The sequence below is a fragment of the Dendrobates tinctorius genome, unplaced genomic scaffold, assembly GCF_039654945.1.
Source record: "Dendrobates tinctorius isolate UK_male_01 unplaced genomic scaffold, ASM3965494v1 ptg000211l, whole genome shotgun sequence".
NCBI lineage: Eukaryota > Metazoa > Chordata > Amphibia > Anura > Dendrobatidae > Dendrobates > Dendrobates tinctorius.
This window is the reverse complement of record NW_027361878.1, coordinates 8105979-8178067: the sequence shown is the minus strand read 5'-3', so window position 1 is coordinate 8178067 and position 72089 is coordinate 8105979. Positions and strand designations below refer to the sequence as shown.

Below are 72089 nucleotides of genomic sequence, written 5' to 3'. Positions count from 1 at the left end.
CAACACTAGTCATGGCATCTAACACTGATCTGCATAGATTGTTAAATGAATAAGATGCTGCCTGTGTCTGTACATAGTGATTGAAGTATATAGTGCTAAGTGCTGCTCATATAAGAGGGTGGTGGCCCACCCGAGGATTCTCCTGTAGGCCAGTCCGAACCTGACCAGGGGTTCCACCAGAAGATTCTCCTGTTCTCGTGTGGTCCAGTCCAAGCTGGATACAAGTCTTATATTGTCTATAAAGACCTCAATATGGAGCCATCTTAATAAACAATCCTTCTTCCGCCATGGTCCACAAGCTCAGCCCTTGGGGTGCAGACTTTACCACAATATATAGTAAGCAGTGAGCATGATCGTACACGTACTGGCAATTTGCACTACTACAACAAATCCTCTTTCACATATTATTGCAATATCTGCATGTGCATTACTGGAGGCGCGGATACAGATGGAAATGGAGTGAACTGGAATAGTTTCAGTACTCACAAAGTGAAGCTGGTTGATGTCCAGTGTGACTCACTGAAGGCGTCCTTTGTTCTTCATTGATGCAGTCTCCCATGCAGCATGCAGATTAGCAGGGGTTCACATATTTTTCTGTAACAGTTAAGAGTTAAATGAACCATGCAGCACACATTTCAGGATCTCTGCTGGTGATCTGTATGTTTCAGTAGAGTCACTTTTTTTTTTTAAACTTCCTGGTTACATGAGGCTTGGGTGACGAAATGTGGGCAGGAGCACAACCGCTGCCTCCACCCTTCCCTATTCAGATCCCAGGACGGTGTGCTCACACCATATACCCTCAGCATTGGGGATCACGCTGACACATTGAGGCCTTGTTCACACATTAGTTTTGGGATCTGGATGTATAACAAATCCAAATGAATTAAGAAAAGGAAAAAAAATAGAGTTTCTGTTTTTAAATGGCTCTACTGGAAAAAAACCAAACCTTTAAATACACAAACCTTGGTATGCAATTATTATTCGTTTGGTTCTGTTTTTGTACTGTTTTTTTTTTCGTTCTAGTCTTCTGGGCATGCACATGGTTTAAAAATGGATTAAACAGAATTTTACGAGCCCTTATAGCTGCTCATAGCGGGTCAATTCTTTTAAAGGGAACCCGTCCGGTGCCCGGCTATGCTTGATTGACAGGTCTCTTCCTATGTGGGTATAGACATGTTGGTCAGGGTAATGTCAGGAAAAAGGAGGATAGACCAGATGACTTTCAGCATGTCCAATCCTTTAGTTTCCACTGGGGACAAACAACTGAGGTCAGGAGATAGGGGTCGGGATATATAGCTGTTCACTAAAATGGGGGACTAGCCTGTCTGATTGGGGACTAGCCTGACCGGGGCATTTACAAGGGTGACTCTCCAGCATAGACTGAGCTTCCATCATTATTATTACTTAGCTTTGGTATTATTAAATTAGATAAAATCCCTATAGATTGCAATCATGGTAACAAGTAGATTGCACAGCTCCCAGGACACTACAGAAGCGCACATTAATTACACGTGTGGGAAAGGCTAAACATATGTCTCCCTTTCCCATTCTTTAGCACTAAACATGGACCGCAGTATATTATTATGTAAACCTTATAAACATTTACAAACTGTATCATCATTTTCCTAAGGAAGGCAATGTTTCTCACACCAGAAACAATTGGAAATCCTTTACTCCATGCACATATCTTGTTTTTTTTCTCGGACATACTCTGTCACAGGAATAAAACGCAGCATGTGCAATTTGCATCCGGTATTCGGATCGCACTTGGCCGTGAAAGTACATGGGAAACATCGGACCGCACTCGGATGACATCTGAGTGCAGTCCGATTTCTACGAACCAACGCAACGGAGAAGATAAAGATTTTTTTTTTCTCCATCTTCACTTCATCTGAGATTCTTATGAGAGTGTGATTGGTCTAATAAGCCCGATTCTCTCGAATGAGGGAATATACATCTGTCTGCACCTGCCCTATTAGTGACAGAAAAGTAGTTGAAATGTAAGCCAATTAAGACAAGGTGTAAAGTTAGACAAAAGTGTTTAAAATGTATCAGATTTATCATTTATGTATCAGACCTTATATATATATATTTGGTGAATTTGTAAGGTATCCATACGCGACTTCCCCTATAAACATGATTGTGTTCTCTATGGGGAGAGTGGAGTAAGCTGCTACCAAATTATCTACTTGCAGGTTGATTGGCTGATTAAAGGGAATCTGTCACCCCATTTTAGCCCTATAAGCTGTGGCCACCGCCATCAGCGGCTTATCTACAGCATTCTGTAAAGCTGTAGATAAGCCCCCGATGTAACTTGAAAGATAAGAAAAACACGTTAGATTATACTTACCGGGGGGGCGGAGTATGGTGCGGTGGGTGTCACGGTCCCGTCCGGCGCCTCCCATCTCCATACGATGACGTCCTCCTCCTTGCTTCTCCCTCCGCTCCTGAGCACTCGTACTATATCTGCCGTGTTGAGAGCAAAGTACTGCAGTGCGCAGCCGCCGGGTAAGGTTATAGAGGTCCGGCGGCGCCTGCGCACTGCAGTACTCTGCTCTGCCCTCAGGAGGGCAGCACGGTGGCTCAGTGAATAGCATCGGGGACAGTGATGATAATGTGTGCAAACTGTAAAGCGCTATATAAAGATTATTTATTATCTTGTCATTAAAAGGCAAAAACATGTTCAGGCCTCATTCAGATGTCAGTGATTTTTCACTCATGCAAAAAATAAAAAAAAGATCAGTTTCATCCGTACTTTAGGTCAGATTTTCATCAGTGTTCGGTCCGTGCCTCAGTTTTTACCATCAGATTTTTTCTCAGAAGAATAAATAAAATCCAAAATCTTTTTCTATCCATTATATTGATCACGGGCAGCACGTGGATTGTACTGATGTCGTCCATGTGCTATACGTGATTTTCCTGGACCTATAGACTTATATGCAATGGTTTAAATTGAAGCTTGTGGGCCCGAATGCAAAAGCTCCAGCAGGGCTCCCAATTATTGCAAGTCTTTAACCGTAATGGTCTTTTCATATAGGTTAAAGGCCTTGTGGGCCCCTTAGGCTATGTGCACACGCTGCGGATTTGTATCTGCGGAACTGCAGGTAAAATGACCTGCGGTTTTCCCCTGCGGTTTATCACCTCTACAGTGGAGGAGATGGTAAACCGCAGCAGAATCCGCAGAAAAGAAGTGACATGTCATTTCTTTCTGCGGATTCAAAACCGCAGCTTTTCCGCAGTTAAAAATCCGCAGCTTGTGCACAGCAGATTGTAAATCCCATAGACTTACATGCTACTGTACACTGTCTGCAGAACTGCTGCAGATCCGCAGTGGCCAAAACCGCAGCGTGTGCACATAGTCTTAGGGTCCAGGGCCCGGGAGCGATCACAACCTCTACATGGAGCGATCACAACCTCCACATGGAGCGGTCACAACCTCCACATGGAGCGATCACAACCTCCACATGGAGCGGTCACAACCTCTACATGGAGCGGTCACAACCTCTACATGGAGCGGTCACAACCTCTACATGGAGCGGTCACAACCTCTAAATGGAGCGGTCACAACCTCTACATGGAGCGATCACAACCTCCACATGGAGCGGTCACAACCTCCACATGGAGCGATCATAACCTCCACATGGAGCGATCACAACCTCTACATGGAGCGATCACAACCTCTACATGGAGCGATCACAACCTCTACATGGAGCGGTCACAACCTCTACATGGAGCGATCACAACCTCTACATGGAGCGATCACAACCTCTACATGGAGCGATCACAACCTCTACATGGAGCGATCACAACCTCCACATGGAGCGATCACAACCTCCACATGGAGCGATCACAACCTCCAAATGGAGCGATCACAACCTCTACATGGAGCGATCACAACCTCCACATGGAACGATCACAACCTCCACATGGAGCGATCACAACCTCCACATGGAGCGATCACAACCTCCACATGGAGCGGTCACAACCTCTACATGGAGCGGTCACAACCTCTACATGGAGCGATCACAACCTCTACATGGAGCGATCACAACCTCTACATGGAGCGATCACAACCTCTACATGGAGCGATCACAACCTCCACATGGAGCGATCACAACCTCCACATGGAGCGATCACAACCTCCAAATGGAGCGATCACAACCTCCACATGGAGCGATCACAACCTCCACATGGAGCGATCACAACCTCCACATGGAGCGATCACAACCTCCACATGGAGCGATCACAACCTCCAAATGGAGCGATCACAACCTCCACATGGAGCGATCACAACCTCCACATGGAGCGGTCACAACCTCCACATGGAGCGATCACAACCTCCACATGGAGCGATCACAACCTCCACATGGAGCGGTCACAACCTCCACATGGAGCGATCACAACCTCTACATGGAGCGATCACAACCTCCACATGGAGCGGTCACAACCTCCACATGGAGCGGTCACAACCTCCACATGGAGCGATCACAACCTCCACATGGAGCGATCACAACCTCCACATGGAGCGGTCACAACCTCCACATGGAGCGATCACAACCTCCACATGGAGCGATCACAACCTCCACATGGAGCGATCACAACCTCTACATGGAGCGATCACAACCTCTACACCTACTAGCTTGTCTGAGTGATTTTTATCCATGACTGATAAAAAATGGAAGCCTTTGTGATTATTTTCTTTTGTGGACCACACATTCTGCACTTTCAACATATTTTTCTGCAGCCTTTCAATGGAAACAGAAGGAAAGCTGAGAGCGTCTCCTGAAGTCAATGGGAGATAAGGCCACAGGGTCATTTTAAGTTTGGACTGAACACCAAAATAGTTCTGCCTTTACAACTTTGGAATGACACCCCCTACCTGAGGTGATTCCACAAAGTTATAGAAAGGAATAGCAGCAGACTACTCTGCCAGCTCTGCTACTAGTGGAATAATCTTGGGAAGGCGATGTATACCATATAGCATAGGCAAACAGGAAATAAAGAGATGTTAGCCCTACGGCGACTAGGCCTGAAAAGCGCTGCTCGAGTTGCATGCCCATGACCCTCAGCAAGGTGTACTAAAATTGCTGTACTGCGCCTGCGCACCAATTTGAGTGTATCAAGATGGCGCCGTGTCCCGTGATGCATTTCTCCCCTGCCGCGGACGGATCTTCCTGTGTTAGCCCCGCCCCGTGAGCGGCCTTTTCCCTCCCGGCCTCCACAGAGGAAGCACGCGCGGAGCTCTGTCCCTCTCCTGCCCGAGTGCTGAACGGTGAATTGTGAAGTAAGTGGCGCTGCCGGTAATGGCGGGTGCAGGTGTTAGAGAGGGGGAGGTGCTCGGGACTGAGACGCTCCATGTGGCTGACACGTGGATGTAGCAGCACAGACCCGTACAGCACGCTCCTCTCTGCGGCACAGAGCAATACAGTAGGGTGGCACTTACTTATTAGCCGCTTTGCAGTATGGGTAATTGTCCCTTTCATTCTGTGTTGGGCCGTCTGGTACCATGGAGGGCCGGGCGGTGCCTGCGTGTTCAGTACCGGCGTCTGGGTGCAGAACCGGGGAGCTGTGAGGTCAGGGCCCGACTGGCCGCGCTTACGGAGCCTTTAGTATAACATTCGTGCCAGGGAGTTCGTAAAAGATGGCGTTATTTTGAGTAAAAACACTTTTCAGACAGGTTCCGTATTAAAAAGGGGTCCGATTTTAAGAGTAAAGGCCCCGTCACACTAAGCGATCTCGGTAGCGAGATTGCTGCTGAGTCACAACTTTTGTGACGTAACAGCGATCTCACCAGCGACATCGCTGTGTTTGACAGCGATCAGCGAGCGGCCCCCCTGCCAGCATCGCTGATCGCTGCAAGAAATCTCTGGACATTTCTTTGGTCGCTGGTCTCCCGCTGGCCAGCACGCATCGCTGTGTGTGACAGCGGGAGACCAGCGATCAGGTGTAAAAAATAATTAAAAAAAATATAGTTATTCTCACCTTCCGACGTCCTGTTCAGCCATCCTGCCTCTCTCCACGCTCCGGTCCCAGTGATCCTTTGCACAAATGACCGCAAGACTTTGTTATCCCGCGAGACCGTGACATCTCGTGGTCATTCGTGCAAAGGATCACTGGGACCGGAGCGTGGAGAGGCAGGACGGCTGAATGGGACGTCGGAAGGTGAGAATAACTATATTTTTTATTTTGATTCTATTTTTTACAGCGATGGCCAGCGATGCCGGGCGCTCGGCATCACTGTGCTGATCGCTGGTGAAGCTGTCTGTGTGACACCAGCGATCACATAGCGACTTACTAGCGATCCTGATACCTTGATATCGGTGTCAGGATCTCTGGTAAGTCGCTTAGTGTGACGGGGCCTTATTACTAATGCTTGTCCTGTGCCCCCCGCACTTGTATGGTGTGAGTATAGCGGCTGCCCCCACTAATAAGACTGCGAAGAGCGACTGAAGGTGAGAGTATGACCCCCCCCCCCCAGATCCGCAGGTAAAGTGACCTGCGGTTTCACACCTCTACTTGACATGCTGCGGTTTGTAAACCGCAGCAAAACAGCGCAAAAAAAAACGCCGCGTGAGCACAGTGGTTTTGAAAAGCCATAGGGTAACATGGTACTGTACCATGTCTGCGGAACTGCTGCGTTTCCGCACGGCCAAAAACGCTGCGGAAAAGCAGCAGAATCCGCAACGTGTGCACACAGCCTAAGCCATCATATGAACTCAGGTGCAAGTCCACTTCTGTGGCTGAAAAATAAAGTGATAAAGTTTTTAAAATTTCTTGTATCATCCCACCCACATTTCCGCAGCAAAAAATAAATGTTAAGTGTATCCAACAATGCCCCACGCATAAGTTCTGTCTATACAAAAAGGACAATAATAAATCTCTTATGGTAAACGATGTAAAATAAAAATCGGAATGCTGCGATGTGATTTCTGCATGTCATTAAAAAATATGCAGTGCAAAGGAATTAAAACTACCAACTAAAATGTCAGCTTGGTGTGCGAAAAAGCCCCTCACACAGCTCTATGCACAGAAATAAGAAAGTTACAGGTCTGAGAAAATGCCAAAATAAACCAAATGTGCTGATTTTTAATACACAAAGTTCTGAATTTCATTTTTCTCTTAAAGCTCCATTCCAGAATTTATTTTTTTTTTCAGAGCTGGAGTGGTGCTACTAATGTATGGTCCCTGCTTGTAGCCTTATACCCACCAGCCGCCATCATCTGCTGTTGTCCGCGCCACGCTGGACATTCTGCCACCTGCCTGATCTCTGCAGTGTGAGCTGGAGGTCACTCTTTTCACTGCAAGTCTGAGAGCCTCCACGATGGAATTGCAGTTTTTTTGCCATGCCACCCGCACTTTGATTTTTTTTTTTTTTTTTTTTCCCCGCTACGTTATATTGTAGAGTGAACAGTGTTTTTCAAATCTACATCTTGTCCTGCAAAATGCAAGCTACAGAAAGGGCTGTCAATGGAGGTATAAAACTGATGTGACTCTTAAGAGAAGGGGAGTAAAAAAAGCGTAAAAATGAAAATTGGCCTTAGCGTGTAGGGGCTAAAGTAATATATAGATTCTTAGTTTTTAGTGTTATTTTAAAAACAAGTTGCAGAAGGCATCATGAGTCCAGTCTAAGGGTGGTGACTCTTTAGTGGCTCTCCTTCCTGTGCTCTGCTGCAGTTCTAGGTGCCGGTCACTAGGTGTCTCCATTCTCTCGGCCTGTATACAGGTGTATTGGAGAGGATTTCCGTTTGGGGTAGGGAAATTATTGCCCAATAGCAGGACAGGGTATGGAGCGGTGAAGGAGACCACCACATGCTGGAACTGCTGCAGCCCCTTGAATTAGCTGATCATGGTGGTGTTGTGGGTCAGATATTAGTATGTCTTTGTAATGTGGGAGGAAACTCATGCAAACACAGGGAGAACATAGACTCCTTGCAGATGTTGTCCTTGGTGGGGGGGGTAATCCTTAATAAACACCCAGAGATAGATTAGTGGCATACTGTAACTTTTGCTTTTGTTTTCCATCTTTTTAAACAGAATGCGTTACGTAGCTTCATATCTTTTGGCCTTGCTCGGCGGTAATGACAACCCTTCCATCGGTGACCTAAAGAAGATTCTGGAAAGTGTGGGCATTGAATTGGACAAGGAGCGTGCAGAAAAGGTATGAACACTTCATGTATCGTGCTGCGCAAAACCTAATACAGGGGATCCCTTTAGTAGGAAACACCCCATCTTGTCTACACCAGTTGTGCTGTTCTATATACTAAGGATGTATCGCTTGTTGGTCACATTAACAAATGTTTTCTGATTTTTCTTACATCGCAAAGCTCAGTCAGCTCCTCTCCAGTCCTGTTTGTGGGCATTATGTCTAAAAGCACCCACTCGTATACATGTGCTCAATGGACACATTGGGAACATATGTAGATTTTTGTGGCCCATACATATAGGCATTGGGTACACACTGCGGCTGAGTCCACTGTTCAGTGCATGCACGAAAAAGTATCTGCCGGAGAGGATGGATGCATTGATCCGTCCACCAATAGAACCCTTTGTGGAGGACGAGAAATACTTATACCACATACTATACATTTATTTCAGAGTTCCTCTATGTAGAAAAAACTGTATACCTGCCATACAGGTGTAAAGAACACTTTTGACCTCTGTCTCATGAATGGGCGTCCTTGGGAGTGTTACAGTATATGTCAGGAAAAAGTTTCCAAGCCAAATGTTCACCTTCACAAGGACAAATGAATGCGGAAGGTGTACAAATGACGATCTCGAACTGATTTGCACAAAATTTGCAAAGACTCATAGCATCGTATTTCTATGTGTTGAGCAGAAGTTAGTGGTTTCCTCTAATAGATCAAGCCTTTCTCAATCAGCCTACCCCCCCCCCCCCCCAAGTAAAATAATAACCGCTATACTTGCCTCTTGTTGCGGTGCCGTTCGTGTGACATTGGCACTGGCACTCCCGGAGGTTGTGTGATGTCACGCTGTCCTTGCAGCCAATCTATGCCCACTCTATTGTTTCATCCTGACAAAACTCACCCCGGGATGAAGTCGCAACTGCGCTCACTTCCTCCGATGTCAGATTTATCTAAGAGTGAAGCGGACACTGATAGGCTGCAAGGATTGCAGACTCCCAGAGAGCCAGTGCTGCAGCCACGGTGCTGACACCAGATGCGAGCACAGTATAGCATCTTTTCTTCCATCTCTGCATGGCAGCATTCCTTTTATTCATGCTGGATCATTCTATATGGACTGCTAGGTGTTCACATCTCCATGTCTGTACACACTGACTGTATCCAATCAGTGTGGCCAATATCTGCCTGTAGGGCTCCACAAATTTTGGCTTCGGTATTTTAGCTTCTCTCTCCATTTTATTTGACAGAATCAGAATTTGCTGTAACATTTTCTTTCTCTTGATAGGTCATCAGTGAACTTAAGGGCAAGAAAATCGATGATGTGATCGCCCAGGGTAAGAATGCTTTTTGTAAATGATGCTCTGGCCCATTATCGATCCACCGTGTGATAGGGAGAGCTGTGCTTTTGGGAGCCTTCTCCTGACATCAGGCACCGATTTGCTGTTGAGCGGTCCATCCTAATACCTGGAGGTTTCTTCTGTACCTGCTGGGTTTCGCTTGTGGACCAGATAAACTTAGAGAAGCTTTTTCAAGAAATGAGTTTTATTTCCACTCTCATTATATGAGCTTCTCTGGACATGTTGTTATCTGACACATTTGATACAGTAGTATGAGGGGACCTAAGGGCTGAATTGTTTTTGTTTGGTTTTTTTTTTTCTTGGTGGATGATTTTTTTTTTTTTTTTTTTTTGTCAAAAAAATCCTGTTTGGCATTTTCCGTTTCTAGTGTTTGCAGTTTAGTTCTCTTGTCCCAGACAGGTCATCTTGCATTTAAGGAAATGTTTTGGGAAATGAAGGGAACCATGGGACTGATCGCTCTGGGTCTGATCCCAAGATCGCTGTTCTAAAACCCCAAGAACTGCACTTTGTAGCCATCTTGGATGGAGTGGAGATGTGCATGCATGAAAACTCTCCATTCATTGCCTATGGCATATATGCCTGCTAGATATAGGTGCCGAGCCTTATACTCTGCAGTCCCATACACAATGAATGCAGCAGAGGTCGAACATGTGTGTGTCAAGAACCAGAGCCTGAGTTCCAATGGTCAAGCTCATAGTGGTCACAGTTTTATACCCTATCATTTGGATGGAGGATAACTTTATTTTTTTTTTTGGGGTGTGTGGGGGGAATAACCTTTTTAAAGGTCCTTGCTTCCCATATAAACACTGGACTCGGCACTCTTCGCATCTATAGGAATTAAGATGGTCTCACTGGCAGTTTTCTGGCCCCGTCCACTTATGAGCAAGCTCTAGTATTGGAGACCTTTTTTTGCTTGCACATAGGTAGATGGAGCCAGAGGACAGTGATAGAGGCAGTCACTATTAAAGGGGTTTTCCACTATTATATCTGTAATCTATCCTTGGGATGGGTCACACTTGGGGGTGAGGTCCGTGATTGATCAGCTGATCCGCTGATATTACCTCCGATGGTGACGGCATCATACTGTTTTTTTTCTTTTTCCAAACTAATAATTTTAATGAAGAGTTAATCCAAAAACAATTCCCTTCTACTGTGCCCCCACTCCCCCATTTGTGTTCTAGTTATTTTGAGATGTGACACGTCCTCTGCAACAGGGCCAGAAATTTGGTGGAAACTTTTTTTTTTTTCATTTGAGATTTTATATTGTACTTTTCTTTTTCACGTCAAAGGGTCAAATTCTGAGCTGACTTTAGAAAAATGCAATAATTCATCACTCTAGAATAAAGCTAATTGTAGACTAGTGTAAATAAAAAATCAATAATGCATGTACCGGGCACAGACTCACAGGTAAGCGCTTGGGAATATATCCTGTGGTGTATTTTGCTGGTGATTCCCTAAATAAATCCTTGTAAGTAGGAACCGATGGTGCCATAGTTCTGCTGTGGTCATCCCATGTTGGTTCAGTTAGTGTTGTTACAAGGATAAAGATACACAAGGGAAATGTCTTGTTTTGCTGTCCTGAGAAATGTCCTGTTACCAGAGTGCCCCCCTTGGGCGCTGAGCACTTAGAAAAAATGGGCAGAAATGTCATCATTTTTCTGTGGAAATGAACAGTACGTGCAATTTTTAACTTTGCATGACAGTTTATTTCAGGACACAAGGGCAAGCGAATCGTGTCCATATCACTTACACTTGGGGAAAGGGGACACTTGGTGTTGTGTGCATTGCGTGATTAACCCCTTAAGGCCCATACCTAATCCATCTGTCATGGAGCGGGCTCGGGAGCTGAACTCGCTCAATGCAGGGTAGATGCAGGGTAAATTGAATGGACACAGATGTCTGCAAAGAGCCAGAGATGGAGCTGAGCTCCGCTCTCTGCTGACCACCATTCAGATGCTGATGTCAATCTCTGACAGTGGCATTTATATGGCGCTTCTGCGAGTGCTCTTGTGCGATCGTGGGGAACCTACTGAAGCCCCCATCAATGCCATCTAGGGTTTTCTCGTGATATGAGACCACGACTTGCATTATATACTGCGATCAGACTATCACAGATTGAAGACCCCCTGAGGGAACTAACAAAAACAAAGCATAACATTTTTTTAAAATTTACTTTTCTACCATTAAAAATAAAAATGTACAAAAGTAACATGTTGTTGCAGCGTCCACAAGTGTAATCTATCAAAATGCAAAATTAACTCTTCCAGCAATCGCTGCAAAAAAGATGCCACCACTTCTCCATTGACTGCTTCAGAAAATGGTGACTCATACAAAATGTGTTTTTGTTTTTTCTTCTTTTTTTTTTTTTTTTTTTTTTTTTTGCACTATCTGATTATTTTATTTTTAAAGGAGTTGTCCACTTCTGTACAACGTCAGCTTAATTCAGTAGACAATTTGACAAGTGTATCCTCGCTTCCTGCTCTGGCACCGTTCCATTGAGGTCTGCGCCGTTGTTCCGGTAGGAGACATGTTGCTTTTTGGCGAACATCTGTTCTGATGAAATAGTAAATGCTGCGGCAGGCGTGCAACGTGTCGCTTCACCAGGAACCGCAGTGCCGACATTATTGGAATGGCTCCTGCATGTATTGATTAAAAATGGGTTGTTCACTACTGGACTCCCCCAGCTTAAAGTAAAAAAAAAATCTATGCAAGTCTGATACCACAATTTACTACACAATCTATGCCATAAAAATAAAGCTAGGGAACAATTGTTTGGTTTGTTTTTTACAAATTTATTTTATCCAATTTTGGAATTCTTTATTTTTTTTCCCCCCATTTGTTTGGTACGTTGCATAGTAAATTTAATGGTGCCATCAAAACTACAACTCATCCAACAAAGAAACAAGCCCTAATATGACAATGTCAACAGAAAATTACTGTTATGACTCTTGGAAGAAAGGGAGTAAAATACCAAGGTTAAAGTGGATCTTGTCACCAGATCTCACAATACAAGCTGCTTAGTTATTACATAGATCTCTTGGTGATGAGGCTGATATATTTACTTTAAAAGCCATGTCAAAAAGCTCGTCCTAGTGAAAATTATACATTCTTTGGAAGAGTCGAGGTATAAAACGAAATGGCTCGTGAGACCAGGTGTATGCTATGCTGACTGACAGCTGCAGCTTGTACTGAGCAGTGTGAGATCTTAGCAGGGATGAGACGCTGATAGCTGTCCATTGAGCTAGGTAAAGTGAGATTGAGCTACATGTTCATAAAGGAATGTACAACCTTTCTGATGTGTAATTTGTAAGTACACCACGCCAGCGTCATCAGGTTTTTAGACCTGCATAATGTGTGCATTGTCAAATCTGGTAACCGTTCTGATTTAAGGGCTAATGGGTATATTACCCACACTGTATGATAAAACGCCTTTAATCTGGCATCACGAGTCCCTCATAGGTGCTGTATTATTTGACGGTCATGGTTTAATTTTCTAAATTTGTAACTCCTACACTGCTAGTGAAATGCAAGTCTACAAATAAAACGGTTTAAAGGCGAGCAAAACATTTCACAAATTGGAGTTTATATAGTGTTCCCATGTTTTCTGCATGTTAGAGAGCGCATCGATCTCGGGACTTATCTGGGTTCATGTTGTAGTATCAACACTTCACTGACTTTCCAAGAATAGAATTGATAAGGAAAATCTTTAGCTTTTTATGCAGCTCATCATTTTCCTGTATTCTGGGTAAAGTTTACCTCCCTTACATAATGCCTGCTGTAAGCCTCTCTGAATATAGCTGCTTATTACAGTTACTGATTTAACCTTTCACATAATGTCTAGGTCAAGGATACAAAGCTTTTCAGCTCACGCCTCAATAATGTTCCTAAGGAACTGAGTTTTCTGGGAAGGCTCTCTGGGGAACTCTGTTCTTGGAGTTTTAGATGCCAGTCTTTATGTAATGCTGTTCAGTGAAAGGAAGATTTGTTCTTATAGATAGGACATGTCGTTATAATCAATATTTGTTTGTCTTTTGATCCCTGTAGGTAACACCAAATTGGCAAGTATGCCCTCCGGAGGAGCTGTTGCTGTTGCCGCCTCTGGATCAGCCGCCCCTCCTGCCGGGGGATCTGCTGCACCAGGTAACTTTAACCAAGCGGTGGAAAGTCTTAGCCATATATAATACCAAAACATAGGAAAGATGTGAAAACGAAGTCTCCCCTCTCTTCACATACCAGGCTTGGCTTGTCACTCTCCACAAGGAGAAACGTTACTCATTTTGGTGAAGTCCATGATAGATCCACAGCAAAATCTGCTTGTGGACCTAAAAAGGTTCTGATCCAGAAATGCTTTTTATTAAAGCATGTATCTACTCCTCCACACCTTAGTAGAGAAACCGTTTGTGTTTTTTTTTCACAATCAATGGAGATTTTTTTTTTTTTTTTTTTTTTTCTTCAACAAAAGCCCCTCCCATTGGGCTTCAGTGTGTAATTTACAAATGGTAGACTAGGACTCGCAATGTCTCGACTCTCCATAAAAAGTGCGCGTTGGATGTAGATTGAACGTGACCGGTCACCAAACATTGGGATCTTGGAAGCAATTACTTGATGATGGGGAAAAAATAATTTTTTGACTTGTCTGACAAATATGCAGTATGGGCCAGAGTCGTGTTATACTTGAAAATAAGTTACCAGTGGGTGGAAATAAACAAGATACAAGTCGCCACCATAAGATGTTTCAGTTTTATGCTTGAAATTGTCATTTTTTTTCTATGTAACTTCATTTACCTGTAATTGTAAATCAGGCAGAGATCTAATGTGACTTTTACTTGCCGTTCACATGGATCTGTAGTCTGTAAGGGCATAGCTATCTGGTGAAGAGGTGATAGAGGCGTTCAGGTGTAACACGGCTCGGTCTTACTAGCCATTCCATATATAAACTTTTGTATTGTTTGCTCTCGTTCACCAGTATTATACGGAGGGCTTCCGTAGCAGTGACTCGCTCTCGTGACCTTGTTTTCAGCGTCCTAGATAGTAATAACAGTAGTTGCACATCTGTTAGGTCACTATGGAGGAGACTGCAGAGATCATAATTACACATGTGATTACCCAATGTATTAATGTCAACACTGTGTTTCAGCTGAAGAGAAGAAGGAAGAAAAGAAAGAAGAGTCTGAGGAGTCTGACGAAGACATGGGTTTTGGCCTCTTTGATTAGAATTTGCGGCAGACTAAATAAAATATCTTTATTTAAGCGGTGCTGGTTTTCTGGAATCTGGTCTGGACATGGCCAAAGAAAGTGACATGTCTTATTAGCTGAGCTGTGTAAGGATATGTGCACACTTTGCGGTTTCTGCTGCGTTTCCGCAGCGTTTTTGGCTCTGCAGAAATGCAGCAGATTCTGCTGCGTTGTACAGTACCTTTATTTCCTATGGAAATAAAAAAAAAAAGCTGTGCACATGCTGCGTTTTTTTCCGCGCGCTTTTCAAAACGCAGCATGTCAATTGTTTGGTGCAGAAACGCTGCAGTTTTACACCTCATCCATTATGAGGTGTAAAACCGCAGAAAAAACGCAGCACTTTGTCCTGCGGATTTCCTGCGGTTTTCTCTACAAAATCCGCAGAGACAAAAAAACTATGTGTGCACAGACCCTTAGAAACAATCTTGTGCTCAGAAATGGTGAGCGGCACCTTCATGTAGGAAAATATATTGTTCTTATACTTAGTTGTACTCAACCCTGGCCAAGGGTTGGTGTTTTATATTGCTTTCCTTTTATACTATACATAGAGACTAGGGCAGGTGTGAATGGATTTGTAGGACCTGGTCCATTGGTCAATAGTCTGTGGCTGCTTGCCCTGCTTGCCAGGAGCCGTGAGAACTGCCTGTGGCTCATCTTTTGATTAGCTAGCCTGATCTGTCATTGGTGTAGTGTAATGCACATGTGACTTTGTATCAGCCTGTCTAATCAAGAAAAGAGCTGCAGATGCCATCATGCAGGAGGCAGTATTCAGGGCTCCCATCGAGTGGCTACAGACCACTGTTGTGGCTGATGGAGTGAGTCGATTGGTGCCAACTGCAGTATAGGCTCCATACCTTTGCATTACACAGTCATACTAGATACCTATAAGCAGAAAAAACTTACAAGAAGTAAAATGAACATAAACCCTGCTATAAGTAAAAAGGCAAAAGTGTTTAAATAACTCAGGGTTCTTAGTAATACAATTTTTGTTTTATACCTATAAACTGGTCTGATGTCCCTAATTTACTTTCACACTCTACTTTCTAGTAGATACTTTACCTTCTCTGTTTATTATGCTTTGTTTATATGGCACCAACATATTCTACAACACTTTGTCCCCATTGGGGCTCACAATGTATGTAATATTGATTCCCTATGAGTATGTCTGTGTGGGAGGAAACCCAGGCAAACACAGGGAGAACATACAAACTCCTTTGCAGATGTTAGAACCCAGGATTCCAGCGCTGCAAGGCTACAGTCCTAACCACTGATCCACCGTGCTGCCCATTGAAGACTTTGGCTTGTACAAGGAGTAAATATAATTTGATCTACTAACATTTCAGAAGTTTGTGTAATTGAAGACGCTGGATGATGCCTTATGACTGACCTAATAACGAAGAACAAATCTATCAAAGATGAATGCTGACAATTGTGCAACCTATTAATAGCCAGAAGTGTTGACATTTGTGACTGCCTCATTCACATGAATGGAAATTATAGAAATACATTCACACTCCGTAGGAAGATTCACCTTTGTGATTTATTATGATTTGCTTAGGTAGCGCTCTAATATTCCACAGCTCTTTATAGACATTGTCCTTGGTGGGATTTGAACCCTGGACTACAGTGCTAACCACTGAGCCACCATGCTGCCCCTTCTGACTTAATTTTCAATAGTAGCTGTTACCATGTGACTATTCTGTAAGCAGATAATAATAATAAATTTTATTTTTATAGCGCCGACATATTCCGCAGCATTTTACATTTCAGAGGGGATTTGTACAGACAATAGACATTACAGCATAACAATAATCACATACAGTAGATTATAACAAATACCAAGAGGAGTGAGGGCCCTGCTCGCAAGCTTACAGTCTATGAGGAAAGAGGGAGACACGAAAGGTGGGTGGTAACAGTTGCTCTGATTGTATGGACCAGCCATAATGTTAAGTGTGTAACAGTACAGACACAGAGGGCTAATGGATGCATAAAGCATGTGGGAACATGATGCTGGGAACCTGGTTATGGTAAAACTTTTGGCTCTGCCACACAGGGATAGTTAGGTTAATGTGTTGAGGCGATAGGCCAGTCTGAATAAATGCGTTTTCAGGACACGCTTAAAATTGTGGGGATTGGGGACTAATCGTATTGACCTGGGAAGTGCATTCCAAAGAATTGGCGCGGCACGTGTAAAGTCTTGGAGACGGGAGTGGGAGGTTCTGACTATTGAGGATACTAACCTCAGGTCATCTACAGAACGGAGGGCGCGGGTAGGGTGGTATACTGAAACAAGGGAGGAGATGTAGGGTGGTGCTGAGCCATGGAGGGCTTTGTGGGTGAGGGTAATAAGTTTATACTGAATTCTGGAGTGGATGGGTAGCCAGTGTAATGACTGGCACAAGGTAGAGGCATCGGTGTAACGATTGGTGAGGAATATGATCCTGGCTGCAGCATTCAAGACAGATTTGAGAGGGGAGAGTTTGGTAAGAGGGAGACCGATTAGAAGAGAGTTATAATAGTCGAGACGAGAATGAATAAGAGAAACAGTAAGAGTTTTTGCAGAGTCAAAAGTAAGAAAAGGTCGAATTCTAGAAATGTTTTTGAGGTGCAGATGACAAGAGCGAGCCAGTGATCGAATGTGGGGGGCAAAGGAAAGCTCGGAATCAAGTATGACCCCAAGACAGCGGGCATGTTGCTGGGGAGTAATAGTGGAACCACACACGGAAATGGCAATGTCGGGTGTAGGTACATTAGTAGCGGGAGGAAACACCAGGAGTTCAGTCTTTGACAGGTTCAGTTTCAGATATAGTGAGGACATGATATTAGACACAGCGTTTAGACAATCGCCAGTGTTTTCTAGAAAGGCAGGCGTGATGTCAGGAGAAGAAGCGTATAATTGTGTGTCATCAGCATAGAGATGGTACTGGAAACCAAATCTACTGATTGTTTGACCAATAGGGGCAGTGTACAAGGAGAAGAGGAGGGGGCCTAGAACCGATCCTTGAGGAACCCTAACAGTAAGGGGAAGGTGAGAGGAGGAGGAACCGGCAAAAGAAACAGTAAAGGAGCGGTCGGAGAGATAGGAGGAGAACCAGGAGAGAACGGTGTCCTTGAGGCCAATGGAATGGAGCATAGTGAGGAGGAGCTGATGATCCACAGTGTGGAATGCTGCAGAGAGATCCAAGAGAATTAGCATGGAGTAATGACCATTTGATTTAGCTGTTAGCAGATCATTAGAGACTTTAGTGAGGGCAGTTTCAGTGGAGTGTAAAGAGCGGAAACCGGATTGGAGAGGGTCGAGAACAGAGTTTTCTGAGAGATAGCGGATAAGACGGGAGTGGACCAGGCGTTCCAGGAGTTTAGAGATGAAGGGAAGATTAGAGACAGGTCTATAGTTAGCGGCACAGTTTTGGTCGAGGGATGGTTTTTTAAGTAGTGGATGTATGATGGCATGCTTAAATGAGGAGGGAAAAATACCAGGAGAGAGAGAGAGGTTAAATATTTTAGTTAGGTGAGGGGTGACAGCAGGGGAAAGGGACTGGAGGAGATGTGACGGAAATGGGTCACTGGTGCAAGTAGTTGAGCGAGAAGATGCAAGGAGCCTGCTTACTTCTGTGACTGGTTCAAAATCAGAGAGTGAGTTAGATGCAGTGGGGGAGGGAGGACAGTGCATGGTATGAGGGGATTTGGAGATAATTTCCTGTCGGATCTGGTCAATTTTTTCTTTGAAGTAATTGGCCAGATCGTCAGCTCGGAGCTCCGTGGTTGGGGCCTGTACTCTTGGATTGAGTAGAGAATGAAAAGTGTCAAAGACGTTTCGGGTTATTGGACAGTGAGGTGATGAGGGTGTTGAAATAGGTTTGTTTGGAGAGGTGAAGGGCAGTGTTGTATGTTCTAAGCATAAACTTAGCAGATTATCACTAGAGGACTAGTTGTCTTGTGCCAACTAGTCCTTCTCTGCATAACCCCCCCCACCTACACCCCTGATTGGCAACTTTCACTTGGTGCACAGTGTACATAGATCGCTTCTAAAAATGGCATGGGTGGTATTATACAGGGCTCGGCATTTAGAGAACGGCTAGACCTGCAGCTGAGAAAAGTGATTTTATCAAAACTGCACCAAGCGGTCCAACTAGTGACATATCGCTGGAATCGGGCTCTCTGCTCCTGTGCTTTGCTGCTCTCAGATTACATGGCAAAAGCCTGCTGACAAGTTCCCTTTAAAAGCAGATTTTTTGGCAGACTATTTTTTTTTAATGACTGAATGACACTTCAATCACCATAGAATCGTTTATAGATTGCTGAGGATCATTGGTACCAAAAAGTGTCAGTGCTTAAAATGCAGCAAGAAAGGAGCAGGCAAAGTGAGGCAAAGTACATACTGTCAGTCACTTGTCCTAAAGCACATGTTCCCATAGGCCGTCATTCACTAGATGAAGGTTAAGTATTCCTTCGTCATTTTATGTACCAGTCTTGAGACAGAGTCCGCTTGAGTAGGAGGTGAATTCATTAATGGGGCTGCTTCATGAATTTTGTGCATACAAATTGTGTTTTTTTTTCTTTTTGGGGTAAAGGACGTGATGAATATTTTCCCCTAAATTCACACCTCTATTGCTCAGGATTAGGGATTCACTATGGGAAGAAAATTGTGCGGCACAAAGAATTGTTGCATGCAGCCTATGACGTTATTCTTTCACAGGGAAACATTGAGGTCATAGTTGTGCGTAGGGAAAATAGCCTCCCAATAACGATAACCCTAGAATTATCAGGTTAACCCTTGCATCGCTGTCTATTTTCTCACCTGATTCTAGTAATCGCCCGTGCAGTCATTAGTCCAAAGTGACATTTAACATGAAGATCGGCTTTTCCCAAGTACTGGGATATGAGACCAAGTTCTGTATCTCCGCATCAGCTGAACAAGCATAAAACTAGACACTTTATATTTGCTCACACAGATTTGACGATATAGACAGATGGCCCCTAGCAGGTGTGTGGGGTAATTATCAGCACACTCCTGGCCAGGTATGATCTGGTCATCCTGGTTACATTAAAGACTGCTGTACAAGAGTGATCCAATTCAGAGTAATTGTTACCCAGGACACGCATGAAGCCTCTTTGTTGGCACCAACTTTGTATCAGAGCAGTCTGATTGCACATACCCCAAGACCAGGCGATCAGCGTGGCACAGACCAACATGTTCTGTTTACTGCAATCAAATGACGTCCGCAACACATTGCCACATTTAGTAAGCAAACAGGCTAAGACTGCATGGTCAGCAAGTTCTTGTAGCTGGAGAAAAATATTAATAGGATATATTAAGACATTTAAAGTAGTAGTTTTGCCAAGTGCAAATTTTTAGCAAGTACTGCAGTTTGCCAAATTTTAACTAATATTTCTGTTTTGGATCACCTGGTGAGGTGGATCTCCCAAAGTCTGGGTGGACATACAGGTCATGAACATCGGTGCAGAAAGCAGGTGAGACACGTGGGAAACAAGGTAGAAACAGGAGACTGGGAAGCAGAGGTACTGGAGGCTGCAGGCAGACAGGTGACTGGGAAGCAGCAGAGGTACTGCAGGCTGCAGGCAGACAGGTGACTGGGAAGCAGCAGAGGTACTGGAGGTCGCAGGCAGACAGGTGACTGGGAAGCAGATAGCAAAGGTACTGGAGGCTGCAGGCAGACAGGTGACTGGGAAGCTGGTAGCCAAGGTACTGGAGGCCACAGGCAGACAGGTGACTGGGAAGCAGGTAGCAGAGGGTACTGGAGGCTGCAGGCAGACAGGTGACTGGTAAGGCCTGTTTCACACTTCCGTTTTTTCAAATCCGTCAAAATCCGTTTTCCGTAAAAAAACGGATCCGCCATTTTTTGCAGGATCCGTTTTTTTTGTCCCATAGACTTCCATTACGGTTACCGCGGATCCGTCAAAAAAACGGATCCGTTTTTAAAAAAACGGATCCGTTTGCATCAGTTTCCGTCAAAAAAACGGAAACGGATCCGTTTGGCGGACACAAAAACGGAAGTGTGAAACAGGCCTAAGCAGAGGGTACTGGAGGCTGCAGGCAGACAGGTGACTGGTAAGCAGAGGGTACTGGATGCTGCAGGCAGACAGGTGACTGGGAAGCAGATGGCAAAGGTACTGGAGGCCGCAGGCAGACAGGTGACTGGGAAGCAGATAGCAGAGGTACTGGAGGCTGCAGGCAGACAGGTGATGGATGCTGGTAGCAGAGGTACTGGAGTCCACAGGCAGACAGGTGACTGGGTAGCAGAGGGTACTGGAGGCTGCAGGCAGAAAGGTGATTGGGAAGCAGATAGCAAAGGTACTGGAGGCTGCAGGCAGACTGGTGACTGGGAAGCAGATAGCAGAGGTAGTAGATGCAGCCAGACACGTGACTGGGAAGCAGATAGCAGAGGTACTGGAGCCCACAGGCAGACAGGTGACTGAGAAGCATGTAGCAGAGGTACTGGAGGCCACAGGTGACTGGGAAGCAGATAACAGGTACTGGAGGCCGCAGGCAGACAGGTAACTGGGAAACAGATAGCAGAGGTAGATGTCGCAGCCAGACAGGTGATGGAAGCAAATAGCAGAGGTACAGGAGGATGCAGGCAGACAGGTGACTGGGAAGCAGATAGCAGAGGTAGATGTCACAGCCAGACACGTGACGGAAGCAGATAGCAGAGGTACAGGAGGATGCAGGCAGACAGGTGACTGGGAAGCAGGTAGACCAGACTCTAAAACACTAAGGGTATGTGCACACGCTGCGGATTCTGCTGCGTTTCTGCAGCGTTTTTGGCTCTGCAGAAACGCAGCAGATTTTGCTGCGTTGTACAGTACCTTTATTTTCTATGGAAATAAAAAAAAGCTGTGCACATGCTGCGTTTTTTTCCGCGCGGTTTTGCTGCGGTTTACAATCCGCAGCATGTCAATTGTTTGGTGCAGAAACGCTTCGGTTTTACACCTCATCCATTATGAGGTGTAAAACCGCAGGGCAAAACCGCAGAAAAAACGCAGATAATCCGCAGATAAACCGCAGAAAAACCGCAGCACTTTGTCCTGCGGATTTCCTGCGGTTTTCTCTACAAAATCCGCAGAGACTAAAAACTACGTGTGCACATACCCTTAAAGTCTGAAAACCAAGACACCTGACCACCTGCAAAGCCTGATTCTGAGAACAACAGAGTTCAATGGACTGTGTTGAGGTGGGAAAAGCATGGATCCAGGACGTGTTAAGAATTTCCACTGTTAGGCCGGGATCACACATGTGAGGAATACGGCTGAGTCTTGCATGTTAATACCTGGCACTGCCGCCGGCACTCAGGAGCGGAGCCTGCTTCTGCATGTATTGCTAAGTGGCCGCACGCTCTGATCCGAGTGCTAGCGACAGTGTCGGGTATTAACATGCGAGACTCAGCTGTATTCCTCGCATGTGTGATCCCGGCCTTAGGATTCAGCTCTGCGTGCGATCACGTGCCAACTTTTCAGTTTGCTTCTCTCAATAAAGCATACTTGCAGTTGTGACAACAAATCCAAAAAGTAAGCAGAGCCAAATCCAACCATTGGGTATTTTACACACTGTTAGGATTGGGGAAGTTGCAGTGCTTGATAAAAATGTTCACTGGGCATCCCATTTAATAGAAGTAGAAAAATGGTGGATACACCAATGTACATGGATACACCTAAATAAAATGGGAATGATTGGTGATATCAACTTCCTGTTTGTGGCACATTAGTATATTAGAGGGGGGAAACGTTTCAAGATGGGTGGTGACCATGGCGGCGATTTTGAAGTTGGCCATTTTGGATCCAACTTTATTTTTGTCAATGGGAAAAGGGTCATGTGACCCATCAAACTTATTGAGAATTTTACAAGAAAATCAATGGTGTGCTTGGTTTTAACGTAACTTTATTCTTTCATGAGTTATTTACAAGTTTCTCTTTGTTTACAGCCATTGACATGTCACAGAGGTTAACACGTGAGGAACGGATAGATATTGTGTTGTCTGGTGAACGCAGTACCCGGGTCATTACAGCAGATTTCAATGCAAGACACCCTACACAAAAAAAACTGTCACCATTCCCATGTTATTTAGGTGTATCCATATATATGGCCCACCCAAAAAAGTTTGCCTCATCACTGAACATAATGTTCTGTGTAAACTGAGGGTCCTGTTCCAATTTTTGTTTTGCCCATTCTGCAAATTCAGCGCACCAGTCTGGGTCACCAATCATTCCCATTTTATTTAGGTGTATCCATATAAATGGCCCACCCTGTACTAGGGGCTGTCTCATCACATTAAATGGGTAAAATTTCAAAAACAAAATAACATTTCAATTTACCACTCATTAAAAATCTCCTTTATCAAGCACTAGCTGTATAGTTTACAGCTCATTGCCCAGGTTACCGACCACCTCAGAGCTGGAAAGGAGCATGCGCTCTGAAGCTGGATCCTCCTGTGTTCCTGCGCTTCCCTCAAGCTCCCGTGCAGCATCATTGAGGGCAATGGTCAATCTTCACCACCCTGCAGCAAGCCGGAGGCAGTGGCGTATCTAGGGGGGGGCAGCCAGCAGGGGGGCACAGTCGGGCCGCCTAATGCAGCGGTCCGCAGTGTCCTCCCTGGCGGCTGCGTTCTGCCGCCCCCCCGCCTGAGAGTCGGCGGTTCTCTGTGTCAGCTGTCAAGCTGACAGCCGGCGCAGAGAAGGAGGCCGTGCCGGCTCCCACGGAGCAATTGTACTGGCGTCTATACAGACGCCTGTACAATTGAAGCTCTGACCGCCGGGCCAGAGCGACGTCAGCAGCGTGATCAGGTCATGTGATCACGCTGCTGACGTCACTCCCCTGCGCCCAAAGCAAACGCTGGTGGTAAGTGTGCTCCTCTGTGGAGCTGAAGAACCACCGAAGATGGGAGATGAGGGGGAGTTAATGAGTGGAGATGGGGGGGATTTGTAGAGGGGATGGCGGTTAATGTGTGGGGGTATTTAGAGTGGGGATGGGGGTTAATGAGTGGGGATGCCATGGGGTTAATGTGTGGGGGGATTTGGAGTGGAGATGGGGGTTATTTAATGTGATGGGGGTTAATGAGTGGGGGGGTTAATGAATGGGGATGGGGATTAATGTGTGGGGGCATCAATGAGTGGGGATGGGGGTTAATGTGTGTGGGGGTATTTGGAGTGCAGATGGTTATTTAATGTGTGGGGGGGATTTGGAGTGGTGATGGGGTTAATGAGTGGGGATTGGGTTAATGTGCGCGGGGGTTAATGAATGGGGATGGGGTTAATGTATGGGGGCGTTAATGAGGGGTTGGGGTTAATGTGTGGGGGTATTTGGAGTGGGGGTGGGGGGATTTGGAGTGCTGATGGGGGTTATTGAGTGGGGATTGGGTTAATGTCTGGGGGGATTTGGAGTGGGGATGGGGGGTTATTTAATGTGTGGGGGGGATTTGGAATGGGGATGGGGGTACTTAATGTGTGTGAGGGATTGGGGATGGGGGATTTAATGTGTGGGGAGATTTGAGGACACAAAATAAAGACTATGTATGAGGAAACAGTATGCGGGATTGGTGCAGACAGTATGGGGAGCGAATGGGTTAATGTATGTGGATGGACACAGTATGGGGAGTCAGGGGTATGTGTGAGCAGACAGTATAGAGAGTGAGGGGGTAAATATATGAGGAGACAGTATGGTGAACAGGTGTGATGCTAGAGGGGAATAGTGTGAGGCGACAGTATATTGCAGATATTTTTATTTAGGGGCATTATAATGACACTTCTATCTTTAAGGGCGTTGTGTGGAGATTTTCTGCAGAAGACCGGAGAAGATGGAAGTCTACAGAGACGAGATGTGGATGAGAAAACTCATCATGGGGTCTAGAAGAAAAGGTGACTGACTGCAGAGACGACGTCATCTATAAGGTACCTGGATGTAAATGTTATTTGTGATACTGACTAATTCTCATGTTTTTATTTGTTAGGAACATTAAAGGGGTTGTCCAGGTTTGTGCTGAGTCTGCAGACATTCTATGTGACTGCAGACTTCTGAATTCTCACAGTGCTCACTGAACGCTGTTAGGATTCTCTTGTGCCGGTAATATACATACATACGGTCACATGCTGACTAGACATGTGTGGCCTCACTCCATGATAATGAACAGAGCGAGGCCAGGCACGTCTAGTCGGAATGTGGCCAGAAGTATATAAATCACATGCTTGTGCTGACATGACGGTACATCAGCAAGGGAGAATCCTAAAAGTGTGCAGTGCATTCGTTGTGAGAATTCAGAAGCTGCAGTGTCAGGATTCAGCTCTGCAGGTTCCAGTAGTCATCACATGGACACTTCACTCATATGCGATTTTCATAGGTATGGTCCTGTGACAACGAGCTTCTCTTCCTGCTTCTCTCAGTTTTTTACTGAACATTGAGAGCATTAAGAGGAGCAGCTCGTGGGTACATGGCTAAGTGTTCAAGTCGCATATGCAGGGGGGGGGGGCGCCGAACCGAATTCTTGCCCCGGGTGCCAGAAAGCCTAGATACGCCTCTGGCCGGAGGCCTAGTGAGTGCTGTGCTCCTGATGATAGGGACTTCAGAGCTTGGGACAACCCCTTTAATTGTTGCCTTATATCAGCCCCAATTCACACTAAGTTGAAATTGAAGCCGTCAGTTCCCTCTGCCCCTACAGGTGATGTCAGTGGAGCTAAGAATATGAACGGCCGCTTATTTTTCAGGCAGACAGGTTCCCACCAGATGAGAAGAAACGCACGCTCAGTCAAGCATTGAGGCAGTGGGAGACATATTGGAAACAGGGACGTGGACGTCCGTATGGTAAAGTTCAGCAGCGTGTGCATGAGACATTTATCTCATCCACAAGGCTGGAACAGTCTGCTGTCTCTTGTACCTAAAAAGATGTGTGTTCTCCCCGATGTAATAATGTATAATGTCTCCCATCCTGGACCCCTTCATGTAATAATGTCCCTCATTATGGCCCCTCCTGGTATAATGTCCCCCATCCTGGTATAATGCCCCCCATCCTGGCCTTCATCCTGCTATAATGTCCCCCATCCTGGACCCCTCCTGCTATAATGTCCCCCATCCTGGACCCCTCCTGCTATAATGTCCCCCATCCTGGACCCCTCCTGGTATAATGTCCTCCATCCTGGCCCCCTCCTGGTATAATGTCCCGCATCCTGGCTCCCTCTGGGTATGTCTCCCATCCTGGACCCCTTCATGTAATAATGTCCCTCATTATGGCCCCTCCTGGTATAATGTCCCCCATCCTGGCCCCCCCCGGTATAATGTCCCCCATGCTGGATCCCTCCTGGTATAATGTCCCCCATCCTGGCCCCCTTCATGTAATAATGTCCCTCATTATGGTCCCTCCTGGTATAATGTCCCCCATCCTGGTATAATGGCCCCCTTCTGGTATAATGTCCCCATCCTGGCCCCCTCCTGGTATAATGTCCCCCATCCTGGCCCCCTCCTGGTATAATGTACCCTATCCTGGACCCATCTGGGTATAATGTCTCCCATCCTGGACCCTTTCATGTAATAATGTCCCCCATCCTGGCCCCCTCTGGGTATGCCTCCCATCGTGGACCCCTTCATGTAATAATGTCCCTCATTATGGCCCCTCCTGGTATAATGTCCCCCATCCTGGTATAATATCCCCTATCCTGGCCCCCTCCTGGTATAATGCCCCCCCTCCTGGTATAATGTCCCCCATCCTGGCCCCCTCCTGGTATAATGTCCCCCATCCTGGCCCCCTCCTGGTATAATGTCCCCCATCCTGGCTCCCTCCTGGTATAATGTCCCCCATCCTGGCCCCTTTCATGTAATAATGTCCCTCATTATGGTCCCTCCTGGTATAATGTCCCCCATCCTGGTATAATGGCCCCCTTCTGGTATAATGTCCCCATCCTGGCCCCCTCCGGGTATGTCTCCCATCCTGAACCCCTTCATGTAATAATGTCCCTCATTATGGCCCCTCCTGGTATAATGTCCCCCATCCTGGCCCCCTTCATGTAATAATGTCCCTCATTATGGTCCCTCCTGGTATAATGTCCCCCATCCTGGTATAATGGCCCCCTTCTGGTATAATGTCCCCATCCTGGCCCCCTCCTGGTATAATGTCCCCCATCCTGGCCCCCTCCTGGTATAATGTCCCCCATCCTGGACCCATCTGGGTATAATGTCTCCCATCCTGGACACTTTCATGTAATAATGTCCCCCATCCTGGCCCCCTCTGGGTATGCCTCCCATCCTGGACCCCTTCATGTAATAATGTCCCTCATTATGGCCCCTCCTGGTATAATGTCCCCCATCCTGGTATAATGTCCCCTATCCTGGCCCCCTCCTGGTATAATGCCCCCCCTCCTGGTATAAAGTCCCCCATCCTGGACCCCTCCTGGTATAATGTCCCCCATCCTGGCCCCCGCCTGGTATAATGTCCCCCATCCTGGCTCCCTCCTGGTATAATGTCCCCCATCCTGGCTCCCTCCTGGTATAATGTCCCCCATCCTGGCCCCCTTCATGTAATAATGTCCCTCATTATGGTCCCTCCTGGTATAATGTCCCCCATCCTGGTATAATGGCCCCCTTCTGGTATAATGTCCCCATCCTGGCCCCCTCCTGGCCCCCTCCGGGTATGTCTCCCATCCTGGACCCCTTCATGTAATAATGTCCCTCATTATGGCCCCTCTTGGTATAATGTCCCCCATCCTGGCCCCCTTCATGTAATAATGTCCCTCATTATGGTCCCTCCTGGTATAATGTCCCCCATCCTGGTATAATGGCCCCCTCCTGGTATAATGTCCCCCATTCTGGCCCCCTCCTGGTATAATGTCCCCCATCCTGGCCCCTTCCTGGTATAATGTCCCCCATCCTGGACCCGTCTGGGTATAATGTCTTCCATCCTGGACCCTTTCATGTAATAATGTCCCCCATCCTGGCCCCCTCTGGGTATGTCTCCCATCCTGGACCCCTTCATGTAATAATGTCCCTCATTATGGCCCCTCCTGGTATAATGCCCTCCATCCTGGTATAATGTCCCCTATCCTGGCCCCCTCCTCGTATAATGCCCCCCCCTCCTGGTATAATGTCCCCCATCCTGGTCCCCTCCTGATATAATGTTCCCCATCCTGGCCCCCTCCTGGTATAATGTCCCCCATCCTGGCCCCCTCCAGGTATAATGTCCCCCATCCTGGCTCCCTCCTGGTATAATGTCCCCCATCCTGGCCCCCTTCATGTAATAATGTCCCTCATTATGGTCCCTCCTGGTATAATGTCCCCCATCCTGGTATAATGGCCCCCTTCTGGTATAATGTCCCCCATCCTGGCCCCCTCCGGGTATGTCTCCCTTCCTGAACCCCTTCATGTAATAATGTCCCTCATTATGGCCCCTCCTGGTATAATGTCCCCCATTCTGGCCCCCTCCTGGTATAATGTCCCCCATCCTGGCCCCCTCTGGGTATGTCTCCCATCCTGGACCCCTTCATGTAATAATGTCCCCCATTCTGGCCCCCTCCTGGTATAATGTCCCCCATTCTGGCCCCCTCCTGGTATAATGTCCCCCATTCTGGCCCCCTCCTGGTATAATGTCCCCCATCCTGGCCCCCGCCTGGTATAATGTCCCCCATCCTGGCTCCCTCCTGGTATAATGTCCCCCATCCTGGCTCCCTCCTGGTATAATGTCCCCCATCCTGGCCCCCTTCATGTAATAATGTCCCTCATTATGGTCCCTCCTGGTATAATGTCCCCCATCCTGGTATAATGGCCCCCTCCTGGTATAATGTCCCCCATTCTGGCCCCCTCCTGGTATAATGTCCCCCATTCTGGCCCCCTCCTGGTATAATGTCCCCCATCCTGGCCCCCGCCTGGTATAATGTCCCCCATCCTGGCTCCCTCCTGGTATAATGTCCCCATCCTGGCCCCCTCCGGGTATGTCTCCCATCCTGGACCCCTTCATGTAATAATGTCCCTCATTATGGCCCCTCCTGGTATAATGTCCCCCATCCTGGCCCCCTTCATGTAATAATGTCCCTCATTATGGTCCCTCCTGGTATAATGTCCCCCATCCTGGTATAATGGCCCCCTCCTGGTATAATGTCCCCCATTCTGGCCCCCTCCTGGTATAATGTTCCCCATCCTGGCCCCTTCCTGGTATAATGTCCCCCATCCTGGACCCGTCTGGGTATAATGTCTTCCATCCTGGACCCTTTCATGTAATAATGTCCCCCATCCTGGCCCCCTCTGGGTATGTCTCCCATCCTGGACCCCTTCATGTAATAATGTCCCTCATTATGGCCCCTCCTGGTATAATGCCCTCCATCCTGGTATAATGTCCCCTCTCCTGGCCCCCTCCTCGTATAATGCCCCCCCTCCTGGTATAATGTCCCCCATCCTGGTCCCCTCCTGATATAATGTTCCCCATCCTGGCCCCCTCCTGGTATAATGTCCCCCATCCTGGCCCCCTCCAGGTATAATGTCCCCCATCCTGGCTCCCTCCTGGTATAATGTCCCCCATCCTGGCCCCCTTCATGTAATAATGTCCCTCATTATGGTCCCTCCTGGTATAATGTCCCCCATCCTGGTATAATGGCCCCCTTCTGGTATAATGTCCCCCATCCTGGCCCCCTCCGGGTATGTCTCCCTTCCTGAACCCCTTCATGTAATAATGTCCCTCATTATGGCCCCTCCTGGTATAATGTCCCCCATTCTGGCCCCCTCCTGGTATAATGTCCCCCATTCTGGCCCCCTCCTGGTATAATGTCCCCCATCCTGGCCCCCTCTGGGTATGTCTCCCATCCTGGACCCCTTCATGTAATAATGTCCCTCATTATGGCCCCTCCTGGTATAATGTCCCCCATTCTGGCCCCCTTCTGTTATAATGTCCCCCATCCTGGCCCCCTCCGGGTATGTCTCCCATCCTGGACCCCTTCATGTAATAATGTCCCCCATTCTGGCCCCCTCCTGGTATAATGTCCCCCATTCTGGCCCCCTCCTGGTATAATGTCCCCCATTCTGGCCCCCTCCTGGTATAATGTCCCCCATCCTGGCCCCCGCCTGGTATAATGTCCCCCATCCTGGCTCCCTCCTGGTATAATGTCCCCCATCCTGGCTCCCTCCTGGTATAATGTCCCCCATCCTGGCCCCCTTCATGTAATAATGTCCCTCATTATGGTCCCTCCTGGTATAATGTCCCCCATCCTGGTATAATGGCCCCCTTCTGGTATAATGTCCCCATCCTGGCCCCCTCCTGGCCCCCTCCGGGTATGTCTCCCATCCTGGACCCCTTCATGTAATAATGTCCCTCATTATGGCCCCTCCTGGTATAATGTCCCCCATCCTGGCCCCCTTCATGTAATAATGTCCCTCATTATGGTCCCTCCTGGTATAATGTCCCCCATCCTGGTATAATGGCCCCCTCCTGGTATAATGTCCCCCATTCTGGCCCCCTCCTGGTATAATGTCCCCCATCCTGGCCCCTTCCTGGTATAATGTCCCCCATCCTGGACCCGTCTGGGTATAATGTCTTCCATCCTGGACCCTTTCATGTAATAATGTCCCCCATCCTGGCCCCCTCTGGGTATGTCTCCCATCCTGGACCCCTTCATGTAATAATGTCCCTCATTATGGCCCCTCCTGGTATAATGTCCCCCATTCTGGCCCCCTTCTGGTATAATGTCCCCCATCCTGGCCCCCTCCGGGTATGTCTCCCATCCTGGCCCCCTTCATGTAATAATGTCCCCCATTCTGGCCCCCTCCTGGTATAATGTCCCCCATCCTGGCCCCGTCTGGGTATGTCTCCCATCCTGGACCCCTTCATGTAATAATGTCCCTCATTATGGCCCCTCCTGGTATAATGTCCCCCATCCTGGCCCCCTTCATGTAATAATGTCCCTCATTATGGTCCCTCCTGGTATAATGTCCCCCATTCTGGCCCCCTCCTGGTATAATGTCCCCCATCCTGGCCCCCTCCTGCTATAATGTCCCCCATCCTGACCCCTTCATGTAATATTGTCTCCCATCTGGGCCCCTTTGATGGATACATGGGACCCTGAGAACGAGGCTCTGCAGCGCCTGTCTTGAACAGAGCTCGGTCTCCCCCATTTTCTCCTTGCAGTGGGCTTCTTTCTCTGCCAATACATCTATATAGTGATGCAAAAAAAAATAAAATAAAAAATATTAAAATGTGCAGCGGATTACTCTTAATTTGAGACCCAACTATGAATATGCATGAACCATCCCAGGGACCCATCTGACATGTCGCACCCATCATATTCTATGTAAACAGTGTAAATCTGTTTTTATAAATGTATTTCTGACTCAGATACGTCCAGCTTCCAGTGAGATTATTGGTGGCATATCGTCTGGATCCGCCGTACCATCCCGCTCATTGCTAGTCGCACAGGATAAATCCTCATTCCGTCTACAGTCAGCTGCACTGCAGAGTAGGGAGCGCCCCCTGCTGCCCGCCGTGCAGAACTGTCCGCTCAGTGACAGCAGAGGGAAGAGAGTGCGGCCCCCAGCGGCGGATCAGGAGGTAACGGACAGCGCTCCGCCCACACAAGAGGGTGTAGCTCCATCTCCGGCGCTCATTGGTCACGCCGCGGTCTATCTCCGCTGACATTTCCACCAGGAACGCGCGCTGATTGGTCGCCGAGCGGTGTGACGTCAGAGCTGCCGCCTATAATAATATAATAGCAGGAATTGGACGGAAGGTAAAGTGTCGCGGACGGAGGTAAATGGCGCAGAGCTGGAGGAAGGGCGCAGCGGCTGGAGGAGCGGACGGCGCCTGATCTGTGTCTCGTCTTCCCGTGCAGTGTACAGGCGGCGGACAGCAGGACGGTCGGACATGTTCCCCCTGGACTCCCCCTGGAACATTTCCTTTGCGGGCTGTGGGTTCCTGGGGATCTACCACATCGGAGTCGCCAGCTGCCTGAAGGAGCACGCACCGTTCCTGGTGGAGAATGCCCGGAACATCTACGGAGCGTCCGCCGGTGCCCTGACCGCCACCGCGCTGGTGAGCGGAGCCTGCCTGGGTGAGTGCACTGCGGCGGCGACAACAAGGGCGCAGAGTCCGGCCGCCGTGCTCAGTGATGTCTGCCGGCACCATCCGCTCCCTGGCCGGCCACAATGTCTGCGAGATAGCCTTTATCTGTAGCAGCCAATCACAGAGCAGCTTTTATTTTACCAGAGCTGTTTAAGAAATAAAAGCTGCTCTCTGATTGGCTGTTGTGGGCCTTACGGGTTTTTCACCCATTGAAAGTAGTAAGTGCTAAAAAAAAACATAAGTATCGGATCGTCCTGTGTATTGTTCCAAAACCTTACATACAATATAACTTTTTTTTTTTTTTTGTCACTAAGTCATATTATCAGCACGCACAAGAGAAAAGTGTAGCATGCCAAAAACACAGGAAGAAAAACCAAGCGAAACTTACTTTTTTTTTTTTTCCCTGCAGTTTCTTTACTCTCAAGGGTTTGTGCCCACGATCCGGAATAGCGGGTTGGGCATAGCTCACCTGTGCTGCGTCCAAACCGCTGCTGTTTCCTGATGGTGGAGCCATATACCACAAGAGAGCAGGTGTTACTGCGGAAAAACGCGCCAAGTGTGAATATGGCCTGACCGACGGGGGTGCAGGTTATAAGCCAGATGGGGTGAAGTATGGTCAGTTATCGGCCCTCTCCATCCTGCTGCTGAACGCTACCCACTACTCAGAAAATGCCGTGCGGTGGGGAATGTTCCAAAAGGATCAAACTATAAAAAAGAGACCTGTACTATGATAGATATTATGGAAAGTGGTTTATTATTGTCCCCGTCTGGAAGGAGATCTACAGCATGATGAAAATGTCACATCTTGTGATCATCTTCGCTCTTCTTTTTTTTTTCCTTATTGTTGAGGTCTCCGAACAAATTTTTGCAACTATAGCAAAATCAAAGGTCGTCTTAGAGGTGATCTGAGTTCAGACATTGTCCTCAGCTGCACCGTGCACGGCTACAATACATGCAAAAAACAGCGCATGTTCAGACCTGGTATATACAGTGGATGGTTGCACACCACATATATAACCACGTTACACCTAATATAAATATTGATCTTCCTACAGATTGTTCAGCCATCAAGTTGCCGCAATGGCTACAGAATGTGCTAAAAAGTGTGTGTGTGTGTGTGTGTGTGTGTGTGTGTGTGTATATATATATATATAATTATATTCTGTCTCCCGGTCCAGAGTGACACATCAGTCTCCTGCTCCGCAGGGCCGGGCACCTCTGTGGCCAGACTATTGATCTCAATGGTACTTGTGCGATGCTTTGTTTCTTGTAGAGTGGCGATACATTGGGGGCTGATACATGTTCGGCAGGTTTCTCTATAGATTTTGGCAACAGCATGCCTTATTCTAGAGGCCTTCTTCTAAGGCCACGTTCACACGATCTGTATTTGTAAGGCAAAACCAGGAGTGGGTGATAAATACAGAAGTGGGGACGGGTTTCTATTATACTTTCCCTCTGGTTCTTCCACTCCTGGTTTTGGCTTAGAAATACTGATGCAAAAAACACTAAACATGCCCTAAGGAAGGGTGATTGTCCAGAGTGGATGAACCTCATTCAGTAATTGTGGTGTCTGTGAATTGTTTGTAAATACCCAGAGACAATGATACATTGCAGGTGATGTGATACATTGTATGGGGCAGAGGTGCAATGTAGGAAGCACTTGATGCCTGTATACTCTGCGCTCTGACTGTGAGATCATCTATAAGGCTGTGTGGCATTCCTGTGGGAAACATGCGAGAACTCTGCATTTTAAATTCCCGTGTATTTACCGCGGAAAAACTAGCGCTTTGCAAGCGTAATTAGCTTGCAGAATGCTAGCATTTTCCAAGCGATCTGTAGCTTCGCTTGGAAAACTGATTGACAGGTTGGTCACACTCGTCAAACATAGTGTTTGACGAGTGTGACCTACTTTTTACTAGTGATGCCTTGCGTCAGTGACCTTTGATGCTACGGTATCGCAAGACCGCTATATCATCAAAGGTCATTGTTGCAAGGCATCACTGGGAACGGGACTTGCCGGGAGCATCGCTGAGGCCTGGTGATGCTGCGCGGGATGCCGGAAAGTAAGAATATCATGGTTTTTTTATCTTTTATTTTAATTCTATTTTTAACAGGGATATGGTGCCTGGAGGACAGTCTCCTCTCCTCCGGACCGTGGGTACCATCCGCAAATGTTCCACTTACTTCTCACATGGTGGGCACACCACATGCGGGAAGTAAGCAGAACAATGCATTCCTATGGGTGCAGATTTTCCCACGATTCCACACAAAGAATGAACATGCTGCATATTTTCCACGATAAATTTCAGCCACGGGGAAAAAACACAGCATTAGCGCGGAATGCCATAGGATTGCATGGGATGCATTTTTTTTTTTTTTTTTTTTTTTTTGCGGCAAAATCGTGTGATTAAAAACGCTACATGTGAACTCAGCCTGTTTTCCTGTGCACAGTGTATATACAGGAGCCGTCTGTTTATTTGCCCTGTCATTCTGTGTCTGCATTGATCCCTATGGAGCATGTGACGTCCAGCCTGCTGCCTAAGCAGAGCTATGTATATACAGGCTGCCTGTGCTGTGCGACCCTTTCACTTCATACTCAACTTCCCTCTGCCAGTGTCACGGCATGCATCACCCCAGTATTGTGCTCATACATAGCAGAGGCTGAGTCAGGTCTTTATGACAGTCCCAGGTGGAGTGTCAGAACGAAACGTCAATCGTAGACTTTATTGAAATTGTGACTTATGGGTTTGTCAGAAATTGCTTTGATCATTCGTCAACTGCTACTCACAGCACTTTTTTTTTTTTTTTTTTTTTTTTTTTTTTCCCCCCCAGCAAATTTGCCATGCAGTCAATTAATGGCCACTTCTTGTTTTAATGAATGGCCACAGATGTGATGGTGGTGATTAAAAATAAATAAATCTGCATCGCATTGTAATTGCTTGAAAAATATCTGCAACGACCAATAGCATTCAGTAAAGAGCAGGGTCCCACAGATGGGTGGCTGGTGGTCCATGGCTGCTATACCGCCTTCCGCTGGGCTTGTTAAGCACACGAGGCACTAAGAATGCCCAGTAGGTGGGAGGAGGGTTGCAAGGACTTGGTTTGATGGCCACTGACTACAGGGTCCTGTCACGCTTTTAGCTCTAAAGGGCAAGAAAGGCCCCTTTTTCTGCATGCAGCAGGTTGTCCCTGCATTAACCATGTGATGGGTAATAAAATGTGATCTTGAGCCTCTAAGTAGGGTACAGTGATCATAAAATGAGTCTGAGCCTCTAAGTAGGGTACAGTGATCATAAAATGAGTCTGTACCTCTTGGGAAGCGGAGACCTGCCACAAGGTAACTACGCTTCATTAACTCTAATGGGACACAGTGGCGGAGTGACGTGTACGATCTGAGTTCAGAAGAAGCCAGAACACGAAGGGTCTGGAGTGTGACCCGGATACAATGTGACTGTATCTCTCTATCTCCCTAGCCACTGTATATTGCCTGCTGACACACAGTGGTGAGCGAGGACACTGGTGAGCGAGGACACGCACCTGCAGACTTTACAACTCTGCAATGGACTGGAACCTGGTACAAAGTACAGGAATAAATCTCCTTTATCCATTTATATTTGGTGTGCCTGCATTTCTCCTCATTCTAATATCTATGAACCGCAGCACGTAGCCACCTGGCACCAGATGGGTTCATGCAGCATCCATTACGGGCAGAGGTACAGGTGGTGACTGGACAGTCTCTAATCTCGCCTGTAACCCTACACCTGCCTGTTCCTAGGAGCCAGGTAACAACTAACAAGTGCAGCTAAAAGTGTCCTCTGACACCAACATGACCTCAGATGATTTGCATTACAGGGGCCTTGACTGGGGGATTAATTGCTGCAAAACACACAAAGCCTTGTCTGAAAGGAGACATTCGCATAGCTCATTACCACCCGGCATCCAGAAGTGCACGGGGGTGAAGTGGAAGGCTACACGTGGCGCATAGCTCATTACCACCTGGCATCCAGAAGTGCATGGGGGTGAAGTGGAAGGCTACACGTGACGGTCGAGAAAGTTGATACGACTTGTGGAAAACTATGCGTCCGTTACCGAACAATGTAAAAATTGCACTTTTTTTTTTTTTTTTTTTTTCTTTCTTTGGGGGTGTTTTAGTCCTTATGCTCCTTGCAAGATTTGTTTGTGAACAAGTTGCAAGTATTTCCCGTTTGTTGGGGTTTTGTTTTTTATCCGCTTCAAAAAGCAGAAGGAAAAGTACTGTACAACATGTTCTTTGCCACTTCCCTGCCGCCATGACCCGACTCCGTTAAATCTTGGCATGGAAGTAGCGCGAGCTGTGGATCCACTAGGCCATGTCCACATGTAACGGATTTGCTTTGAATAATTAAATCCACATAATCTGCAAGATACAAATCTGGGGATTTAATTACCCATTGTAATACAAAAGGGGAAATGATATTAGTTAGAATCATAGAATCGTAGAGTTGGAAGGGACCTCCTGGGCCATCTGGTCCAACCCCCTGCTCAAAGCAGGATTCGCTAAATCATCCCAGTCAGATGTCTGTCCAGCCTCTGTTTGAAGACTTCCATTGAAGGAGAACTCACCACTTCTCGTGGCAGCCTGTTCCACTCATTGATCACTCTAACTGTCAAAAAGTTTTTTCTAATATCTAATCTGTGTCTCCTCCCATTCAGTTTCATCCCATTGCTTCTAGTCTTTCCTTGTGCAAATGAGAATAAAGTTGATCCTTCTACAATGTGACAGCCCTTTAGATATTTGTAGACAGCAATTAAGTCTCCTCTCAGTCTTCTCTTTTGCAAACTAAACATTCCCAAATCCTGCAACCTTTCCTCATAAGACAGGGTTTGCAGACCGGTCACCATTCTGGTCGCTCTTTTCTGAACTTGCTCCAGTTTGTTGATGTCTTTTTTTTAAAATGTGGTGCCCAAAACTGGACACAATATTCCAGATGAGGTCTGACCAAAGAGGAGTAGAGGGAAATAATGACTTCACGTGATCTAGACTGTATGCTTCTGTTAATACAGCCTAGAACTGCATTTGCCTTTTTTGCTGCTGCATCACACTGTTGACTCATATTCAGTCTGTGATCTATTAGTATACCCAAGTCTTTTTCACATGTGCTGTCACTTAGCCCTATTCCTCCCATTCTATATATGCTTTTTTCATTTTTATTGCCCAGATGTAGTACTTTGCATTTCTCCCTGTTAAAAACCATTCTGTTAGTTACTGCCCACTTCTCCAGTTTATTTAAATCTTTTTGAATCCTCTCTCTCTCTTCTCTAGTATTAGCTATCCCTCCTAGTTGCTTAAAAGGGTTTTACAGTCATATGATGGCTGAACAGTGGGGTCTGACAATTTGCACCATCACAGAGAAGCCATTGTTAGCTCCAGAGGCTGGATCTAACATTGAATGAAGGTGCAGTGTAGCTGCCGCTCCTGGGTCCTGCAGATCCCTTCTTTTAAATGCCTGATCTGCAGGACACTGCAGCAGCCGCTACAATGTCCGGAGCTGCGCCGTGCAGCTCTGTTCAGCTGACTGATGGTGGTGCTGCACCTCAATCTGATATTGATGACTTATCCCATTGATGCTTCACCAATATCACATGTGTTTAAAGTATACCATAGAGCAAGATAACTGCCAACAGTCCCTTAATTCCTGGGCAGAAAGGGTTATCAGGGTGTCGGGACTTCTAACAGCCCAGATGTGTCAGCTCTATTTAACCACAGACCTAAACCTTACATACAAACTCCTGCTGCTTACTTGCCCGTCTTTTGAACCAAGCGGGCTTCCCTTGCTGGATTTTCCACCCTTCTGTTTTGTTTTGTTTTTTTTGTTTTTTTGTTTTTTTTTCATAACAATCTCTGCATAAAAGTTAAAACATACACTTATTACTGGTCTCCATGAGTCTGTGATCTACTGTGGACAGGATGGCAATGAATGATTAGGTTTCTGTTCACCCAGATATCTGGAGTAGAGCTGCTCCACAAAACCCTTCCTATTCTTGGCTGCGGGAATCCACTTTGCTGCTCATAAGGATTTGATCCAAATGAAAAAGCTGGAGAGGGGGAAAAGCTTTAAAAACATTGTCACCTGGATTGCTGTAAATGTAACTACACCAACTCCCCTACAGGAGTTTTCCCTACATAGCGCCTGACACTTAATGTTGTTGTGCGCGTCTACCTGGCTGCTTTGAGCAAGCAATGCTGGCTTGTTTTTCAGGCTGTGAGGCCATGTGGTGTCTGTGCTCATAGACTGGAGCCCTGCTGTCTTGCCTATATGGACGTTCACTATGAGTTATTGAACTCTCTTAACCTCCCTGCATTACCTCCTCTTCCCCTATGAGCTTAGGCTGGGAGCTATATAACAAGGCTGAGTCCTTGGTATGACTGCAGCTTGCACGGCACACATCAGTCTGCTCCTGTAGGGTTACTTGTTCTCATCCTACTCATCTGCATTGGGCAAAATAACTCTTTCCTTATGTGAATGATGGGAGTCCAGTTACAAAGAGAAATTTAATGTACAGTGCAAAAGTTCTAGGCAGGTATAGGGGGATGCTGCAATGTAAAGATGTTTTTTCATGATTATCAAAATGCAAAAGTGACCAAGACAGCCAAAAAGATGAGAACAGAGAAATGGTCTGTGGTCACCACCTGCAGAACCACTCCAGTAATAGGTGGTGTCTTGCTAATTGCCGATCATTTCTACCTGTTGTCTGTTCCATTTGCACAACAGCAGGAGAAATTGATTCACAATCAATGTTGACTTAACAGAAGTATGATTGACTTGGAGTTGCATTTGTTCCCTTTATATTTTTGAGCAGTGTACTATATCTCTGTGCTGCCTAGTCTTTATGTCAGAACAAAAAATGATTGCTCTCAGAAGCACAAAGCACATCGCCCAGTGCTGATTAATGTGATAGTGTATTGGGACAGTTTACTCTATTGGTGATCATTTTGTGTCCATCATTCTTTAGCTGGTGTAAAGATCCTGGGGAAACAAGCGCCAAATGACTTCAATATTGTCTGCACTCGGCTCATGTTAATGTTTCTACGTGATGGTGCAATATGTGACTTTTGCCCATGGGCCCCACTTTGTCTAAATTTTTCTCTGGATACACTTGTTTGAGGGAACTCTGATGCAGAGATCAGGATGTACAAGTCCCAGACAACCCCTTTAACACGTCTATCCTCCCTCTCAAAATGGATAAAACTACCAAATATTGCCGTGTGCACAAGACCTTGTGTTGGCATAACCTTGGCCATGCAATTAATCTGGGTATGAAAATGGAATGACAGCATTGCAAAGTTGCATGTCAGGACTGACGCACTCGATGGCCATACTTCCCGCTACCCTGGAGTGGCTACTCATGCTGCTCTTCAGCCTGCCCTCATGTACAAGTGCTCTTCAGTCATTCCTTGGCTCTGAATCACGCAGTTTACTGCCCGCTGAGTACAGTTTTTCCAACTAGTCTTACGTCAGTTGAGATACCGCCACCTTCAGTGGCCCTGTCGCTATTTTATAAGACTCCATCTGTTCCACGAAACTGAAATAGTATCCCGTCCAAGCACTCGGGTCTTATCTGCCAAGAAGTCAATGTGCAAATGCACTTTAGCTGGGTACAGTTCTTGGGACACAATGTGCAAACCTGTCAGACCTTCAATGAATGAAATAACTGGTATAGGTGAGGACACGTGGCCGGCCCCACATTAAGGTTTAGGCTATGGTTAGATGTGATGGGTGGTCTCAGCAAGGGCACTACAGACCCAAGCCATGATGTGCTGTATTTTGATACCCTTTTACTATAGCCAGGGTTAAGTTTTCAGCTATTTGGTCATATCCTAAAGAACCACTATAGCACAGAGGGGCTAGCTTCTGATCCGCATCAGTCCTCTATTGTCCGGTGGGCCTTTCTTCCACCACTACTGTTGGGTTTTTAACCTGCTATTTTTAAAGTCACTGACCCAGTTATCTCTCCAGTATGGTCCTGAGGCTATGGTCTAGGTTTCAGTTACAACAGCCGTAGGGCAGGTGCAAACTACCGTATTTTCGTCCCAAATGCGATCCAACCAAACATCAATTCACCCTTGCATCAATGTTCTGTGGGACCATGCACAGATGGATATTTACCCTTCTGTGCATCATCTTGCATATTGACTCTTGCAATTATTGGTGTTGAAAGTTAAGCCTCCTGTAGACTAAGGCTACTTTCACACATCAGGCTTTCGGCGTCAGGCGCGATCCGGCGTCGCGCCGGATCCGGCAAATATTTCATAAAACCGGATGTGACGGATCCGTTTTTCTGCCGGATCCGTCTTGACAGATAAAACCGGATCCGTCTCATCCGGTTCATCTGTTTTTCGACGGATTACGCCGGATCCGGTTTTTAAAAACACCCCTTGTGGCCTTCCGAACGGGATTGGCTACTGGAAAACTATATATAGCGTGTTCCTACAGCCCTTCTTTGACAGGTTGTAGAGGAGGAAGAGCAAGTTACTGGCGAAGATGGATGTTGTCATTGGAAATATTTTGAAGAATTTGGCGGATTTTACAGCGGAGGCGAATCGTTTGAGGGTGATTGTTCTGGAGAAGGAGAGAGCGAGACAGCAGTGCATCAGGCATCGTAGACGACGTTTGTGGATCCACCCCATCACAGCCAAGAGAATGACGCGTGGGGTCTATTCTACACTCTGCATGGACCTTCGACGAAACCCGGATAAATTTTTTGGATATGTTCAGATGAAAAATGGAGAATTTTGATTACTTGGTGGAGCGCATTGCACACCTCATAAGAAAAGCAGACACCTATTGCCGCTTCTGTTTCACCCGCAGAGCGTCTGATGGTGACTTTAAGGTAAGCCACATGTATTGGATATGCTCGCATCAGAGCACACTTTCACTGCAATCTTGTTGGTGGTAGTTTGCAGCTCCAAGTGTTATAGCTCAGTTTTGGTATGTAATGCTGTGATTTTAAACTAATTGTTTTTTAATTCCCCACAGATTTCTTGCAACTGGAGAATCCCTTTCGTCACTGCATTTCCAGTACAGACTCGGGATTTCCACCATATCTGGAATTGTGAAGTACACATGCCGTGCACTGTGGGACTCCTTGGCTGAAGAGTTTTTACCAGAGCCCACAACAGAGAGTTGGATTGAAATTTCAGAAAAGTTTCAACAGATATGTCAGTTTCTGAACTGCTTGGGCGCTGTGGACGGGAAACATATCCGCATTGTAAAGCCAGCCAGATCGGGATTGGAATATTTCAATTACAAGAAATATTTTTCAATTGTCCTCATGGCCATCGCTGACGCGGAATACAAATTTATTGCGGTTGATATTGGGGCCTATGGCCGCTCTAATGACTCTCAAGTTTTCAAACTGTCTGCCATGGGGCGTAAACTGTATGGAAACACCTTCCAGTTCCCACCCCCTAGACCGCTGCTGCAAACATCTGGTCCACCTATGCCATTTGTCTGTGTAGGGGATGAAGCCTTCCAGCTGTCAGAACACCTTTTGAAACCGTACTCTAGCAGAGGATTGTCAAGAACAAAATGCATTTTTAATTACCGCCTCACAAGAGCAAGAAGAATGGTTGAATGTACCTTTGGTATTCTGACAGCCAAATGGCGGGTCCTATTGACTGCGATCAACCTCAAGACAGAAACTGGACGAGGTGATCAAAGCTTTCGTGGTACTCCACAATTTTGTTAGCTGCAAGGAACCCATTTCCATTGAGGACACCTCTGAAGAAACCACCTTGCAAGATTACCATGACATTACCACTAGAAGTTCTGTGACGGTTTCAGTAATGAGGGACAATTTTGCACTATACTTTATGTCACCTCAAGGCAGAGTACACTGGCAGGATGACAGAGTGTGAAAGATTTGTGCCCTAACCAAACTTGTGTACCTTCTGTACCAACAGTATATAACTTGGCCAACTTTGGTTGGCAAATCTTGTCATGGTCTTACTATTTTTAGCTTTAGGCCACAGGTGTGTACCTGGTTGTGTTTTATGCAAAGTATTTCACCTTGTAACAAAAGTTGTGTACATTGTTAGGAAATCACCAACAATAAACACAACTTTTTAGGTGAAATACTTTGCTTCAAACACAACCAGGAACACAACTGTGGCAAAAAGCTAACATTTACCCACAGTTATATACCTAGTTTTGAATACCTTCTTACCTTTTAAATACCCTGTATTTAACCTTTTTGGCCGCAGAAAGAAATGACAGACAACCAGTGTAAAATAATTTAAGTGTAAAATTAACTTTTATTGAAAAATGTTTTTTTTAGTAACTGTTTTTAAATTTTAATAAACTTGTTTAATAAAGCTTTGATACCATAAAACTGGTCATTTTTATTAAAATACACACATATTATAAATCTGTGTAGTGTGGGGTGGAAATACTGCTGGAGGGGCTGCCGGGACACTTCGACACTGGGATCGTGGTGGGGAAGGAACAGTTAAGGTACTGTCACACTTAGCGATGTACCAGCGATCCCGACCAGCGATATGACGCGGTCAGGATCACTGGTACATCGCTAAGTGGTCGCTAGTGAGCTGCCAAATAGGCAGATCTCACTAGTGACATCGCTGGGGACGGGGATCGCTACTTACCTGTCACACCAGGCGATCCTGCGTCCTCCCGCCCGGCTCCACGCGTCGCTCGTCCTCACAGCAGGAAGCGCCACAGGAAGCGCCACAGGAAGCTGACGACGAGAAACAGTCCTGAACGTTCTCACGCGATCAGCGATAACCAGCGGGGGAGCCGGTCGCTGGTAAGTATCAGACACAGAGATATCGCTAGCAATATCGCTATAACGTCACTAGTTATAGCGATATTGCTAGCGATATCTCTTAGTGTGACATGCCCTTTAGAGGTGAAGGTGTGGAAAAAGCTACAGAATGGGTGGACATGTGGGAGGCAGAAGAGGTGGTGGGCGGTGGAGTGGAGGGTTGGGCAGGGACTGTAGGAGAAGATGATGTTGATGGCAAGTTGTATGGGGAAGGAGTTTGGTACGGGGCAGGTTGCTGGTACTGGGGAGGTGGCTGGTATGTAATAGGAGGGGGAGGACGGAAAGTGGCTGGAGGGGGTGCAGGTGGAGGAACTACTGGGGTGGGAGGAGGAGGTTGGGAGGTAACTTGCTGGAGAGCACCGTGGCACGAATGCATTACATGCATCTGCTGGGTAGGAGATAGTGTTGCCATGCGCTCCACAACAGACCTGAAAAAGGTGTGGTTTGGCGAAGATCTTGCTTCTGAATGCATGGTTTGCAGAAGTGTCTTCACCTCCAGAATGCTGGAGTTGATCTGCTGAAAGCCTGTGGAGATTTGCTCTGACAAGACATTTAGACAGTTCTGGAAAGATGCATTCAGATGCAAGAACTCTGGCGCATAAGTCTTTTCCTGACCCCTCTGCCGCTGCCGCCCAGTACCCGCAGGTGTACTAGAGGTGGCAGGGGCAGAAGGGTGGGGTAAAGGGAAAGCGATCTCCTCACCAGCAGCTTCATGTAATGTAGGCGGCCACGATGCCCCTGTGCTGGTGGATGGGACAGATGGGTCGAATGTGTGGGAAGGCTGGGAAGGTGCAGATGTACCGGGGCGGTCGAAGTGTCCCTCGGTGCCGGTCTCCTCAGGGATCGCCTCAGAAGGGTCCAATCGTGCAGGCTCCCGAGTGCTGCTCACCGTGCTGTGGAATAAAGAGAAAAAAAACAAAGTGACATGGCATGGCCCTGGCTGAAAAAAAATTGTTACATCTAAACATTTTTTTTTTTCACACGTGGTGTGTAATATTTACCTTCTGGTGAGCATTGTTTCCCGGAGGAAGGACAGGGCTCGTGCGTACTTGTACTTGCTCCTGCGTCCTCCAGATCCACTCGGGGCCCGCATCTCTTTATTGAACTCCTTCTTGAAACGATCCCTCACAGACCGCCACCGCTTCACAATTCTCTCCCCTGAAACGAGAAAGGACAAAGTGGTTAGTATACAACATCAGTGTTTCCCAAACTCCAGTCCTCATGGTCCCCAGGGGTCATGTTTTCAGGATTTCCATAGTAAATAGAAATCCTGAACACATGATCCGTGGGGACCACGAGGACTGGAGTTCGGGAAACACTGGTTTACATCAAGCAACCGGTACTGTATATACTTACGCTCTTTAATCTGGGCCCGAACATCGAGGTCCTCCCAGCGGCCCACAAGGAGCGAACAGATTTCCTCCCAGAGTCGTAGGGTAACGATCAGGTCAGCATGGCGGCGGTCAGCCATATTCCATAGCGGCTCCCTTTCTCTGACGAGATCGATGAGGTGGTCCACATCGATTCCTCCATCCTCACCATCAGAGTCGGGAGCACGCTGTGAAGGCTGTTAAAGAAAAAGACAAAAATAACATAATTAGCCTCCACAAAAGAAACAAAATAAAAAGTGCAAAAATATTTATACTTACACGCTGGTGACCGCCGCGTTGCTGTCGCCGACGACCCTGGGAGGCACTGTGAGGACCTCTTGGCCGAGCACCAGATTGGGAAGACTAGAGAAGAAAACAAAAAATGTTATGTCTTTGGATGTAGGCATTTGTTTGCTGTGTGTGGTCTGCAGAACATTGTTTTCTATGTGTTGTGTGTAGTGTGATGTGTTTCTGCGTTTGATGCCAAAAACTTACCAATTGTGAGCCCACTCCAGGTGTCTGTCCACCCCTTCCTTCTTCTTCTGGGAGCTCCTCTTCATCTTGTGATTCCTGTTTTGAAATAAAAGCCAATGAATAGACATATATTACAGAGATGATGGATTTTGGAAATAAAAACTTACCGTCAAACGCTGACGATGCGAGGGAGGGCTCCCAGAAGATGTGCTGTCCTGTTGATGGCCAGACTCCATGCCTGTGGGTGGTGTTACAGCTGCTACCAGTGCTGCTGCTGCTGCATCTCTTGGGCGGCTGTTGAATAAAGAGAAACAAAGGGCCAATGAATATCTTGATATTCCATGGCCCTAGTTTGGAGGAATGGGGGATTTGATTACCGTCTCTCATCTGCTGCTGGACTCCCCTCCTCAGCATGTTCCATTTGCTGCTCCATTTGGCGTGGTGGTGGTGCTGATGGTGCTGCAGTGGTCTCCTGCCTTCTCCTGCGCCTGGTTGCTGTCTTGGGTGGCATGTTGGGTTGTGGCTGAGGGTCCCACTGTCTTGCTCTTATATATGTCTTGTGGGCAGAGCTACTGAGCATGCTCAGACCAAAAAAACCGGATCCGGCGCATTGCGGCGCTCATAGGCTTTCATTGTGTGAAAAAGCCGGACGCGCCGGATCCGGCGTGTCCGGCTTTTTCACCGGAGACAAAAAACGTTACAGTAGCCGTTTTTTCCAGACGCCGGATTGCAACACATTGCCGGATCCGGCGAAAACCGGATGAAACGCATGGCCATCCGGCGCAAATGCAAGTCAATGGCGGGGAAACCGGATCCGGCATTGCATTTCACCGGATCCGGTTTTTGTCAAAAGCGCCGGATCGTGCCTGACGGCGAAAACCTGATGTGTGAAAGAGGCCTAAGACTACAGTAAAGAAGTGAATGGAAAGTAGGGAGTTGCAGTGAAAACTTCAGTGTTTTGAGAAGCATGTGATTTCTTGGCTCCATAGTAGCAGCTGAGAATGGCATTGTGACCCTGCGGTATGATCAGCAGGGGGCGGCAGCACGTGTGGTTGGGACACGTGAATTCTGTCAACTCTCTAGAACACCATGTTTTGGAACAAGCAGTGTTGCACCATTTGACGGAACTGAAAATCAGGGAATGTAACTACCTACTGTACTGGGTCTATAAGAGCATGGATTTTATTAACCTTATGTTCTCCAGGATATGGAATGAAAATATATATTCTGTTAATCTGAGGGCGTTTTTGTTAATGTTCAGTAATGAGTTACAAGATGTATCTACCAAACTTTAGAAGCAAAGTCCATGTGACAGCGACGGCCATAAGCGTCAGTCTCCTATATACGAAGCACAAACTACTATGTACATACGTAATCGTCATATTCTGAAAATTTATCTCCGGTATGTTCAAAGTGCTTCTGGGTCATGTTAGGATTAACTCAGGGTTCAGCATTTATGATGTGTAAATGTACAAAACATCATATAAAAGTGCTCCTTTTATTATGCTCCATATCATAATTACAAGTTATGTAGTCAGAACCTCTCCATTATCTGGATGGTCTGTTCCAAAACCTGAATGACTTTTCCTGAAGTGTGTTGCACTTCAACAAAATGCGTCTCATGAAACTATCTACTTAATTAATCTTCTGAATTTGATGTCTTCAATGATCAGTAGTGCGAACAAGTCCACAAAATCCCTTCTGGTTTCTAATGCAGACGATGGGGAGAGCTGTGAATATGTAACATGGGCCAAGGTTAAGAAGACAATGGTAGAATGATGCTGGTAGGACCAGGATTCTCTCTTCACCTGGCATTCTTTCTCTTGTGGCATTTTCAGGACTATCCCCACACTCTTTCAGGGGTGGATCTACAATGTTCCTCACTGATGGATCTTCCTAGTCCCATGCCTGAGGTGAGACAACATGCCAGCTAAAGAATTCTAGCTAAGGTGGACTACCCATTGCCAAACCCTCTCTATGCTTAATCAATGCCTCTTTGGCTCTTCTTTCACTTCACTGTAGCTCTGACCTGTTATTTAACCTTCCGTTAAATAACCAGAAGGCGTGATTCCTTCCTAAGCCACTCCTGCGCGGTGCTCTCTTCAGACATCTTCAACATTCCCCATTAACCTGTTCAGCAATCACACATGACTTGGTTCTGACATAACATGGTAACAGAATGCATGAAACTAGACCTTTTATAGAAAGTTCATGGTCACCACACCCATCGTAACAAACTGGCTAGCTATAGGTTGACCTCTTCATTTCTGGAAGGTTGCGCCAAGCAACCTTTGTGGTTATTGTTGCATTCACTCTTTCGGAGCTGGATTCTGAAGTGACCATAGACTGCAACACCCTAATGCCATGTAAGCCTGCCAGTGTAAGGGTCGGCCAGGACCGTAGTCATGGCCGAGGACTCCGGGGCAACGGTGTCCTGGCCTCCCCTCGCATAGACATGATCGCTTCCTGTCAGCATACCTGCAGCTCCATTCTTCTCAGGGGCTTTCTGTAATGCGCTGCAGGTTCTCATCAGATGATGTGGAACAAAGTCACAGTCCTGTTCAACTTTAACAACAACAGCTTTACTCATTTTTGTACTCGGCACATCCATTTTCTTTACAGCAGCTACCTCAGATTCCACACTGCACAATTCTGTCACTTTCCCTATGCTCTCACTGTCTTCCTTCAGCATATCTCCGGGATGTCCCTTTCAGCATCCGGTCTGTCCAGCTTCACCATTTTTGGGAGTTCCCTGTCTGTTTCGCCCCAGACAAAGGTGTCTGCATGTAGCAAGCTGCCTCTTAAGGAGTGATCTGTGCTGTTGTACCGCTGCCAACTCTCACTACCATGTGTAGTGTACTCATCTATACTGCTATGTTCTGTGCTGCTGTGAACTGTGCGGCTGTGATCTGCGCTGCTGTGTTGTCATCTGTGGCCCTCAGGCCCTGGATGGCTGGGCTCATGTCTTTAAGGTGACAGAGCTGACTGCCCTCAGCCAGAAAAGAAAGCAGCCGTCAGCACATTCAGAATGGAAATGTACGCTCCCAGTCCAAGGACCCAATTGGACATAAAAAATCCAGAGAAATAACGTAGAGGAGCAGCATCCAATCCGGGTGAAAAAATGTACAAAAGTTTATTCTGCCATTAAAAAGACATACAACATTTCGGCCACAATTGGTCTTGAAAACTTGAATACTTGAGAGAGACCAATTGTGGTTGAAACATTGTATGTCTTTTTAATGGCAGAATAAATGTTTGTACTATTTTTTTTTTTTTTTTTTTTCCTCCCAGATTGGATGCTGCTTCTCTACGTTAGAGCTGACTGCCCTGTCAGGGTGCTCCCGCCCAACTGATTCAAATCTCAGCTGTTCCTCAGCTTAACGGACGTTGGCTCCTCCTACTTTAACTATTTTCAGGTTGAGTATGCGCTCCACCCACATCTAGTGGCCTAATTGGGGTACTACGCTTTCCCCACAACTAAACAGTAGTTATACATAGCATTAACATAAATATACACACAATGGTAATGCACATGAACATGTACCAGTAAAATACAAGAAAGAGTTAAAAGATGGACCAGTAGCATTTTCCATTACCTTACACCTGTACGGTTGTCCTGCCCCTAGTACAACTCCATGAGGTTAGCAGTTCTGCCTCTTCCCCATGTCTTTTTTGTTGATGCCATATTTGCGCCGTCACCTTTCATCTTGAGTGTTTCAAGAATCTTCTTGTTCTATACGACATGCAGGATTTCTCGACGCTTTGAGACTTGTACAGTTTTTCTATATCTGTCACGATCACGTGGGTTCTATTTACATCGCTCTCCTGAATTCCTGAGGTAGGCAGTGGGGAGGAGGTTAATAAATAACAAGCATACCTCTAAAATGAGGCATTCTTCTGTCAAATGAGCAGAGGCACTTCGGTCCTATTTCTGTTATCTCGCCTTTAGGCATACAGTACTGTGGTGCCAAATATCCAGTTTATGAAAACGTTGTACTGTGTTTATATCAGAGGCTGAGAATACACTTATAGCGGGACTGGACAGATCCAAAATTCCAGCCTCTATAATGGCAGTCATGGACAAAAGTGTTGGCTGTTGGCACCCTTGAAATAGTCCCAGAAAATAATTGCAGTTACACATCTTTTGTTGTAAACCTTTTTTATTTCCTTTTGGGTGTATTGGAACACACAAGGGGGGGGGACGGACAAATTGGACATAATTTTACACACAAACCCCAAAATGGTCGGACAAAATAGTTGGCACCCTCAACTTAAGTATTTTACTTGCATGCCCTTTTAAGTATATGCAATCAATTGCTTCTTACACCTCTCAACTGGAATTTTGGACCACTCTTCTTTTGCAGACTGCTCCGGGTCTCTCATATTTGAAGGCTCCTTCTCCCAACAGTAACTTTAATCTCTCCACAGGTGTTCAATGGGGATTTAGATCCGGATTCATTGCTGCCTCTTCAGAATTCTCCAGCGCTTTGTTTCCTTCCGTTTCTGGGTGCTGCTTGAAGTATGATTGGGCTCCTTGTCCTGCTGCAAGACCAGGGTACAAACCAGTTTTCTGACACTGAGCACTACATTGTGACCTAAAATTATTTGGTAATCTTCAGATTTCATGATGCCTTGCACAGCAAAAGAAACCCAAAACATCTTTAAACCTCCACCATATTTGACAGTAGGTACGGTGTTTTCTTCGTAGGTCTCATTCTGTTTTTGTTAAACATTAAAATGATGTGCTTTACCAAAAAGCTCTATATTGGGCTCATCTGTCTACAAGACTTTCCCAGAAGGATTTTCGCTTACTTGCGTAAATTTTTGGGAAAACTGCAAAATTATTTATTTTTTTTTTTTTTTGTCAGCGGTGAGGTCCTCCTAGGTCTGCTGCAGTAGCATTTCATTCAAATCTTGACTGATGGTTCGCACTGACGCTGATGCACTCTGAGCCTGTGTACAGCTTAAATTTCTTTGGGGTTGCTTACTCACCATCCAGACTATCCTGCGTTGCAACCTTTCATCAATTTTTCTCTGCCACCCTCGTCCAGGGAGATTAGCTATAGTCCCATGGGTTGTAAACATCTTGCTTATGTTGTGCACCATGGACAAAGGAACATCAAGATCTCTGGAGATGGACTTTGTAACCTTGAGATTTGATATGTTGCAATTTTTTTTTTTTTTTTTTCTCCTCTCCTTCTCCCCTCCTTTCCTCCTTTCTCTTCCTACCCAGGACCCACTCGGAGCTACAGTGAAGATCTGCAGGCATATTACTCTTTGGATGCCCTGCAGTGGCATTTTTCTTAAAATAATTTTTTTTTTTTTTTTTTTGTCCCTGGTTGAAGGTTGCATGTGACTTTAATGTCCCATGTCTTATAACTTTCCCAGCCCCACCCCCCAATTCTAATGGCCTTCATGAGGGTTATCAAGGCAATATGTTTGTAATATGGACATTGTAGAATGATATACGTCACCTAACAGTTGGAGCAGAAATCGGACAACTGCACTTGCTTGTTTTTTTTTGTTTTTTTTTTTGTTTTTTTTTTTTCCCCATTATGAGCCGCAGCATCTGCAGATCTGAATTATGGGCTAAAGTGGGCTGAAAATATAGTCGCTGTTCCTAATGGATTCAATGTACTAAGGGTTAATTCACCATAAGCAGAGCTGACTCTGATGGGGAGAGCAGGGATGTAAAGTTGTCCGGAGACACTGTGGCTGGCGCTCTGTACGTGAGCTGTAGACTGGATCCTGCTCTTGTGTATGCCGTTTGCTCCTGGCACTCTGCCAGCACACTTGGACTTTCTTGGAACTGTTTCCTAGAAATGTTTATGGGGCAGGATTCCCCCCCCCCTCCTCCTGGAATAAGGACCTTTACCTTGCATACGGCTCTGAATTGGGTTTTCCTATTGCCTTTATATACAATGACGTTAGCTATTTATAGGTTTTATTTTTTTTAATCCATATTCTATTCGTGTGGATACAGTGCTGATGAGACTGCATATTCATACTATTCCTCATAACACTGCAATATGCAAGTTCTCGAGAATGAAAATCTGTTAATAAAAGGGGTTAGTTGTCTCATGCTGTATCTTCAGGAGCCGTGCTCCCTCTGCCCCCTGGGTTCCTGCTTGCTGTTGGATGCTGAAAGTTTGGAAAAGTTGCATGATTGCACCAGTGGCCTGACCTGCACGTTCCTTAATGCTGCAAGAAGAGATGGATTTGCCTCTAAGGATCGCTAGGACACTTCAGCTTCAGAGTAGAGCTTGTAAGTGCAATGCCCCTTCCCTAGGAGACCAGCCACTGCTGATGGTCCAGAGGTGGCCGGTAACTTGGGCAAGAAGCCGTAAACTATAGACTCAAAGTACGCTGCTCAAGATCAGATTTTACATTACAAGTAAAGTTAACAGAATAGCATGTTCATCCGCAGTGGGGTCATCCGGGCCCTCGTTGTGGAGATACTAAGTGATTTGGTTGGTTTCCATCTAAAGAGGTGGCAGCCTACAAAATGCAAGTGTTCTATGTACCAGTAATAGCCCTTTACCATTATAGCTGCTGGATATCTCTAGGCCTTGTTCACACTGCTGTTGTCCTGTACTACAGTACACTGTGTTTATTCTCTGGCACTTGCAGGTTTTTCCTAAATATCCCAGAGCTTATCCTGCAGATTACTTCTCCACCATGTCCCGTATGATGCTCTGTCACAGGGGCCAGCGCTGGAAAGCTGCCTGCCCTCTGCTCACACATGGAGCGGTGCCAGTTCCCTAGCATAGCACATTGCTAGCTGGGCGTACAGGGTACACTATTAAAACCTTCTTTGGCAAGTTTAACTCATTGACAACCAACAATTTGGCATATAGTCCGGTCACATCGGCATGTTTACTCTATTTGACACTTTGTGGGATTGTTTCGGGTGGTCCATGTGTGTATATTTCAGCAAATCAACAACCCTTCATCTCTACTTTTTCACTTGTTTTGGACCTTCCTCTTGTTTGTAACACGTGTTGGCCACCATGTTTCCTCACTTGGGCGTTTACCGCTGGAAGAAAACCATACTGTAGTTTTCTATGGGGATTATGTGGTCTACCTGGCTCAGTGGCTAATACACTATGGAACTGTAAGGAACAAAAATATTGACACCTAACATTACACCTTCACGAGCTTCTATGACCTTCCATTCTGCATCCCTAGGGATCAATACGGGTTTGGTACATCCCTCACTCTTTCCCCTTCTCAACTATAACAAACTTCAGGCATGGCTTTCTACAAGACTTTTCCATTCATTCAGAGAAATGTTTGCGGTCAGACCCTGCTTTTTGGAGGTGAGGGCTGGGCTCACAATCTCTAGTTTATCCCCCAAGGTGTTGGATGGGGTTGAGGTCCAGGCTCTCATGTTCTTCTACATACCCCCCCCCCCAACTATGTATATGTGACTCGCCCCCAGAGGCCGTGGGGTACTCAGAGCCGGGCCCGTTGATTTCTATGGGAGATGTCACAGTGGCAGTGACCCGGCAGTACCTCTGTGGCGACTGGGCACAATCTTGCTAGAACCAAAAAGGACAATGAGACCAAATGAACCTGACTTTAAGGACAAGCGGTACGTCCCTGAACTTTCTTGTTCGTAGAGTGTAGATCCATGGCCTTAATCCTCTTTGTCACTCGTGTCATTCCTGCGGTGATAAAAGTCCCTTCACATGATGGGACATCGGCCATATGACTGTTGGAAAGGGCAGCCCACATTGCAGAGTTGTCACATTTTACAGCTGCTCTTAGGATGAGGACACTGCTGGCCTTCAGCCTCATGAACAAGTCCAGGCCTGTTATACAATGAGGTGTCACTGTGAGCTCTCGGAGATGCACAACAAGCTCGCCCAACAAGTTTTTATAAGGGCCACTTATAGATGTTCTAGATATTCCTGATGTGGACCATAGCTTTTTTTGGGACGTCATTCTTTTTACCGTTTTTGCATCTGTGTGTCTTAAGTTTGCCTTTCTGCATTTTACTAAATGGGACTTATTTGCAAACTTTATATAGAACTGTTGCTCATGGCAACCAATCACAGCTTGGCAAATCTTCTTTTAAACAGCTCTGGTGAAATGAGATGCTTAGTGACTGGTTGCTATGGGCAACACAGGCAGTGTAACCTGTTGTGGTCAAAGATGTGCCTATGAAGGATATAGATATATATTTTTTTTTACCTATGCGGATTGGACGTGGCTGCATACATGCATACATTTTTTTTTTATTTTTTTATTTTTATTTTTTATGAAAATCTAGAAGTTAAATTCTCCCTTTTTAGAGCATGTTGTGATCACTCAACTGAAGCCATAAATGTTTAAGGCATGGATCAGAGATTCCTCTGATCTTGGTCATTAGACCACTAATCACACTTTAGGGTAGTATGAGAGCCTCAAGTAGATGTGCAGCTATTGACCATCTCTCCTTTGGCTGTTGCAGAAGTGTCTGAGATGGGATAGTTAATTAAAAAGACAACAGGTTAAACCAGGATTTTGGCTTCTTTACTACAGGCGCAGATGGCATTCCTGCCAACGCTCAGGCCTCTTTCGGACGTTAGACGTCCTTGTTTTCACACGTGCCAGTTAACCTTGCATACATAATCCCATTCAAGTGAATGGGTCTGTGCACATGCAGTTTGTGTCTGTGGGCAAAATGCCCTGGTGTATGGTGTGGGTTTCTTTTTTTTTTTGGGGAAAAAAAAATCTAATTTTACTCTTGCATAATTCTCAATGTTGTCCCTTGATCGCAGGTAAAACAAAGGATAATTATGTGATCTGTCTTCAGCACCCGGTGCCTGAACAGCACTAACTGTGCTGGCTTTCCTCAGGCGGCGATATGCTTGACACTGATGCAGCTGTAGGGTTGCTGGGCCGGACTGGGGGGTGGTCCCTCTTTTACCGCGCAGAGACGTAACAGACAATTTGGAGGTAGGTTTCGGGTGCAACAGGTCCAAGTTTTATTCTCTCCACCTGACGGCCTCTCAGCACACCGCAATTCTCTTCAAGGCCCTCCGATTACAATACACATTACACACCGTACTGTTCACCAGGGATGTATATGTATGTACTGTCACTTTCCACTTATTGACGCTCCTGACAGGTCCGTCACTGTGGCCGCCTTAGGCCCGTAAACCAACAGTAATTTTACTGGTCAGACGTCTTCCTCAATACGGTATGTTTTATCTCTGTACCTCGTCTATATTGCGGTCTTCGTGTCACCACCCCCCCTGACTTTCTCTCTCCTCAGTCCCCCTGACTGGGTTGTCCTCATCCCTTGAGCTCCCCCTGGGGACTGGAACTTTCTGGAACCCTCCTGTCAAATTTATATCTTTCCTGGTTCCCTCTAACTCTGCCCCCCATGACCAACAGTTTCTTAAGCCCTAAGCTGATGTCAAGTCCTATGCTCACACTCCTCCCTGCCCTCTAATGGTCAACACAAGGTACTGCACGTCCACTACACTTTCCTAGCTGTTTCCCCACTGTAATAACTGACACCTGTCTAAACTGTGCAAACCTTCCTTTCTCTATTCTGACAAGTCTGTCCGTCAGGTCACCTTCCCTACACAGCACACAGTTACCATACTTATGAAATGACCCTCGGCTCCTGCTCTGCTGTGAGTGGGAGTGGAGTGTTAGCTCTGTGCTCAGATCCTCTCGCATCAGAATCCCAGCACAGCTGCAGAGGAGAAGGTAATTTGTTAAATATTTTAGGCAGTCCCTGTATGTGTTGTGGCTGTCGCACAGCCGTCAGACACGCAGCCACGGGGACTCTAACCTATCTTTCAAGCACGCCGAAGATACTCGGTTAGCTCCCGAGTGTGCTCAGATAATAACACCTTTTCTGAACACCTTCGCTCCTCTGTCGTAAAGGCAGATCATTGATGGCCGTTGTGTATCCCGGCTGCACCTTCCTTACTTTGTATCTCCTCCTCTTTGGGTTCTATAGGTTTTCAGTGACTTAAAACTTTCTGTTGATCCTGAATATATTTATACACTGTGTTGCATTGGAAATTCTTATATTCAATAATTTTTCTTTTTTGTCAGTGGCTTTTTAAGCCACTGGCATTAAAGAGGAAGTTTTGGATTTTATCCTGCTATTTGGCTGGGTATTCTGTTTTCCTGTAAATATTTGTGATGGCTCCTAAGACTTTTCTTTTATAAATCCTCCACTTGTTCGCACATATGACTAGAATGACGTATGACTAAAAATCTGTTGCGGTGTTCCACACCCCTCTATAATAAATACAGACCATTAGCGCTATTGTGTAAGGGATAAACTTCCTCAAAGAGGGAACTTGTTGAAAATAGGGCAGTTACAGAACATTCTATTCCCCCCCCCCACACCCGAGAAAATGTGTGAAGTATGCAAAAGTTCCCAATGTCAACATGAGTTTTATCGTAATAAGAGCACATTTCCAGAAAGTGCTACTTATGCCGAAACCTCGGTGTAGTTTGCCAAGCCCATTGTGAACTCTTCACTTGGTGTTTTTCACCATTGAGCATTTATCCCGGAAACAACAAGTCGTTTTCTGCCTTCCATGATGAACCTCGGATCTCCAGTAAATATCCGCACCAGAGTTGTCAGACAGCTGCTCCCTCGTGGGTTGTCACCATGCTGTCCCTAAAGGGCAAATCGGCTGCTCAAAAACCAGACGACATTTTCCTCTTATCCATCTAGATAATTTGAAGACAACGCATGTGGGAGCTGTCGTGGTGGCCATCTTAGTTGTCCCTCTCATGTAATTAGAGTATCTCATAACCACTTTTAGAGATGTTATTTCAATGTCCAGTTATGGAGTATTTGGGTAATGTAGGTTTAAAACGTGTGCACTGAATGCAACGCTTTTACCTCCTAGGAGAGGCAGGTGCGAACATCATTGAGGTCTCAAAGGAGGCGAGGAAGCGGTTCCTGGGTCCCCTGCATCCATCATTTAATCTGGTGAAGATTATTCGGAATTGCCTATACAAGACCTTGCCGGATGATGCACATGAGCGCTCTTGTGGAAGACTGGGGATATCCCTGACCCGAGTGTCTGATGGGGAGAACGTGTTGCTGACTCAGTTCAACACCAAAGAGGAGTTGATACAGGTAATAGATGGAGTCACCACAGACAGGAAACCGCAGAACACGTGTACGGTTGACAGATGTTTCAGTGAGGCCTAAATCATACTTCCATGTTGAAAATGTAGCTATAAAGGGTATTGGGCTGTGTGCACAAGGTCCTACATTGGAGTATAGTTACACTGTAAGGCGCCCTGGCACTTAGTATTAATACTTCTGTGGCAATTTAGGAACATACAGGGCCTGTGCTTGTCTGATGTTTACACCAAACCTAGGCAGTGTGCCTTATGTAGTGGTTCCAACAAGAAGCCTTCCGGTGTAACATTGGCCAATGTGTCCTGTTTTTTGTTTTTCAGGCCTGTGTATGCAGCACGTTTATACCTGTATACTGTGGACTTATCCCTCCGTGTCTACAGGGAGTGGTGAGTATACACCATGCTGTGTCTTTATGGGACGCTCCAATAAATGTACTCTGCCCCAGAGCTGTGGAGTCGGTGTAAAATGGTCCAACTCCTAAAATATAATAATTTGGGTACAGTAGTACAATGAAGGATGTGCTGTAAATGTCTTCATAATCTGGGAAAGTTCTGAAATATCCTATAAATGTTTGTTCTGTTCCTGATCTAGACTATTAGTGGAGATGAATCTGTGCTGCACTTTATGTACATGCTCAGTAGTGACCAGTGCTGTGGGGTCATAGATGAGATGAATCTGTGCTGCACTTTATTTACCTGCTCAGTAGTGACCAGTGCTGTGGAGTCATAGATGAGATGAATCTGTGCTGCACTTTATTTACCTGCTCAGTAGTGACCAGTGCTGTGGGGTCATAGATGAGATGAATCTGTGCTGCACTTTATTTACCTGCTCAGTAGTGACCAGTGCTGTGGAGTCATAGATGAGATGAATCTGTGCTGCACTTTATGTACATGCTCAGTAGTGACCAGTGCTGTGGAGTCATAGATGAGATGAATCTGTGCTGCACTTTATGTACATGCTCAGTAGTGACCATTGCTGTGGGGTCGTAGTGGAGATGAATCTGTGCTGCACTTTATGTACATGCTCAGTAGTGACCAGTGCTGGGGAGTCATAGATGAGATGAATCTGTGCTGCACTTTATGCACATGCTCAGTAGTGACCAGTGCTGTGGAGTCATAGATGAGATGAATCTGTGCTGCACTTTATGTACATGCTCAGTAGTGACCATTGCTGTGGGGTCGTAGTGGAGATGAATCTGTGCTGCACTTTATGTACATGCTCAGTAGTGACCAGTGCTGTGGGGTCATAGATGAGATGAATCTGTGCTGCACTTTATGCACATGCTCAGTAGTGACCAGTGCTGTGGAGTCATAGATGAGATGAATCTGTGCTGCACTTTATGTACATGCTCAGTAGTGACCAGTGCTGTGGGGTCGTAGTGGATATGAATCTGTGCTGCACTTTATGTACATGCTCAGTAGTGACCAGTGCTGTGGGGTCGTAGTGGATATGAATCTGTGCTGCACTTTATGCACATGCTCAGTAGTGACCAGTGCTGTGGGGTCATAGATGAGATGAATCTGTGCTGCACTTTATGTACATGCTCAGTAGTGACCAGTGCTGTGGGGTCGTAGTGGATATGAATCTGTGCTGCACTTTATGTACATGCTCAGTAGTGACCAGTGCTGGGGAGTCAGGTAAATGTTGGAGGTTTGGCTTAAGGACTCCACAGCTCTGCTCAAAAGAAGTCCAGCCGGTGCCGGACATGGCACTCTGATGTAGAATGTTATTGAAGAGACCATATGCAGCAATGGGGCACATGGGTGTTGCCAGCCACTACCCCCTACTTTGAGAGCACCTTTGGCAAAAGCATTATTACATCAGATGTCGCTGAATGCAGGGCGCAGACTAACTGATATTAGATGGGACACTTGGCGGCTGGATTTCATCGTGCGTCTTGCCCCATGTCACTGGTAAAATGTCAGAGGGCAATGACCCAGTTAAAAGCGAATTGGTTACATCACAGCTTGTGATTATTGGGACGCTGCAAGTATAGTGTGAACATGGCCACCCCGGCTCCATTACTGCGCCATGCTGTTCATGGTTCTGTGCACTGATGATGGAAACTTAGTATGGCAAGGTTGCTTCATCATTTGTGCGCCAGCCATTATTATGGTCATGTCTATCGAATGCCACATTAAGGGGGTAAGTCTCTTTGCATGAGATGGACGCTGTATCTTTCAGTCTTTGTGTTGGGGGGGGGGGGGGTAAAAATGGTATCTCCAGGGTGAATTGAGATTTACACGGGTAGATGATACTGTCCAGGATTTAATAGTGCTCTCCCTGGGTGGATATAGAATATAACTTTTTCTCAAACGGGTTCTCGCTGTCTTTTGGGGTGCACCTGCTTGCCAGGAGGGCGACATGCTCATGGTGACAGGTTTGGCCCAGCAGCCTCGTAGCTCAGACTGTGTGCTCTTCAATCCTGCTAGCTTGGGTGGCTTTGCCTCTGTGGCACAGGAGGAGCGTGGGAGCACTGAATTGGCACTTGGTCTAGCTACAGAGCAGCACTTACAAGCAACCCCTTTAAGTTGTAGATCACCTGTGGGTGGACGGGGTATTGGTATACATACACCCTGTACTTGGCACGTAAAGTATGAGTGCTGGCAGCGACCATTGATGGGTCAGAAGGTAGAGTTGCAGCATTTTCATGGCTGAAAGTTTACAGATGTACTAACTTCTAACCAGTTTCCTCCTTGTTTCAGAGGTACGTTGATGGTGGGATTTCTGATAACCTCCCCCAGTATGAGCTGAAGAACACCATTACCGTCTCTCCCTTCTCCGGTGAGAGTGACATCTGTCCCCGTGATGGCTGCACCAACATCCACGAGCTCAGAGTCACCAACACAAGCATCCAGTTTAACCTCAGTAACTTGTACCGACTGTCCAAAGCCTTGTTTCCTCCAGAACCACAGGTACTGGGACACTGATCAGACCATCCGTGCCATGTCGTGTATCTGGTGCATGCAGCTGGTTGGGCTGAAAGGGGTTGATCACCATGTTGGTAGGTTTTCACTTGGTGTGGACGCGGTTATTCAACCCTTATTTCATAAAATTCCTTGTGGTTGACTAGCGAGTGTCAGAATTAAGACAGGAGTACATGTGAGACCTTAGTAATCTGTTAGCCCAAACTTTCCTGACTGTAACGGCCCCATAATTGTGTAATGGCCCCATTGCACAAGACCATAATTACTGAATCAATGTCTAAAGTTGCTGGGAAACAAGTGTCCAAAGTGCTCATTCTTTGGGTGTGAGTACTTTTAAGCAGACTAAACCCTCTAAATCTGCAGGACATCGCCCTGTCTGAACCAGGTGATGTCCTTCTGATAATACGATCGCTCGGTCCATACAATCTAATGTTGGCAGTTTTTCTGTATAAAGAACCGCTGATCGGTGGTCTTCTAATAGCCTGGATCTGCCTGTGTACAGGGGCATAAGGCAATGTGGCCAGAACCCTGGCTTTGGTGACACTTCATTGCAGGCCTGTACTGCCACCTAGTGGTGGAAAAGGGGTAACTTTGATTCCTCTTGTAAATTGTAAGAGTCACATTAAAAGAGGTTTATACTAAATGTCCTCTACTTTTTGACATTTTAGCAAGTGAAGGCTTCTTTGCAGAATTTTTTTTTTTTTTTTTTTTTTGCAGCTATAAATTTACAAGACTATTTAATTTCCCTTGTTACAGAATTCCATAAAAAATCGGATGCTACACCATGGCTCTATATGGCATTAAGTACGGTTATGTGAACGAGCCTCTATGGTGGAACAATGCAGACGCTGTCTTCGGCTCTGTGCTGGCTCTTCAGCTCTGGGCCCTATAGTTACACGTCTTGGGATTATGTTAGTATGCCCAGTAATCTTCCTCTACAACTGAAGCAACAGAAAACCATTGACAAGTTGTGCAGGCAGCACTTTTGTGCTTCGGATCTTCTGATTTCAGCTGTTTATTCACATTCTCTCTCACACACACACACCTCTCCACTAAGCAAAAAATGAACACTTTTCAAATGCTAGGAAAAGCAAATGGCTATAGGATGATTGCTGGGCATTTAAACTTGTTCTTACTCGGGCATTGTAACTGATTCTCAGATTGACTGACCCATGTATCAGGCATGTTCTGTGCATTGGCTTCCATTTTGAGGAGCACCACTCTACGAGATGACGTTCTGATGCCGTTTATTTCTTTTTACTTGTGTAGATCTATTTAATCCTATATTTACTTCTGTAGGTTTTGAAAGATATGTGCAAGCAGGGATACAGGGACGCTTTACACTTCTTAAAAAAGAATGGTGCGTATAACCTCTCATTGGTGTGGTTTTTTAACGTATCAAGTAATAAAATTTTTATTACTAGACTATGTATAAACCTCGGTACCATTTTGCTTTCAGATAAGCCCCCTATTAAATCTGCCATGACTACCTCTTAGGTTGGGGCTTTTCTCAGTCTGACTGCTCGAACTGTAAAGAACCCTTTCTTATGATCATGCCTAAACCCATGAGCTCGGTACTGATGGCAATAAATGCTGTCATCAAAAATCCTAGATTATCTATGCGCCTTTTTTCCCAATTTTTGGATGTTTAAATAAGTCATTGTTACTTTTTAACCACCATTACACCACCCCCCCCCCCCCCCCAAAAAAAAAAAAAAAAGTAGTCATTTAATTGGTAAATTTAAGTTGAGCCGAGAATAACTGAAATCCCTCGGGTTTCATTTTTGATTACCATAGGGCTGCTGAACCGGCCGCGGGTCATGAGGTACCTGGCCCTGCCAGCACCTGCCAATGAAGACGGAGAGGGTAGTGAACGGGAGGATCAGGTGGCAGAGAGCGCTGCAGCCGAAGAGGCCGAACAGCATGTGTTTGAGCATCTTCCCCAGAGACTGAACCAAGGTAAGACTCTTACTATATTCCATGTGTTGGATGTGTCCATACACGATAAAGACGTTCCTGCCCCATATTGTCCCATCCTTCTTGGATCACAGACCTCTCACGATCTCCTTCCTTCCCTGCTTAGCTCTTCTGGAGGCTTGTACTGAGAAGCGTAGCATGTACCTCTCCATCGCCAACCTGCTGCCTGTACGTCTGGCATCAGCATTAATGCTGCCATACACTTTACCACTGGAGTCCGCCTTATCCTTCACCGTCAGGTATGATAAAGATTAAGGAGTTAAACCTGCCATCACTGTGGATGTTCATGTTTAAGACATTCAAATTTCCTGTTCTGTTTCAGGATCCTGGAATGGCTTCCTGACGTCCCAGAGGATATCCGATGGATTAAGGAACAGACCCGAAAAGTGTGTCGCTATGTCCTGAGGAAGGTGAAGAAGAAGCTGGGGAGCCAAATATCTGCCAGGTACATACTTGTGTAGCTATTGTAAATCCTGGAACTAAAGATCTTCACATACGTCACATTCATGCAACTTGTCCTTTTAAAGGGTTGCCTTCTTTGAAAACTTTATCATGGGCTGTGACGGCTTGCTTAAAAAAAAAAAAAAAAAAAACAATGGACCTTGCAACCCTGTTAATATTGAACCCTTTTTTTGTGTGGAATTAAAGTAACTTTAATGTGGAGAGCATTGACATGGACAACCCTTTCACAAAAAGTAGAGGGTCATCAGCTGGCTGCCCCAGCGAACAGCTGATGTTTGCCGAGGATCTAGTCGTTTCCCTGTGGTGGCCATTTAGAGAAACAACTGACCATGTAATACACAGACTCCCTTGAGTCCACCAGATGACGAGGAGTTCACACAGAGCAGATAAAACGTAACTTTTATTGAAAATGTAAAAATAACCTAAATGGTATATAACATGGTGGTGTCCTCAATTTCTAGAGTGATCTAGAATTGACAAGATGCACTAAGTCTCCCCAAATGTGATGTAATACAATCATAAAATCAAGTTGTCGGTCTCGACGCGTTTTGTTGCTCTGATTAGAACAACTCATTGAGAGACACAAGGTGATAAAAGATGGAGAGAACAAGCCATAAAAGCAATACAAGGCCTTGCGATTTGCAGATAATAAAGTCTCTGCATTGAGATCTCCAGTTAGGTGGATGTGAATACAAACTCTGGTCCATGGCCTAAAAATTTGCAGGCTTTGCCTGTCCCACATCTAAAAGTCCCTTTAAGGGAGCATTGATTCAGCCAGGTGGCCTTGGGTTTCTCAGGCATAAGATAACTAAATCAGTCCTGATTGCTACCCCATCGGTAGGTGACCGAGGTGCGTTCAGTAAATATCTTTCCGATATCCTTGTCCTAGAGGAGCAGGGATGATCATGGATACGGTTGTGAAATGGCAAGGAGAAGCCATAGATATAGGAGGTCAGATAATTGAGCAATAGGGGTGAAGGTGTATTAGTGATAAGAAGCAACATCTACCCAATAGATCTTAGTGCAGGCATGGAAGCAATGCTTGGCGTTTGTTACCCTTGCGCTCGTGTGTGTGATGTTTTGAACAAGTTATGTTTTATCATCACTTTTCAGTGAGCCCTATCAGTGATGGCCCACACAGAGCAGCTGTCTGTTATGGCGCATGGAAGAGGTGTCCCCTCCACTATGTCCTAGGTCTTCACTGGCCTTTCACATTGAGCGGTCCTCTTGGGTTGTGGGGGGGGTGGAGGTCACCAATCTGAAAGTCTAGGTGAGGGGGGTCCAAAAAGAACTAATTCAGACATTATCCTGACAAAGCCGTGTTCCTCCAGCTTTATCATGGGTGTAATATTGAAGGGATGCTTCGTCTTTCACATCAACTTCTTCGTGATGGAATATATTTACCAATTTAACTGCAAGAAAATTCTATAGAATTTTTATATTTTGTAGTGTTGAAGACCACTGCCCTTACTCTGCTTTGTTTTGTTTCAGGCTTTACTACCATTTGGAGCTGCGGAGATCGCAGAGCCTACCTGTTCCACTGGTTTTTGGCAGCAGCGAGGCTTTACCCAGGTGGATTAGGAGTAGTTCCTCCTTAATGGACATGGTGCAAAAATGGGAGGACTATCAAAGGCACTTGATGCCTGGACTCTTCTGTATTAACGTTGACATGCAGGCTACGCTCTACCACCATCAGCAGCCACAAAAGCCCCAGATCTCCATTGACCCCCAACAGCCTTCTTATGGTGGAGGCAGCCAAAGCTGATGTGTCCAAGAGCTCGTGAAAACCAGCGCTCTAGAAGATTGCCGCTGACTAGAACCAGTTAATGTTTGGTATAGGACCTTATGTCCAAGTGATGATGGGGGGGCATGGTCTCATACATGTATAATACATGCTACTCCCGTCTGACCAGCTCCATAGTGGGATGCGCATGTCGACTCTCTAGAGCTTGTATAACGAATGGATAAGGATGGATGCACCAGACCGGGATACTCCTGAGTAGTATGGAGTAGCAGTGTTATTGAAAGGAGAGAATAGGAAAAATTATACTTTTGTAAGTAGAGGAATGAAAACTGCAAGTGATGCAAAAAGGTAGGTTCTACATATACCTGACCCGTCATCCATAAATTGCCCTAGATCAGCTTCTCCTCTCCATTCACAGAAACTTGTACAAAATAATAAAAAAAAAAATCAGTTTTTAATGATTAATACCATACAGACCACGTATGGTATAGACAACCATGCAGCTGCCTGGTCCTAGTCCTCACTTCCTGGGCGGCTGCCTATATGTCTCATGTCACAGGGTGAATATTGAGTTAGAGTATTTTCTAGAATCTATATCTTATACAAGATGGAAGCGGAACGTAGAACCTGGAGCGGGGAAGGGTGGGAAGAGCTACTCAACCAAAATACTGAGCAGAATACACTTGTAGGATTTCCAGAGCATCCTTTGTGGTTATAGTCATGGGTAGCTGATTATTTCACCAACTTAATACAGTTTACTACTTTATTTATAGGATTGTACCAACTATGAAGTATATTGAATTCAGTTTAATATCTTTTGATCAGTAGAGTGGAAAAAAATTAATTCAATGAATAGTTTGTAGTAGCGACTGCCGGGGGGGGGGGGGGGGGGGGCCTCTCCCCGCTGTGGAAGGAGTACAGGGGGAGTACCCCGATGTAACCATAAAGGAAGGGATTGTATGTGATTTATTGACTGGAAGTATGTGTGCAGCATTTGGGGATAAAGGGGAAGAGCAAATGTAATACGAATCCAGCTTTGCTCTTCTCTCATTCACAAGGGGCTAATGTTCAGTCTGGGTAGCTCAATACAGGGACCGGGCAGCAGGACGTCCTGCTCATGCTCCTGGCCTACAGCGCCACCTAACTAATGCACTAGTTGTGGAGATTTTAGTAAGGCCACGTTCACACAATCAATGTTTTACATCCGTATTTGTAAGCCAAAACCAGGAGAAAAATGCTGAAGTGGTGACATGTCCCTATTATGCTTTTCCTCTGATTGTTCCACTCCTGGTTTTGACTTGCAAATACTGATGTGAAACACTGACTGTGTGTAATAAGTACTGAGGTTGGCAAAGTTAGTATGATGTTCCACTGGTTTTTAACTTAATTTTTATTAATTTTTTTTTTTTTTTTGGGGGGGGGGTGTTTCTCTGCTGAAAACTTCCCTTTTTATTTTTTTTGCCATTTTGAGAGTTTAATGTAACCTACCAATGCAATGCTACAGATTCTCAACTAGCTCAAAGGAAGGTGAGGTTTATGGCTTCTCTAATCAGCCAAACTGTTTTCAGCTGTGCTAACCTACTTGCACAAGGGTATTCTAACCATCCATTAGCCTTCTTACACAGTTAGCAAACACAAAGTACCATAAGAACCCTGGAGTGATTGTTGGAAATGGGCCTCTATACACCTATGAAGACATTGCATTACAAACCAGACGTTTGCAGCTAGAATAGTAATTTACCACATTAACAATGTATAGTGTATTTCTGAATCATTTAATGTTAGCTTCATTGGAAAAAACTTCTTTTCTTTCAAAAATAAGGAAATTTCTAAGTGACCCTAAACTTTTGAATGGTCGTGTGTAATATATATAAATTATTTTTTTTTTCTTTTATGAACACAAATTTTTGTTCTGGGCAAACATATACAGTACATCAATTTTTGTGCAGCATCACTTACCTCCCTGGGTCCAGAACTGAATCCCTTACCGCTGCTTTGTCTTTCTGGCTGCAGCAAAGATGTCATTGTTGACAGTGCTGCAGCCATTCACTGCGTCGCTGAACCTCTTGGCTGTGGTGTGTATGTGACTGCTGCAGCCAAACAGACCTGGGCAGCGGTGGAACGCAGCACTGAATGTGCAGAGGGAAAGCCATGTTCAGTGTGTGGCACAACATTTTCTAAGAGGACGACTCCTTGAAGCTGCTTCTACAAATCAGATCCATGGTACTGCTGATCAACATCATTAAAATGCTTTTGGTTCTTATAACTTTTGTATTTAGGTCCCATGTGTCAGACTTTAGTGTTGCTAGTTGGCAGTGATCACCTTTTCTCAGCCCATTACTGCAAGATACAGTCTGACATTAATCCTGATGCATCTGTGCAGACGGTAAATTTGCCCTTTTGTTGTGTTATGTTTGTACATAGACCTGGCATTTACTGCACTTTGTTATTTCTGGCCTGCACTGACTGCTGGTAACATGTAACCATAACTGCTTTATACATGTATATAAATAAAAGGATTTATGATTGCATAAGATGGCGGTGTCTGAGTTGTCTCTGGCTGTCTGTATGTACCCTGGCGGCACGTGTGCACACTGCAGCTACATGCAAATGAGAGCCCTGCCTACAGTGGGTGTGGCTTTCAGAATGCTTTCTAATTGGTTGCACCAAACCACATGATCATGAACAAGCAAGTTATCAGTCGTGTTGCATAATCGGCAGATTTTCTGCTTTCTCATACTGTTGCTCTCCATTAACAAGTTTATATGTAAACCTCGTCCACCATATGTGCAAAGTTCTCCGTACAGGAGCCCTCGTCACAAATGTGAATGCAGTCTATGGGAAATTTAGCCCCTTCTGGTCCTTGCTGCAGGCAGATGCTTGTGCCAAGTGCCCATGATAAGTATTTGGTGATTTGTTTTCCTACTTATGCTACTTCTTGGGCATATGAGACTTTCTTTAGCTGTCAGCTACTCTGCTCGAACAGTATGTAAATCATAGTGCACTATGTGGGTTCATTTTTATTGCAACTTCCCCATGGATCTGAAAGGGATGCAGAAAATCTGCATGTTAAAAAAAAAAAAAAAAAAGTGTCTATGCATGACTTTTTAGCAAGGCTTTGCAAAAAAAAAAAAAATTGGCGTACAAAAATAACGCTGTGGAAAGCAAAGAGCACATGGCTGGATTGGTTCACTTGGTTTTCTATTGCATTTAGTTGGTGCAGTGTTACACACCGTCCTGGATCCCTGCTTTGCTCCTCTCGCACCGGTCCTCTAGATTCTGCTGTGCACCATGTCGGACTTTGCAGACGGCCCAGCGTGCTCCCACATGGGCATCTGCCCAGGCCTGTATAAGGTCTACCAAGATGCACACCTGTGTATTGTTTAACACTTCAGTGTTCCCAGACTTTCTACACCTTGACTTGCTCCGCTGCTGTCAGCAGTCTCCTGGACGTCTCTCACCTGCCTGAGTTTACCAGCATCCTGCCTCCCCTTCGGGAGGTCTCCTGGACATCTCCCGCCTGTCTGCGGTTCTCTGCACTTCTCCAGTTTGCCTATCGCTTCTAGTCCCTCAGGTGAGACACAGACCGCTATCTGCTGCACAGACACCAGTGTGCCCACCTGGACCTTGGGCTTGGTGAATCGGATCCGCCTCACCTGGTGCATAACATGCAAAAAAATCTGGATCAAAAATACACCAAGTATTCATCATGGGAACTTGGCCTAAGGCTATGTGCACACTGCATCTTTTCCACACAGATTATAGGGCTTTTTTTGGCAGATTACACCTGTAAAGTGATCATAATGCATAGCATTGTCAAAGACATTGCGGTGTACATGTCTTGTCTGATGTCACATGTTTTAACCGCTTCAGGGTTTGGAAACCCTGAAGCGGTTAAGTGACGTACTCATTCTATGAGCAACTGTCAAGAGGAAAGCTTGAGAGTTTCAGATTAAAAGACACCATGCCGGAACTGCTGCGTGAACAGTGGCACAATCTGCACTTTCCTGGAGCAGCTTCACCTGGGAAAGCTCGGCAGGTGCACTGGTGTCAAAAAGATGCTGTATGCACATAACTTTTTTTAAAAGGGGTTGTCCACTACTAGGACAACCCCTTATTAAAACAAAATATTCGGCACCGATAAAATAAATGCCTATACTCTCCCACCCCACCCTATCCAGCACTTATTGATTTATCCATTACTCTATTTCACAGACAAGTCAATATCTTTCTAGTTCAAATAGATTCTCTTCCATTGGACAGAGCTCTGACAGACATGAAAGGGGGTTGTTCATTACTAGGACAACCCCTTCTCAATCAATGTTTGACCCCATGAAAAATAATCACTTATACTTTCCTCCTGTGCCTGCACCGTTCCTGCAGTCTCGACACTTGCGCTCCTCGGGCTCACATGCGGTTATGACATGTCAGCCCTGCGTCCTATCGGCACTAGCGTCACTGTCCCCCGCCTTCAGACGTAGGACGCGAGGGTTGCGGCTAGCTGCTCACTTCCTCTTGATTACTTATACATCTGAAGATGGGGACAGTCACTGCCAGTGGTGACTGGATACAGGGGTCATGTGCCATAACTGCATGCGAGGTATGAAATGGCTTTGCCATGGGAGGAGATCATATAGATTTTTTTTTTTTTTTTTTTTTTTTTTTTTTTCCTCCTCGGAGGCAAACGTTTAGATTGAGTAAGAATTGTCCCAATTGTGTATACCCCATTTAACAATTTTAATTGGCACCGAATTTTAGATCCAAAACAAAATTTTAAATTTTCATGCCAATGTATCCAATGCTCCATTTACCCTCATTGGTATCGCATTTGTAGAGTTGAGCGACTTTGGTCGGATCGGGTTTCATGAAACAAAATTTGTTTCAGATGAAACTGGTCCGACTAGAGCAAAAAAAGTCGGAGTTTCGTCTGAAACACAACCCCAATGCAAGTCAATGGGAAATAAAAGTCGGCATTGAGCGGATGACATTCATCCACTCAATGCCGAATTTTATTCCCCATTGACTTGCATTGGGTCGGGTTTCGGACAAAACTCCGACTTTTTTTTGCCCTAGTCGGACCAGTTTCATGAAACCCGATCCAACCAAAGTCGCTCAACTCAATTCATTTGTTTTATAAAGTGCGGTCCTAGAAAATACTAATCTCTGAAGCCACTAGTGAAAGGGGCATTCAATCCCCCCCAGTAGCAGTAGAAAAAATAGCTGACAGTCTGAGTCTCCTAGAATTAGACTGGTACAATGGGCATAAAAAAAAAAGCAGGAAATTGGGTTTAGCTGGTTTGTGACCATCTTAATTACCATGCAGGGAGCTAGCTTTTTTTTAAAGTAAGACCCCAGCAGTGCCAATGAGGATGTCTGTGCGTAGACAAAGGTATATAAATGGGACAGGTAATTAAGGCAAGAAAGGTCTTTTAAGTAGGTTATATAACAAAAGTACATGTGTTTAGCCATCAATTGAAGTGGAAGAAGCAATTATTTCCTCCCCCCCCCCCCCCCCTTCCAGACTTGCGGTCTCCAAAAGCAAATTATGAATATTGGGGTTTGTATAGATGAGTGTTGTGACATACATTTTCAGCTTCAGGACGACTCAAGGAAGAGGATACATATTTTCTCAAAATATCAATAGTAGGCAAATCACTGATAACGATGTCATGTCTGGTCTCTGGGCAACAGTAAAATCTTGATAAATATATCAATGTTGTCCAATAATTACTAGGCTCTGGCACTTTCAAAATACATATAAGCACAATAATATTCCAGACTTACATATAACCCTTGCCGAAATGAATTAAAGAGATCCAGAAAAAATTATTAAAATATATTAGATACAATTAAAATTACAAATCACTAAAAACTGCCCAATAGAAGTCACAGTATGCCCAAATAACAATTACAGGTAGTATAAATTCAAAGCCACAAAATGACAAATTATATAAAGTCACATATGGTGGTAACATGATCTGCCAATCTAGCTCCCTATATCCATATTACACCAAAAATAGCAGAAACTAAATAATTACTAGGCTTCAAAGCAGGTCATGAATTACAAGTCATATGCCCATAGAGATGTAGCGGCAACATGACTGGCCAGTCTAAGTCCCCTAAACCCTCCTAATGGGTAAACCGCTCCAATGTGACTAGGAGTTGTATATAAAAAAGAGTGACAATACCTGAATAAGGTAGATACAGTGAGCGATGGGCACCGCATCCTCCTCCACCCCAACGCGCGTTTCGCTTTAAGCTTCTTCCGGGGGGCGTGTCCCAATGACGGGCTGGCTGTGTTTAAATACCGCTAATAGCCAATCATTAAGCACCATATAAATTTGAAAGTGAAAAGAAGTGCATGATGAGGTAAGGACTCTGCCTGATGACAAGCGGCACATGCGCTGTTGGACACCGCCGCCAAACGTCATTTCCAGTGACGCGCTCACCGGCATTCATGGGCAAAGCCCAGGATACACGGCTGAGAGCACTCACGGAAGTGAGCGGCATGCCACAACTGTGCAAGTGCACCATCAGGGCAGAGATCAATAATCCTCTGACGATAGTGTTTAAATATCTTGAAAAAATAAAGTGCATAATGAATAGATTAATCTAAATACCGGTGTTATACAGTAAACAAGTGACAAATATATATAAAACAATATATATTGATAATACATAAATATGAATATAGTGAAAACAATAATATAAATGCTCAACACGCTGAGCAGGAGTGCAAAAAATGCAAGTGCCTAAAGACACAGGCGCTTATGAAAGAAACCCTTCCATCATTTACTATTGCATCTGAGCATGCCTTGAGCATTGTACTATATCTTCAACAAGTGTATCTTGTGATTTGATGTGTATAGATATACATTTATATATTATCCTCTAAATATATTATTTTTTTCACTATATTTATGTATTATCAATATATATTGTTTTATATATATTTATTAGTCACTTGTTCACTGTATAACACCAGTATTTAGATTAATCTATTCATTATGCACTTTTTTATTTTTTTTATTTTTTCAAGATATTTAAACACTATCGTCATAGGATTATTGATCTCTGCCCTGATGGTGCGCTTGCGCAGTTGTGTCATGCCGCTCACTTCCGTGAGTGCTCTCAGCCGTGTATCCTGGGCTTTGCCCATGAATGCCGGTGAGCGCGTCACTGGAAATGACGTTTGGCGGCGGTCTCCAACAGCGCATGCGCCGCTTGTCATCAGGCAGAGTCCTTACCTCATCATGCACTTCTTTTCACTTTCAAATTTGTATGGCGCTTAATGATTGGCTATTAGCGGTATTTAAACACAGCCAGCCCGTCATTGGGACACGCCCCCGGAAGAAGCTTAATGCGAAACGCGCATTGGGGTGGAGGAGGTTGCGGTGCCCATCGCTCACTGTATCTACCTTATTCAGGTATTGTCACACTTTTTTATATACAACTCCTAGTCACATTGGAGCGGTTTACCCATTAGGAGGGTTTAGGGGACTTAGACTGGCCAGTCATGTTGCCGCTACATCTCTATGGGCATATGACTTGTAATTCATGACCTGCTTTGAAGCCTAGTAATTATTTAGTTTCTGCTATTTTCTACTATTTTTGGTATAATATGGATATAGGGAGCTAGATAGGCAGATCATGTTACCGCCATATGTGACTTTATGTTGAATCAATTTTTATTGAAAAGAGTTGAAAAGATTTTAACATATAACATACAAGACATAAGGTACAAGATACAAGATTATACACGGTTATACACCAAGCCATACCGGATCGCAGCGACAGTGGTATGTATTCAACAACAGTTTGCCCATAACCTGTGAAGGTGTATTGCGAATATCAAAGAGAGAGAGGAATCCGAAAGAAAAGGATAACTCACAGGGAGTATAGATAGAGAGGGAAAGGGGAGAAAGGCAGAGGGAAAAAAAAACAAAAAAAGGGGGGGGACAGGGGGATGGGTTTCAGACCTCCGAGCCGGCCTCTAAGAAACATTTTCGGTCAATCGAAGTAGTCCAGGCGTCTCCCTGAACACGATCCAGGGCTGCCATGTTCGAATCAAACGGGAATTATCTCCCTCCAATTCAGCCATCAACTCCTCCATACGAAAAATGTCTATAAACTCTGATAAGCACTCTGCTATAGTTGGCTTTGTCGTTGTACGCCAGTGGCGTGGGATCACCATCCTTGCTGCAGTAATACAAAACCGGAGAAGGCTCTTCTTTTGTGTGGATGTGGAACCCGGGAGAATTGATAAAATGGCAATTTGTGGGGAGGGAAGGACACATTTCCCAGAGATCTCCTGGTAGGCCCGAAACACCCCTTCCCAGAAGGGTCGTATAGCAGGGCATTGCCACCATATATGGTATAGTGTGCCCCTCTCCATTGTACAGCGCCAGCATGTATCATCCACTGTCGGGAAGATGGACTTCAATCTAACGGGGGACAGATACCACCTAGTCAGTATCTTATAATTTTTCTCTTGAGCGCCCCCGGCCGGAGACATTTTATGTGTATAAAGAAAAGCTTTGTCAAGGTCCTCCTTCGAAAATTTGCAACCCATCTCCTCCTCCCATGCGCGGATGTAACTTGGAACCCCTTCCGATTCCCCTGAGTGAAGTTCCTTATATAAAAAGGAAATCAGATGTGAGGGAGGGTCCTGCATTTGTAAGAGAGCTTCCAACCGCGTCATGGGAGGGCGAGGAGCACGGTCGACCAAACGTCCCCGTATAAACGAGCTCAACTGGTTATATTCCAACCAGGAGAGTGACCTACTGGGGAACTTTTCCCGTAAGGCATCCCATGTCGGAAAATTTCCGTCTACTAGTATCTGTCCCAATCGTAAGTAAGTCAGAACTCCTATGCCAACCTAAAAATTAGTCTCTGTGACACCCTGGAGGAAAGTCCGGATTACCAAATATCGGTGACAGTGGGTTCAAATTACTGATCAGTTTCTTTTTATGTTTAACACGATTCCAGATCTGTAGAACTTCTCGAGTCAAGAAACCTGTTGGTCCCTTATAGTCATTTGCAACCTGATCAGTACGTCTGATCCACGGGAGATGACGCAATGGGACGCCGAAAGATGCCTGTTCCAATTGAACCCATTGTTTAGAACGATGACCGAACTGCCAGTCAAACAGACGTGCAAGTAGGGAAGCTCTGTGATAGAGTTCCAGGTCAGGGAGGCCCGCTCCACCTCTGGGTTTCGGGGCGGTTAGAACAGAATATTTAAGACGAGGTTTAGATGTCTGCCAGGTAAAGCGGATTAACACAGATCTAATGGTCTGAAAGAATGTCTTCGGCGGCACTATCGGGACCGCCTGGAATAGATATAAAAACCTAGGAAGAATGTCCATTTTAAATGAATTCATCCTGCCAAACCATGAGATGTTCTTCCGTCCATATTCCCTCAACCG

At 45.6% G+C, this 72089-nt stretch overlaps 2 protein-coding genes and 1 non-coding gene across 3 annotated transcripts; all 3 read left to right on the top strand.

Annotated features, from left to right (window-relative positions):
• The first annotated feature begins 5132 nt into the window (after positions 1 to 5132).
• Positions 5133 to 14749, top strand: RPLP2 (ribosomal protein lateral stalk subunit P2). The gene is made up of 5 exons (XM_073554382.1): positions 5133 to 5284; positions 8035 to 8158; positions 9427 to 9475; positions 13544 to 13639; positions 14637 to 14749. The coding sequence occupies exons 2-5, from the start codon at positions 8036 to 8038 to the stop codon at positions 14711 to 14713; spliced, it is 345 nt and encodes a 114-aa protein (XP_073410483.1). The 5' UTR covers positions 5133 to 5284; position 8035; the 3' UTR covers positions 14714 to 14749.
• On the top strand, positions 9590 to 9722 carry LOC141058451 (small nucleolar RNA SNORA52). The gene has a single exon (XR_012222176.1). It is a non-coding gene; the product is annotated as a small nucleolar RNA SNORA52 (small nucleolar RNA).
• A 16689-nt stretch (positions 14750 to 31438) lies between the features above and the next one.
• Positions 31439 to 65197, top strand: PNPLA2 (patatin like domain 2, triacylglycerol lipase). Its single transcript, XM_073554374.1, is given in 10 exon segments — positions 31439 to 31762; positions 55310 to 55542; positions 55872 to 55937; positions 58257 to 58466; positions 59778 to 59838; positions 60276 to 60437; positions 60562 to 60694; positions 60778 to 60900; positions 62409 to 62643; positions 62645 to 65197. Coding segments are annotated over 10 exon segments (1467 nt in total). The 5' UTR covers positions 31439 to 31575; the 3' UTR covers positions 62702 to 65197.
• The last annotated feature ends 6892 nt before the right edge of the window (positions 65198 to 72089 follow it).

Excerpts from the sequence above, each read along its gene's own strand:
- RPLP2 (XM_073554382.1), top strand. The coding sequence starts at position 8,036 with ATGCGTTACGTAGCTTCATATCTTTTGGCCTTGCTCGGCGGTAATGAC. Across the intron at positions 8,159-9,426 it reads ACAAGGAGCGTGCAGAAAAG|GTCATCAGTGAACTTAAGGG; the intron begins GTATGAACACTT and ends TTCTCTTGATAG. Across the intron at positions 13,640-14,636 it reads CGGGGGATCTGCTGCACCAG|CTGAAGAGAAGAAGGAAGAA; the intron begins GTAACTTTAACC and ends ACTGTGTTTCAG.